Source organism: Maylandia zebra, linkage group LG22, assembly GCF_041146795.1.
Source record: "Maylandia zebra isolate NMK-2024a linkage group LG22, Mzebra_GT3a, whole genome shotgun sequence".
Taxonomy (NCBI): Eukaryota; Metazoa; Chordata; class Actinopteri; order Cichliformes; family Cichlidae; genus Maylandia; species Maylandia zebra.
Window position 1 is genome coordinate 6,067,420 of NC_135187.1, and position 60,948 is coordinate 6,128,367.

At 40.6% G+C, this 60,948-nt stretch overlaps 1 protein-coding gene and 1 long non-coding RNA gene across 6 annotated transcripts; both read left to right on the plus strand.

Annotated features, from left to right (window-relative positions):
• Window positions 1-17,994: 17,994 nt before the first annotated feature.
• On the plus strand, window positions 17,995-21,581 carry LOC143414611 (uncharacterized). Its single transcript, XR_013095260.1, has 3 exons — window positions 17,995-18,144; window positions 20,197-20,263; window positions 21,271-21,581. It is a non-coding gene; the product is annotated as an uncharacterized LOC143414611 (long non-coding RNA).
• Window positions 21,582-23,811: 2,230 nt separating this feature from the next.
• On the plus strand, window positions 23,812-46,175 carry rxrba (retinoid x receptor, beta a). Of its 5 annotated transcripts, XM_004573042.4 has the most exons (13): window positions 23,812-23,951; window positions 24,741-24,889; window positions 27,261-27,496; window positions 28,015-28,168; window positions 28,262-28,441; window positions 31,194-31,214; window positions 33,016-33,176; window positions 33,418-33,547; window positions 34,534-34,666; window positions 37,275-37,310; window positions 39,100-39,191; window positions 39,327-39,432; window positions 40,234-46,175. In XM_004573042.4, exons 2-13 carry the CDS (start codon window positions 24,874-24,876, stop codon window positions 40,379-40,381), a joined length of 1,413 nt encoding a protein of 470 aa, XP_004573099.1. In that variant the 5' UTR covers window positions 23,812-23,951; window positions 24,741-24,873; the 3' UTR covers window positions 40,382-46,175. The 5 variants fall into 5 exon arrangements, with proteins under 5 accessions (XP_004573099.1, XP_012780721.1, XP_004573100.1 ...); XM_012925267.4 differs by lacking the exon at window positions 37,275-37,310; XM_004573043.4 differs by lacking the exon at window positions 31,194-31,214.
• The last annotated feature ends 14,773 nt before the right edge of the window (window positions 46,176-60,948 follow it).

Here is a 60,948-nt window from a genome sequence, read left to right on the forward strand (position 1 = left end):
GAACATCCCCTCTGTATAAAGAGATCATTTGACGGAAATGAACATGATTTATTGAAATACAGATTGTTACTAATCTATCCTTCATTAGCAGATTGTATTTGAACAATGTTATGAACTTGCTGGAGTCAAGATTTCAGTGGTAGCAGAGATGAACCAGGTGGAAATTTGGAAGATGATCTCCATCTAACAAGGATGAGGTAAAGATGTGGAAGAGGCATGCTGTGCCATTGTGAATCTAATGACAGAAGAGCACAATGAACAGAAGCTGGTTGGCTCACAGAAAGAAGAAAATGACTTTGGCGGAGTGATGATGAAAAAATTAAGTTTGACAGAACTCTGAACAGTAGATTGCTAGATAACTGGGTCATCTCCAAAACTTCAGATCTTGTGGGGTGTTCCCGGTCTTCAGTTGCCAGTATTCATCAAAAGTGGTCCAAGGGAGGAACAGTGGTTAACCGGCAACTGGGTAATAGTTGGCCACACTCACGGATGCACATGGGGAACAAAGGGTCGCCCATGTGGTCCAATCCAACAGTTGAGCTGATGTAGCTTTAACTGCTAAAAAAACCTTTTTTTAAAATAACATAACATTACTGTAATCAAGTTACTTTTTCAAGTAATGAGTAAAGTAAGGGATTACTGTTGTAAAAAAGTAATTAGATTACTGTTACTTTCATATAAGCTCCCTGCGTTACTGCAATACTAAACAGTGATATTGTTTGTGAGAGTGTCTCTTGACAATGATGTAAGCGCATGCGATGTCCGTGGTAGAAACAGATGTGTGTAGATCACCAATGGATAATTTGGAGTATGGGAGAGCGTAAGACCATCCAGCATTTAAAGCTTTGAAGTACTGACCTTACTTTGAATTAGATTCAGTAAAAAGTGACAAAAACCTGAGCATCCACAGTACACTGCGTGGGAAGAAAACATCTTTCTACAGCATAAAATTATACTTCAAATCTGAGCAAGGTCCGAGGATGCTGCCACAGGAATGTTAAGCAAATCTCGTCAAGTCAAAGATTGTTGCATAAAATTTAATTTTTGCTTGATGGAATGTGCATAAAGTTAAAAGATTAAAACTCATAAAACAAGTTTTAAAAAGAAGCTTTTTCATTTGATTCAATATTATACGATGGATTGTGCAGACAAAATAGAATTGGGCTGAAAGGTCTATTGCTTTATTACTGTAACAGAACCATGGTTGGTTCTAAGGTTGCTGTTCACACGCGGCTGCGGCTTTCCAGTCACCAGTCAAACATACACACCACCAACCGGTCCTGTGCGTCCACCTCCCTTGAAGCAGCACCACAGACAACCCCCAACCACATACGCCCATCGCCTGACTGAGGCCGGGGAGGCCGAACCTACTCCCCCCGCAGGCGGGAGAGGGGATCAGCCCTGACTCTCGGTGCCCCTGGCCCAGAGACAGAGGGCTGTGTTAGTTCAGGTGGCCACCCACTTATCCAGCAGCGGCGGTGACAAGGTGGGTCACCTGTGGTGGCCGTGGTTCTCCTGAAGTGATGGCCTCCAGCGGTGGCAGAGGGCACCCAAAGATTTTTTGGGTGGTGTTAATTACTTCTTGCTCAGCCTTCCTGTTCTCAGTAGTGGCCCCTGCATACCAAACACCCAGGCTGTAGGAGAGCATCCTCTTCACTGAGGAGTGGTAGAAGGCCAGCACAGCTTCTGGTCCAAGTTATTCTTCCCCAGGACACGGAGGAAGTGCAGCTGTTGCTGAGCCTTCTTTACCAGGGCTATGGAGTGTTGGATCCAGGTGAGATCAGCAGAGATGAGCGTGCGCAGAAACCTGAAGATCGAGGCAGATTCCATCCGTTCTTCATTTCTAGTAAGAGGAGGTGGTCCTGTTTGGTGGTAAGGATGTCTGGGATTATGGTAGAGCATCCTCACGTAGCTCTTCCTTTTGTCCACATGGTTCAGTGCTCTTTGAAGGGTGATGGGATCCTTTGTGGACTAATTTGCTTTATAAGCAAACTTGTGGAGGTCAAAGGCAGTCTCTAATGTGCTGAGACACTATCCACTTGAAACAAAGAGGCTGCATAGCTGCAGTCCATTCTCAACCCTGTCCACTGCTAAAAGTTCAGTAGACAGGAAAATAATGAGCACGTGAGCATCAGACCTGGATGACAAAGCAAAGAAAGAAGGTGGCCTGGCCTGATGGATCACGTCTTCTTTTATATCAAGTGGATGGCCAGGTGCATGTGAGAAGCTTTTGAATTTTACTATACTTTAAAAACGGGATCTAATTTTATCTGCTGACTGCAAAAAGTTCCTCATTTATTGTACATATTTATTTAACAACTCACTGCATTTATAGATGAAAAGGTTTTTATTATATTCCAAGTTTTTTCATTCCATGTCACTGTCTGCAAGTCACTGAAAATGAAAATATTTTTCCATTAAATTAAATACTTACAGAGTCTCCACCTCACAATACAACATATCTTGATTATGAATGCAGTTCAAATTAAATATATATATTGAATATATTAAATGTTCAATATTCAATGTTCTGCAAATGGTAGCTCTAATTAATGTTATCGTTATTGCCCCCCTCCTCCCTCCATTCCCTGGACTTTTTTTTTGGGGGGGGGGGGGGGGGCAACAATAATAATAATAATAATAATAATAATAATAATAATAATAATAATAATAATAATAATGTGCGAAAAACATACACACGGTCCTTTTCTTTTTATTTATTAAGTCACTCTTTTGCTCATACCTCTTGTTGCTACTTTAAGGTAAGTTATCCATTGTGTTGTGTTGGTTGTGTTGTGTTGTACATAGTGCCAACATAGGACAGTTTTTAATTTTGTTGTACTATTGTACTAGGTATGACTGTGCAATGACAATAAAGAGTTATCTTATATCTTATTTTTGAGATATGTTAGCTTAGCGACCTTCCAACATTTGTTCCCGCTTGCTTTGATTTGAACTTTTTCCAGGTTGTTTGCACACACAATAGTTAGTAACGAAAGATTATCCGTCCATCCATTCATTCATTTTCTTCCGCTTATCCGGGGCTGGGTTGCGGGGGCAGCAGCCCAAACAGAGAAGCCCAGACCTGACCAATCCAGGTCAGGGACAAGTTCCTGCCCCAAGTGGAGGAGTTCAAGTATCTCGGGGTCATGTTCATGAGTGATGGGAGAAGGGAGCGAGAGATCGATGGATTGGTGCAGCGGCAGCAGTGATGCGGACGCTGTACCGGTCTGTTGTGGTGAAGAGAGAGCTGAGCGTAAAAGTGAAGCTCTCAATTTACCAGTTGATCCACCTCCCTACCCTCACCTATGGTCACGAGCTGTGGGTAGTGACCGAAAGAATGAGAACGAAAGATTAATTGTTTTAAAAATAATTGAGTAAACACATATAGATCTAGTTGATCTGAATTTTCTAAATATTGCTGTACATATTTTAAAACTGATGGTGTTGTCTGCGTAGCTGTCACTCGCTGAGGTTTATTTGCTGAGGTATGGTGTCTGTGGTGGAAAAAGAAAAGGAAGAGATGAAAAACTAAGTTTTGCAACAGAATTATTAATTGCAGTTCAATAGGGATGAAAGAACTGAGTATGACTTAAGGAGAAAAAAGAATTTGAGGAATAAGCAATTAGTCAATTAGACTCTATTGAAACAACGTAGAAGCAACATAGATTCCCTACAATGAAAGAAATCAGGACAGGATTCCCTTGAGTCTACACACTGGTGGTAGTGAAGATGAAGAAGGGGGAGGCTTTGATAAGGCTGTTTAAGTGACCGTGATGAAGTGGAGATGCGGAGGATCACATGAGATGACAGTCTGAAAGGTGTAACGGTGACAGAAGAAACCTTACATTGAAACCACACAGAACAGAGGCTGATTGGCTCACCAAATGCAGTGAGAAAATGATTGGACTACAGTAGTGATGAGGGAGTTTGACTGCATGGAAAGTCATGAGGATGAACAAGTATGAAACACAAATGCCCAGGAATGCAGCCAGAAAAGTGACTAGAGATCTTCTTTGTTAAACCTGCAGATAAGTGTCATAAACAGGATATGAAATTATCTTGAGCACATCTACTTCTGAAGAAAACAGAGGCAAGTAAATACCTGCCTTATTCTAGTTATTCTGGTTGAATGTGCTGCTTGGTTAGCCAGATGGGCATTTTTCCAAATCTGCAGTGAAGAGGTGGAGATTATGGGGGTAGGTCATGTGATACCTTGCAAGCAAATGGTGACATTGTGGGAAAAGGTAAGACAATAAGGCTCTGGTATTTATATAAAGAAGAAGTGCGCAAGAGAATAACAGGGGGCTGTGTTTCTACCAACCAATAAAATTATAATGAAATAAGAAAGTTGCGGAGGAAGCTGATGAATTAAAAACACATGTACAGCCACCAAAGATATATGGGATCATAAAGTTTATAATAATTCTGTGCAAGGATTAATGATACTTTGAATAAGAACAAGATAAAGAATGAAGTCATTATGTGATATTGTGTAATCATGACTGTGATAGTTTGAATTGTTTAGAAATGAGTCTTTATTCAGGTAAACATGCTTCACCTACCATATTTCATAAAACCAGGAAGCAGTCCTACATTCGAGACTCTTATCTTCAACGCCACACTTTTCCACAACATAATGAAGACGTTTCTGTTACTCCTGGGTTGTTGTGTTAAATTTGCAGATATGATCACATTTTAGACATTTCATGTGCACTGTGTGTTTGTGTGTAAGTGAGTTTAAATGTCAGGAACACTAAAATCCTTAATTTAACACCTATTTTAATGGATGTAGCAGCACTGGCCACAGCAGTAGATTGTGCACCATTCCCACCATGTAGTTTAACATTATAATTAAGATGCTCTGAGGCCAAATCAGAGGTGTGTGCATTTTATTATGTATTCTCTTTATAGAACATTGTTTTTATACATACTTTCTTGTAGTATAATTAAGGAATATTTTTGTCATTAACTATTCAAATTAACTTGGCTTTTCACTGCAGACAGTTTTCAGTGAAACATTTGTTTTGGGTTATAATCATTAAAAATGAAATATTTCTGTATTATTCATTGTGGTAATCATTCAGTAACCCGCTGAATGCTTTTGATGAATTAAATGTGTCTCCATAAGGATGGGGTAAATAAACTTGAATTTTAATCAGTCACAAATTACAATACTAAAACAGGGCTCTATGTATACAGTCCACTCAAGAAAACCTGACTTTTCTGGGGCTGATTACATTTTCTCCACTTTGAGAATAGGTAAATACAATTTCAGCACCTCATAGTAAAACTCAAAGTCTTACAACAAAATTATTCATAGCAGTTCAGCATGGAGAGACCATTTAAAAAACTGAACGTGATTTAAAGAGAAACAGAATTTGAGAAAGGAGCAATTTGTTAATTAGACTCTAATGAAGCAGGACAGGATCACCTGGAGTCTACACACTGGTGCACCAGTGTGTAGACTCCAGGTGATCTGGGATCTCATTGTGCCTTTCTGCTTTATTCTGCTGGTCTCTCATGTGTCCATGTAGTTCAATAGATGGCAGGTTGGGAATGTAACGATGAGACCAGGGATATTATTGCTCATCAACCGTACAGTTATGATGGAGAAGCCTTCATATCTTTGGCCCTGAAGACTCTAACATGGATTACTCCAAGGCCGCAGGCTGTTGCCACCAAACATGAGTGGGATGGAGATAAATGCAGATATGAATTTTAACTTTTTTGTGAAAAGCAGATTATGTTTACAGTCACATGAATATTGAAATATAGGAAATTGGACTTTTTCTTGCAACTATACGTACTGTAAGTTGTTATAGACATGATTCAGAACCACAAACAAAGACTTTTTCAGATTTGCCAGTAGTTAGTACCCCACTAAACACACAATATTAAACAATGACATTATATCTTGATCATATAAACACAAATATCTTTATTCTTTCAATTTCTCTGAATCTCCAGTTCCTCCCCCAGTGTCTCTCCTCCAGAATACTCCTTCCTCTCCAGTCAGCTGCCATGCTGCATGTTTCTATCCTAACAGGGTCGTGATGTTCTGGAGGAAAGATGGTGAAGAGATTAATGATGGTGTGAAAAAAGGAGAAATAATCCCAAACCATGATTGGACCTTCCACACAAGTGTCGATCTGAATGTTTAATTGGTCACATCTGAAGACAGGAGAAGATACCACTGTGTGTTTCAGCGCTCTGATGACAACATCATGAACAGACTTGACAATGAAATGATCAGAACAAACTGAGGTAAGTCTAAAATGAGATTTAGCAGTCTTTAACAATGCCAATGTGTTGTTTTAGTTCAACAGAGATCCAAACATTATTATCCTCATCATTGTTGATCTGGCTTTTCTTATTTTCATCATCATCACTTTCAGAGTCGAATTGAAAAAAACAAAGAACAGTAGGAGACAGTTGTGTTTAATTATTTTAGAACTGTGTCTAAAACAGTCTACAAGAACTAAGTAAACTAACAACAGAGTACTTATGATGGAAGATGGGAAAATATTTTTTGCATTTCCCCAGTATTATCATTAGGCACTACTTAAAATGACTTATGTTGTACTTAAAATTATTTTCAGTATAATTTGTGTTTCCTTTCCTGTTAAAGTGGATGTGTTGCATTATTTAAAATTACTTACGCATGATTTAAATTTACCTATGTACCTATATTATTTAGTTAGTTAGTTTTACCCCCATATTCTACTGTACTTACCTTCAGGTGTTTGTAAGTTAATAGAATTAGGTATAATTAGAGGGGACTTAATCCCTCAGTCACAGGCCACATTACCAAGTGTTACCATGAGGTCTCATCGTTGTTTATGATAATAATCATTTTTGATTAATATTGTTTTTAATATTGTCACCAGGGTCTCAGAACTTTCAAGCAAATCAAATACTTTAGTAATTTTAAAGTGAGTATCATCAGTATCTTTACAGAGGACAAAGAGGAGTGTCTTCACTAACACTGTGTTTCTGCCTTTACAGCTCCTCACAACAAGGCAAACGGACACTCCAGCCTGCATACCAATAATTAATGCATGCTGAGATACCAACTGTGTACACTTTTGTTAAACAACTTTCATAGTTAATTTGTCAAACTGTTACATTTTATGTGTTTTTTGGTGGGGGTTATCACAGCTCACACATCACAAACACAATATTCTAATATACTTCCCACCTTCATCTTTGAAGAAGAAAACTGTAAATAGCCAGAGAGTCTGTGTTCACCCGTAACGAGTTATTCACAGGTGAATGTTGAGTGTGGAGATGTTTCCATCAGCTGCCTCTAGCTTTATTCCAGTTTTACTACATTTTTAAAACATTATTCATTTGTTTGTATTGAACAATGACATCTACTGACTTTTTTAGATTTTAGACTTATTTTAAGCCCTGTAATTTTGACTATTGGACTTTTGGAGTCACTGTTTTCTAATGTGTAAGTGCAGTCTGGTTTTATATTATTTTAACTGAAATGTTAAACTTGCTATGTGGATTTCTGATACTTCTCTTTTACTCTTTGACTTCCCAATTATATTTTTCAAATTTCATCTTGTTCTAATATGATGCATAATCAGCTGATGAAAATAGATGTCATGAACAGAAACACACTAAATGTGTGAGAGTGAATGAAACCTGTAACAAACACATGCCACCCAACAATTTTCATTTAACTGAATCCTCAGGCTCAGTGTGTGTTTTTCCATGTTACCACCAGAGGGCAACACAAATCCGACATCTCTGCCACAGCGAAAGTCCCAACAGAGGAAACAGGCTGTCAGTGTGTTTCCACACCTCTGGCTTTTCAGAGGGTTTATGTTTTTTAAGGAAAACATTCAATGTGGCACTGAGATTAGTCTTTTATTGTTTTGTTGTGTTTTATTCTAGGGGAGTTATACCTATCAGAGGAAAGGTAGCTTCAGTCTTCTTGTTGTCAGAATAATGATCCAGTAAAATAATAAGTAGATATTCATCTATATTTGCTGATATATTTAGATTTAAAACTGGGGAAAGTAAATTATTTAAGTTAACATGATTCCGTATAAGTTGGAAAACTATCTCAATCAAACACAGACATTCATGTTTTCTTACTAGAAGAGCACAGATGTAGTTTTTTGTGCCTTTGAACAGTTATTTTGTTGCTTTGTTTTTTCCTATTGATTTGCATCAATCTGATGACTTTATGTGCTGATAAACATCTTAATCAGTACAGCAGCTAAATACTTCCATTCCACAATTTTATACATTTTCTGGAACAAAAATATTACCAATTACATTGTGTTTGTAGATAGCTACATAGATAGAGATAGATTCTCTTCTCTCTGGTTGTACTCACACACTCGTAGTACTGTTATTAGTTTTAGGGCTATTTTAGTCAAATCCAAAGTGCAGTTCAAACACTAAAAAACAATAAATGTTTTTTTCATAGTTGGAGAAACACAGGAAAGACAGATGTCAGACGCACTCCCAGACAGACAGACATTTGAATCAATCAATATCCTTGTCACTGAGTAAAGTCTACTTCAAGTTCACACGTTCTCAGGGGCGTCTGCAGCCGGCTGCTCATTTTGTCCAGGGGAACTCCGCTGACCCCTGAGCTGCTGCTGGGGATTGTCCTGATGCAAATCAGGAGGGAGAACCAATTCATCGCAGCACAATTCGATTAGACATCTGCATATTGAGCATCTGCACCCCTCGAAAATCTGCCAATACCTACCCTCCTCCCCCTCGCTGGCCCCCCATGAGGGTAGCCCCCACGACCCCGGGGCCAGCCTGTGTCCCTGCTCCCCACCCACCTCCCCTTGTCTCCCTCTCTTGTCCCCTCCTGACCCTGTCAGGCCCGGCTACAATACCTGACCCCGCCCCAGAGACGGGACAAGTGGAGTTCAAGGTAAATGTCCCTTTCTCTGCGTCCGTCTGCGGCCTGCCCTGTGTGGCCTCTGTCCGGCCGTTGTCCGATAATCACATGCACCGCGCTTTTTTTTCATGCTTTCTCACACACAGACACACACACACTCTTTTTTTTTTTTTAGAAGACATGACTTCATGACATGAAGGCTTTCCTTTCTCTGAAGCTCTTCCATTGTAATCATTTCTGGCTGCTGGCTCTTATTCAGACATTTCTGCTACTCTTTTTTTTTTTTTATTGATTCATCAGCCTCTTTCAATGCTGAGGAAAAAAAGAGTGAGGATGTCAAGAACTGAGCCTTACCACACACAACGCATACCTTAAAATCTATTAGACATTAAATTATAAGTTTAAGCTTTTAAAGCATAGCAAAGCCTCAGAATGCATTCAAAAGATGATCAGATTTATTCACATTTACTGTTTCACACACACAAAAAAGAAACTTTAGCTCTGTGGTGCAAACATGTTGCTACATGATGTGATACTCTGTGTCCACAACAAACTTTTACACTAAAAACGATAAATGAATCTCTGAAAAGTCCAAAAGCTAACCATCCACGTGATGGTAACTTACAGACTGTGTCTAGATTTTAAGGTGTCCACCCTGATAATAAATGACTTTTGCTACTGACATATGAAATCATGTATGTGGCCAACACGACAAGGATCAATTTGAAAATAATTTCCTTGATATTTAACAGGGATGTTTAGGTTTAGATCTTTTGAATTTTTTACTGATGAAAGTTTTATTCCATCTTTGAGTCTTTTATTCTGCAGTGCTGTAGGATGCTGTTGTTGTAGAGGGGAAGAGATGTATGGTGTGAGCCACGTGCAGCAGACAGTTGTTCAGTTCAGATATTCCTTCCCCTCCTTTATGTCTCTGATATGGACGCTGGGGTCAGTGCTGACCTGTATGTATGTCTTGTGATTTTGACATTACATTTTAAAACTGAAGCTGGAACTTGACACCACAGGCAGTGACTCTTATGTAACCTACCAGAGACAGACAAATGTTTGCAGGTGCATCGTAACTCTCCCAGCAACCACAGCAGTCTCTGTGGGTAAGATAAAGTCTTTATTAACTCAGTCTAACAGCCAGTCCAAACAGACAGAGACATCTGAGAGGACTGACCCTGGTGTTTAAAAATATATTTAAGATAATGATAGTAAATTTACCTTTTGCCTTGACCAGAATCAGGACAGTAGAGTTACTTTCTTTGTATCTGCGCAAAATTAGTTTTTATTTCTCTGACTGTTCATTAGGTCTCAGACTTGTTAAGCTTTGATCAATACAAAGACTCAAAGGAGAGGAAAACTTCAGTCTTTCTTCTTAAAAAGTGGAAGTAAAGGTTGAATAAGCTCAAAAACTTGGGTTTTGTAACAGAAACATTTGTTCCTGTGTTTTAATTTACTTTTTACAAAGAAGAAATGTAGTGTGAAACATTTATGCTGACAACAGCGCTCCAAGTCAGCAGAGAGGAACTCCACAGCCAGCAACAAATCAGAACAGGAAAGTCACTCTGAAAACGTGTTTAGTTTTGGTCATAGAAGCATTAAACACCACTAATGAAACAAACACTTGAATTTATCATGCAGAATTCAAAGTTAAATGAATTGAATACAGATCCCAATGGATATTTAAAGGCACTGGTATCACCATATAAGGTATAACAATGTATTTTATTTTTTAAAATAACTGAATATTAATGACTTTCTGCAACTTTCACACTTTGCACATCCATCCAGCAGATGGATTGGAATGATTGGGGAACTGGTTTTAGGACTTTAGCCATAGGTTAGAGACATCACTGCTGCTGTTTTTAACCTACTCTACTCATTATAAATGATTTATTCCTTAATCAATGAATGTGTCCCTGTGACTGATGGGCTTTTGAAGACTCGGGACTCGCTTCTATAGGACCAAAGAGCAGGCATGGACTTGTTTCATCCACCTGTACTTCAGTGAAATTTCTCCAAACATTTATTGTAGGAATTATGGAAGTTTAGGCTGTAGGAAAAACAAGAATGAAGAGGTCGTGTAGCATGAACACATCCATCACTAAACTATAAACACATGAAACAAGTTTGTACGTGTGCGTCATTGCATGTCTGTTGGTATGTGTGCCTCAGATGACTTTGAACCTCCTCTTTCTTATTCTTGGCAGGAAGTGAGCGTCAGCAGCTCTTGGTTGTAAAACTGCTTTTGGTCGCTCTCCCAGAGCGCAGTGGCAGGAGAGAGGACAGAGAATCTCTGTGTCACCTCGCTGTGGCACGGGATGTGAGGAGATCGCCGGGAATGTCAATAATCGCTCAAACCGAGGACGAGCTGCTGCCTGCTCTCAGTGCAACACAACGACCTGAATATCAATATGAGAGAAATTAAAACAAAACATTTCAAAATAAGTTGATAAATCCTGTAAAGGTGAGTCACGTGCCCCAGATTTATTCATACATGACACTAGAGCAGGGGAGGGCAACTCCAGGCCTCGAGGGCCGGTGTCCTGCAGGTTTTAGATCTCACCCTGGGTCAACACACCTGAATCAAATGATTAGTTCATTACCAGGCCTCTGGAGAACTTTAAGACATGTTGAGGAGGTAATTTAGCAATTTGACTCAGCTGTGTTTGATCAAGGACACATCTAAAACCTGCAGGACACCAGTACTTGAGGCCTGGAGTTGCTTACCCCTGCACTGGAGGAAGATCCACCAGAGATCTGCATTCATATTTAAGGGTTGATGGCACCATTGCATTCTTTCTTAAACTTCAATGTACTCTCACAGTCAATGTGCTTGCATTCCTTTATTGAATTTGTGATATGACAAATAGTGACTTTTTTCATATTGATAAACATGAAACATTGTGTTACAATCATGTAACCATTGTGCCCATCCATTTATCCAACCAGGGTCATGGTTGGACTTGGTTAGACGAGCTGACGCTGGGTAAACGGTGGTGTAAACCCTGGACAGGTCACCAGTTTGTCACTGGATTAACAGAGACCTGCAGCAAGTTTAGGAAAACAGAAAACCTAAAATGGATGTGAAAGCACACAAGAACGTGCCATCTCTCCACCGACCAGCACATTCACACCAATATCTGCTGTCCTTCCCTAACTGAACACTGTGTATTTATGTTGCTCCACTCACTGTGGAGCTTTTTAACACATTAAGGTTGATTCTGAGACTGTGGCTGAGTCTATCTGCACATATTTACTCCCCTGGGCATGCAACTATAAATGGAGCAAAACCATATGGTGACTACACAGTATACCTCTTTCCTCGCCTCATATACAGATCACACCTTTATAATTTAAATAGCAAAATTTAACCATCAGACATGTCAGTGTCATTGTAAGCTGTGTGGCAGGCTGGGGTAGGACCCAAACGCAGCACTCGGAGACAGAAAGCTTAGCTAAAGGCAGCAGCTTTATTGCTGGAAAATAAAAACTAAAACTAAGTAAATGACTGATGATAGAAACAAACAAAAGATGAACGAGAACTAAAAATCTTGCACTTGACTACTAACAACTAGATGAGACTTGGCATTACATGATGTAGCTTGAGAACATGAAGCTTACCAGGAACGCACAGCAAAAATGGAAAACATAACAACAAACAGAGGATGGGGAACAGATGGGAACACAACTGGGACAAATCTGACACAACGAGACAAAGGGGAAGCAAAAGCACACTGGACAAGGACTATCAAAATGAAACAAGAAGCATGACAAATAGGTAGACGCAGACAACACACGTGAGCTTGAAACTGTGACTGGGGGAATGAAACACAGACAAGACTCACAACAAACAAGAAAACACTGGACAGTGAAGTAGAAGATAATCACCAAGAGCAAGAAAGTAACACAAGCACAAAAACCGAACCTGATACAAAACCAAGAAATATTACCCAAACTCAAAAACACACAAACCCTGAGTCACCAGACCCAGGACTGTGACAGTCACTGCCCCAGCTTCCACCTGTGGTCTACTGCAGGATATTTACTCATCACTCCTGAATTTTTAAAGCAAACATTTAAGGAGAATGATGAACTCAGACCATACATGCCAAAATATCCAAAAATTAAATTCTGTGTTTTTAATGAGCTTTTAAACACAACTATGTATTATGTGAGAGAAAAAAACTTCACACCTGAAATTACACATTTATGACAGAATTTACTATTTTAAACTGTATACCAGGCATCATGCATGCTGTCATTGTGATCCAGTATATGATGTCTTTCCTGTGGTGCACAGGAAGTGGTTCTTCTAATGGTTTGGTTGAAATAAGTCAATGGAGTAGAAGCCGCAAGACAAGAGAAGTACATGTTCCTACCAAAGGATCTGCTCTCACTTTTAAGTAAAGAACTCACATCTCAGAAACTTTCCAATACTTAATAATGTATAAACATCACTATCAGAATCAGGCCTTTGCCGGTGAAGGCATTGTATGGATTTAAATTGTGAAAATGTGTTTTCTCCATTTTGAAAATTGATTGAGTTGTCAAAATCCCCGTCTGTTCGTTTTATCTGCTGTGGACCTCGAGGCTCAGCGTTCTCCCATCAGGATATATTTGTAGCTACAACACAATGTTCAAAAGCTTTTGTCTCTCATCCTATTGCTGTGATCTGCGTCTCAGGGCTTGTGGACAAAAGGTGTCAAACGGAGCAGTGGACTTGGCCTGCCACGTCCTCCCGAGCCTGCTCCTAATCCTATTAATGTGGGCTGCAGAGGAGTATGGATCCCGCACTCCTTTCATCCCGGCAACTATTAAAGTCTAAAGGGGCCCTATGTGTTTATTCTATGTATTTGTGTGTCTGTGTGTGTGTTCTTGTGTGTGTAATTGCATTGTAAGCGTCTTCTTATCCACGTTGTCATAATGTGTTATCCACTGATGCGGCTCGAGGTAGGCCGTCGATTTCGTTCGCTACGGGGCAGATGGACATTTCAATCTCTCGCTCTTTGCTGCTGCCATAGTTGAAAGCTTATGAGAGTCCAGTTCATGTAGTCCAATTTGACCTCACGTAGGCCCATCTATTTAAAACACTTCACAATGACCTATAAAAATTACAGATACATCCTGAAAATACCATGTTTCATGAATTTACAAACTGGGAATTCTAAGGAAAAAAAGAAAAAGAAAGAGCAATTCCAACTTGGACCTCAGGTTTTCTACAGTCTGCTTCAATAATTTTGAGCTAAGAGTGGCACACACACCTTCACATGACATGTAGAATATGTGTAATCTAAACTAAACAGTTTTTACATCTTCATGTGGAGCAGTAAAGATACTGCTCCTGTGTTAATCATGTTAGCAACACGAACGCCAGGAATAGCAGTGCATTTTATTGAAAAATTGGAGTTTTTAATGACTTGTGTGACCCATCGAGTGAACCAGACTGGAGCCTTTGGTGGGCCAGTTCTGACCTGTAGACTGTATGTTCACATCTTTCAGTCTGGCAGGTATGTGAGTGGGTATATTTTGCAAGAACAGCTGATTAGTTAGCTAGTTAGCTAGTACAATGTTTTATTTGTAGAAGCTAAACAATAAACGAGTTCATAAAAGTAACATAAGATCACAGACAGCTCACACTGAAGGCCAGGGGAGTAACAGTGTGTTTTTAAAAGAGCTGCAACTGCAAAAGCATCTCAACACATGCAAACCTTTTTGCTTCGTGTCTGCACTAAAACCAGTCTAATGCCTTATTTGTCCCTGGTTATGAACATGATTCAGTTTTAATAACAGTATTAGAGTATCCATCTTGGTGTAGCTCTCATTTCATCATTACCAGCTTTATTATCAGACACCTTTTGTTGTGATACAGTCTCACTTTTACAAGATAAATAGTAATAAATACTATGATAAAGGCCTCAGTCTCACAAGGGTGTTTTTAGGTGTTACTTAAAATGTGTTAATTATGACTTTAATCTATGAAATCAAACATTGAACTTTGATATTTTTCACACTCCAGCCTTTCATTTTAAAATCTTTTTAATGAGAAAATGGGGAAAAATATATTGTTTAAGGTATTTTCACACGTGAACGTCAGACATCATCAAAGTATTGTCCTTTCTGTCATGCAGGCAGCAGGAGAGGCTCCAGCTGAAAAGTTTTCTGACTGTTGAAGTACGGCATTTGGTGCAGATGAGGGAGCTGCCTGGACAGAGTGAGCTGCCAAGTTAGAAACAACTTCATGACATTTTACTGAGTCGGATATTTGGATACCTGCCTGTTACAGAAAGAAAATCATGGGGTGAAGTTAAAGGTGAACTGTGTGCAGTGTCTATGAACAACTGAAGGTCAAATTATCTTCAGCACTTTCATTTTACATTTTAAATTTTGAGTTTTCCGCCAACACAAGCTCATATTTGAACATTACCAAAGGAAATACAAAAACTTCTGACTGAGCAGATTTTATTAGAAACACATGACATTTGCTAACAAACCAAATTCTCTGGTCTCAGGTTGTGCTTTTCATGTATGCCTTCCTTCAGTATTATTCTCTCACACACATATTTACTTTCTCACAGTTGATGCCAGTAAAATGAGGCTCCAACTGTGCAAACAGTCTTTAACAGATAGTCCTTCACTGCAAAGAAGCCTCCTCATTCGATTTTGATAAGCTTTAATCCATTTTTTTAACTTTTAAAGGTGCTGCTGGTCGCTCGCTGCAGTACATGGGCAGCAATTTGTGCATGAAAGAAAAGTTCTAGGTAATGATATGAGATGGGAAAAACATGTAGAAAATGGTTTTCCCATGCTGAGTGAAAGTTTGATTCATTACCTCCCTTCAGTTTGTCTCATTGTCTGCGAGCAGTTTTGAGGCCTAAAACGAAAGGAATGAAATGTTGTCCAAAGGGCCTTTTGTCTTTTTTGAGGTATCACTTATCCGGGTAAAGTGCAGACTGCGGCCACACAGACAGACACGCACTCACATGCAGCCGGCCACATCCTCTCAATAGTCGCATTTGCGTGTACATTGACCAGAGTCAATTGCCTGTCAAATGCAATGTGCGATTAGACACCAGTAAGGCCGAATGCAGCGCTGCCTCCCAGAGCCTGGACGCTGTGGGAGCCCTGCTCTGTGAACCCCACAGCCCCTCTCACTCCCTTCATCCACAGCGACCCCCCACCCCTCCGCCTCCACCTTTTTATCTCACCACCCCAGTTCAATGTTAATGTCCACTGGTGTCCACTCTTCGGATGTCTCCTTTTAGAGTGAAAAAAAATGAGAGAAGAAAGGATGAAAAAGAAAACGAAAATCAAACCTTCGCTCCTTCTTTTCTCACCCTGGCCTCCTCTTGTGTGCTGTCCAGCTGGCTGTGACCCTTGACCTCCTGACCCTTACTCCTGACCCCTGGACTCGTTCCCACGCCACGCCTTTTTGTGTCCACCTCGCCATGGCAACACCTTGGTCACCACTGCTGCCACGGTAACAGATGGACAGGGGCCTGGAAATAACTTCATTCAGCCCCGCCCGGAGGGGTGAGTACCATGGACAATCTGCCCGCACCCCCTTCCTCCCCTCCCTCCCATGTCTGAAACACATACACATCTTCAGACACACTCACTCACACACACACACACACTCACTCTCTCTCGCACACACACACACACACACACAGCGCGCCCCAACCCAACTCTGCCACCCTCTGTGCCACATTCTAACACCCCAATCCCTTTGGATCCATTCCCTCAGCAGGGGCCTCTGGGTATCAGGGCCTGATAGAGTCATTAACACAGAGATCCTGGCATGCACACAGGACATACATGAGAATAAGAATAAGTTTCCGCTGTTGGCACAGAAAAGCGTGTAAAAAGACATCCTAAAGTCACCCACATATCCGATTTTACACCGGCGGTATTTATGGTTTTGGGGCGTAGGAGCGCAAACTTCTTTGCCGTGCTGTAATTATCTCTGCTTCTTTTATTAGCCCCATTGTTTTCTCACATCCTTCGATGAGAAAAGGGGCTCGGGGAGAGTTGTAAAGACACAGAGCTGAGCAGCGGGGGATCTGTTTGCCAACCCAGAGACAAGCGACAAACTGAAAAGAATCGCTGAAGAGCTCAATAAGGTGCACCGGGAAAATGAACTGCAACAGTTTCTGTGCTAATCAGTAACTAACCTCTAAACAAGGTTGCATGTGTTGTGACTTCTTTTATTTTGGGGAGGAACATCTCTTGGAGAGAGACACTGAATAGATGTAAGAGGAACAGTGTAATTACTCGTGCTGAATGGGGCCTGCACTGTGCTGGAGAACAGAGAGTTTATGCTGCTGAAACACTCTTTGTAAAGGGAGCAAAGACACAAATAAACAAACAAAACGGAGACTACTGACACCGAGGTCTCCAATCTCATGGTTATCAAAATGGTATTCATCTGTGGCAATGGTGGCTTTGCAAAAAAAAAAACAAAAACATTTAAGTGAGGTCAAACTTTAATTTCCCTTTAAAAAAAAAGAGCATTATATCATGTTAGGTTCATTTTTAATGTTTTTTGGTGGAAATTTAGCTTCAAACTTTTCAAATGAGTGTAGTTTGTTTTGGTTTTTTTGTGGTTAGACAAACTAGGCTGAGTGGAGAGCAGGTGAGGGGGGGGGGGGGGGGGGGGGGCATCACAGGCAACCAGCAAAGCACTGACCATTGAGGCGAAATCAAGCAAAGCCACTTATTCAGTTTTTGGGATTTCGTATCCCCCTTACATCCCTGCATAGATCTGCATCCCACTGTCCCTCTACTCTCACACCCCCAACTCTCCCTCCCCTCCTGTGTCCAGCACCCCCTCATTCTACCCAGTCCCCCCAGACCCTTCATTTCTCTCCCCTCCCCTCCTCTCTGCCTCTCACCCATTTCATTGTACCAAAGGAGATTTTCTCCATTGAGGCCCAGTCTCTTAGGTAACCCCAGCGCTGCATGAAATGAGGAGAGGGAGAGAGCGAGAGACAGAGAATGAGAGAAACAGAAAGAGAGAGAGAGAGGGCGGGGAAATTGAGAAAGACAGGGGCGAAGGAAATGTAAAGGCGGAGGGAGGGCCGGACAGAAAGGGTTGAAGAAGGAGAGGAAGAAGGACGCCGGATCAGAGGAGGCAGAGGCAGAGAGAGTGAAAGATGGAGAAGTGGAACAAGTGCGGTCAGACGTCGACAGCGACGCCGCTGAAATTCGGCCCAGAGCCGAGGGAGGAAGACTGACTGGCGGAGATGTCCATCGCACATGTAAGGATGAACGCTCTGTGGCTGTGAGGGACTTCATCATATGCTTTTTGCTGTAATTGGTCGTCCAGATTTTAGGCCACGAAGGGTTCAAACACTGGGTGCTACTGCACTGTTGTCTTCTTGATTTTGTGTGCGTTTTGTTGTTGAGTTTTTGTATTTTTCCTTCTTTGTTTATTTGGGTTTTTTGCTGTTTCGTTCTCTTTTTTTTTCTTCCAGCAGATTTAAACTGTTTTAAATTTACACCTGTAAGTAGCCTGTGTGCTAACAGGAGCTGAAGAGCAAAGTTTGGGCCTTCAGGCCTGTTTTAATACCAGCACTTCATGGAGATTTGAAGCACAGTATTTTATTTAAAAGTGTAGGACAAATATTTTAAATGTAGGTATTAGTCAAGGAAGATAAACTTTATTGCAAAGTCAGTGTCATGGAAAAAGTTTCAGGCGCTCAGTCTGATGTTAATTCGTGACACAAATCATTTACTTTACAAACAAGACCAACGTCAAATGTTTTTAAGTTAAATATTGCAATATAAAACTCTCTTCCTCTTTATTTCAGCAGTTTAGACCATAATTAACACCTTTTTTTCACTTTTTTATAATTTTACTACATTTGTTGGATTTTCTGGTTTTGTGGTTTAACCACAAACTTTATCCTGAACAGAGACTTCAACTGTAAGGAGAGGACCTTCTGAAACGCTGCCATCCTTTGTGGCCATGCTACTCTGCACCTCAATGGTGGGCACACAGCACATGGGGTTCCCATGAATAGACCAGGCCTCACCAAAGACCACATCATTTGGATAAAGATGGGGTCCCACAGAAAGAGAAAACGCCTCACGGAGCGAATCAGATAAAGAGAAAATGTTGCGTACGGCAAATCAGATTAGAGCGGGTCAGAGCTTTAGTTTGCAGGCCCTCCCACGTCCACCCGCCTGCATCGAACTCTGTGAAATTTACTACTGCTTCTGCTCATGTGTCTGATAATAATGTGCTCCACTGCTGTGCTGAGTTATCATCTCAGGCTTTTGTCTTCTTTGATCCGTGTGACCGTTGGGGGATTCACTTCTTCTTTTGTACAAGGTCACATCGCTGGCTCCCTTTGGACGGGCCTGCCCCCGGGTGGTGACCCCTTCGTTCATCATGGTGTCACCGGCACAGAGGACAAGCATGAGTTAAAGCTTTCTGTTTCTTTTCTCTTCTTTTTTTTTCTCTTCGCCTTCCCGCTCATTCCTGTGTGATGGGCTCACAATCCTTTTAGTTTTTTTTGTTCATCCTCCATTATGAAAGTAAAGCTCAACAAGTGGAGAAAAGATTTTTTGGGTGGACCAACACCAATCAGTCTCTGGCCTTAGTGGACTGAAGCCTACTTTAAGTAGGCTATGCACCCGAGTGTCCAAGTGTGCACACTTACGGATGACCAAGAAAAGGATGGAGGTCCGGAGCTGATTGTCCAAACGCAATTCTTGCATGTGCTTTTGTGAAACCAGGAGTTGTGGATGGACATCACGCCCCTGACCTCTGAAAATCAGCGAGGGAGAAACCACCTTTGATGGGCTCTAATCCGGCGGCTTTGCGGGTGGACGAGTGAAAGACACTGAAAGACAAATAGAGAAAGGAGCAGAGTGTGTGTTTATGTAAATGTAAAGCCCGTAAGAACCTCTCTTGACATTTTTTGGAGGTCAGCTTAACTTTTTCCCCCCCACGGGAGCATTATTTAGAAAACTGCTCAAAGGTTTCACTTGTGACAAATGACAAGCTCTTAAATTGTAAATATTTCAGTCAATCTAGGTGTGCAGTGAAGAGAAGCTGGTGAATAATTAATATCATCACTGATTTGAAAAGCACTGGCACCAAACAGAGGCAGCAGGTGGAAAGCAGCCAAAGGAATAGTAAAGAGAAAGAACTTCATCTTGAATTAATCTGGCCATTTACAAAACGCAAATAATGTGCACAATTGCTAAATAATGCAAACTTTCTCGGAGATGTGATTAAATCAATGCCAGTTGGCTGCTGGTGACATTTGGTTTCACTAATATGTATTTTTCTTTCCGCACAGGTGCAAAGTCTAAATGCTTGGAGATGCCTGGCAGTGCAGATCAGGAGGGTCCCATTTTGGAAAGGAGGTAAGAGTCTGTCTGTGGAGCAGAAAAGACTGAATAGCTCTCACCGCGTTAAGTACAGTTGAATGTGTCCGGTTCGCACTTCAGCACCAGAGTCTAGAGAGGGTCCTGCTAAATTTGCACTGGAAGGGGTGAGAGTGACAGAAAAGTAGAATGAATGAGGGGAGGGAGTTTGTGTGTGTTACTCTGTGTGCGCATATGTGTGTGTGTGTGTGTGTGTGTGTGTGTGTGTGTGTGTAGTCTCCTCCTCTGTGTTTGCCCCTGTGAGTTTGCTTCTGTGTGTTTCCCTCTGTTTGACAAAGTTCGAGGGGCCAGGCTTGGAGAAAGAAGAGGGAAAATGAGTGAAAGTAAAGGATTTGAATGAGGTGGAGGGAGAGAGGGAGCAAGCTGGGGAGTGGGATGAAAAAAGAAGGCAGGGATCTGACGGAGAGAGGGAGGGAGAGAAGGACAAGAGGACAGTTTTTGGAGGGAAAAGAAGAGCAAGCACCTTGAAATCTCTGTGGCGAGTTTGCTCGCTGCTTCACAGCACGAGTGGCGTAAATTGGTAAGATTTATAGATTGAAGCTGCAGGAAGCGACAACTCGGTCTGGAAATATGTATGGAGAAAGAGAAAGAGAGAGGGAGAGGCTGAGCGGGAGAGAGAGAGGGCGGGAGGGAGATCAAGAGCGAGGCTGCATTAATATGCTAATGGCCTGAGTGAATACACAACAGGCCCACTGACCAGGCTAATCACTGGTGGACACACACTGAGGCTAATCCCTCATGCAGCACTTACACACATGTGGTCACACGCATGCAGTTGCTCATGCAGATGTACTGTACAGTGCAGGTTAAAATACTGGGACAGTTCGTTTGCAGTGATTTGTCACAGGTTTGAAAGACTGAGCGTGAGGTCAAAGTTCAGGCTTTTATGAGTAATTTCAGGATCTTTTCTACCAGGTTGAATGCTCAGTGACAAAACACGAAATTCTGACTGCATTTAAACTGGAAATGGATTTCTTTTATTGCAGACTGAATGCACAGTCCAAACACAAAAACTGATGAATGTGAAGAGGACTGTGGGACGTAGACGAAGCAACTGAGTGCAGATGTTTTCCAGCTGGTGTTGTAAGTAGATTGACGTGATTTAATTTCATACTATCAGTATTAAATTTCAGATTACAGAGATATACTCAAAACATATTGTGTCACTGTGTTAGCAGACAAAAAAGGAAATCTCCTGAACCACTGAAATGCAGCTGTTGCTCTTATGTGTCTCGTCTGTGTTTTATCTTTGATATCACTGCCATGTGTGTAATTGTATTAAGAGCACCAATAATAAAACTACAATTTAAAAATTTGTCTTTGTGTTTCGATGTGTTTCTTCTTCTGGAGTTATGTGGTAAACTCTTGAGTTAAGTCTACATGTTATTGTATCAACCAATTAAGTTATTTTTCCTGTTGAAAACTGACAAATATGTTACAATTTATTTTCACACATAAGTAAGGATAACAGGTTTTGCTGGTTGTTGGTTTTGTCTCATTATTTAAATCACTAAAATTATTTATAATGTTTATGAAGTTAATTTAACTTACAGACAGTAGAAAAGTTCCACAAAGTTTATGAGATAATGTGGCAAAACACATTATTCTCTTAAAAGTATTCAACTGGAAAACAGTATCTGTCAGTGTTGCAATAAAATCTGGAGCATATTTATCACATCATGCTTTTTGTTGTCATGTCATACCATTTTAGTCCCCTTGAGGGTGACAAAGCACCAACAAACTTAAAGAATTCAGCCACAGCAGATGGAAGGAAGAACCTGCTAAATTGGGAATCATGGGTTTTCCATTAGTTGTTTTTGAAACACAGTTTGTGAACACAGGAGCAGGCTTTTGTATAACACTGCTGTATAACACTGGGTTTGATCTCACTGCTGATTTCTGCATTAATAAAAACGGAAATTGTAAAAATGGAGGCAAAACATTCGGATCACACAGTTTAAGCCAGTTTAAACAGGGACTGATTCTCAGTAAATTTCCATATAAATGTTCAATCCCCACTGACATCAGGTTAAACCGATGACGTGAAAGGTGAATTAAGAGTGTGTACTTTATATCCCTTCATGCTAAACAGACTTTATCAAATTTGCTGACTACTTTTATAATCCTCGTTAGTCATGCATTAAATACTATTCCAGTTTGATGCCTGTTCTCACCCATTGCAATCATCCTGTTCTCACCCATTGCTATCATTGCATTCTGATTTTATTTACATTAAGTACATAATGTTCCAACTTTTTTGCACTAGGGTTTGTAAATTTGTAACATTCACAGACATTCTGGCTCTAATATTTCAAAATGTAACGGATTATTTCTTATATTTTATGTCAAAATGTAAGCAATGTCAAAACTGCAGTTCATTGATGGTATAATTAATTAATCTAGGTAAAATGCACAGGCTGGCAGACCACATGAAAGCAGAAAAGCATGACAGGGAACGTTTTTCACTCATTCTAAACTAATAAATCTGAACTCAGCCAGTTCAGCCAGCTAGTAATGTCGATACATCTCAGACACAAAAACTAAAAGCTGAGTAAGCTAACTAAACTAAGCTGTTACCTTGATAAACATTCCCAAAAGACTAATGTATGACAGATATATAAACATTAATTTTGGCAAAAGCAACAAAAACTGTGACAATTGTGAGTGCCAGCATTTCTTCACTGATGGATTTCTTCCATCAAGAAGAAATCTTGCATTTAACTAGTGTTAATGTATGAATAGAGGCATCTACGCTTGAGTCACCTTAGCACTGTGAAATCATTACAAATTATGTGACTTCTCCTCAGATCTCATTGCTGTTTCTTTTATGTTTATATAAACTGATTGTAGATGCTTCATCAAGTTCTAAATTATTTCCCTTTTACATAAAGCAACAGACTTTTCCAACATCCCTTTTTAAAAGGAAAATAGGAAAAAAGATCATCAATAACAGAAAACAAATCTGCTTGAACATTCTCTGTTGTTGCCAATGCAGCTGTTGAGAATATAAACTATTAATAACTTTCACAGCTGATATATTTACAATGAATAAAAAGTACATTTGTGGTAAACACAGCTGAATTTGCATTGTATTGGGACATGCATAGCTTTTTCTTGATAACACAAAGAAAAATCTTTTCTTTTTTACCTTTGTGGTGCAAAGCAGCCACTAACATGTTTCTTTTTCAACCATCAGTCTCTTCTGTATGCCTTACATATCTGTACCTCCTGCAATAACAAAAGAATATTTTTGAATAATTAGGTAGTTAAGTGTTTTGAATACTGAATCTGACCACAAAGGCTATAAAGGATTATTATGATTAGCATTGATTTCTCAGTGTCTGCCAGTAACCTTTTCATCTATGTAGCTGACATACTGAGCTGAACTAGTCTTGACCTCTTGACCCTCTCGCTGGATGTTGTCTCCCTCACTCAGTGACATGTGGGGCACAACACTCCGCACAGTCCACGTCCTGCTTTAAGAAGCAAGGGAAGCCAGCGTTGAGCTGTGAGAGAGCACTAAGCCAAATCCTCCACCATCATCATCATGTTTTCATCCTTGCAGGGGGAGGGAGGGTTGACTACGAGGCAAAGTGGGGGGAGAGACAGACACACACGAGGCCTAGTCGCCACATCTTTTCATGCGGAGAAGCTGAGCCGCTAAACCGTTAGTAACTTCCATTTATTTGCACGAAATATTTACTTAAAATATTCAGCATGTTTTTAAAAAGATTGCATAGTTAGGGGAAGAAGGACTGGGTGATGGGGTGGCTTGTTCTCGGTAGTTTCGCTCTCCTTCGAAGCTTTCGTGGTAACTAGCATGCTAGCCAAGTTACGTAGCTAAGTGTAGTTAGCTTTAGCGATAGGCTTGTTTTGCCAACTTAAACTATGCTTTTCACGCAATTTATTACCAGAGCTTGTTAGCTTTAACGGAAGTGTTAATCGGTCTAATGCCACTTGATTTTGATGTAATACAAGCCACTCTGCTTCTCGGTAGTCACAGACATTGCAAGTTAGCTAGGTTAGTTTACGAGCTTTGGCTAACGTTGGCTAGCGTGGAGAAACGATGGGTTGTTGCCATCTGTCTGGGCTCCATCTCATTTGGTTTGGGGTGTTTTATTCACCTCGTTGAACCAAGATAAGATGAGCAGTGTTTTGGGATCAGCATGCTGCTTATTTGCGGAATATAACACGGGTGTTTCGATCTGTACTGTAAAAGACAATCTTGGCATCAGCTGAGCAGCTGGCTGCTTTAAAACGTCCAGCTGTAACGTTACGTAAAATCACCTAAAATGCATCAAATACGCAAATATTTCTAATGCTAAGCACAGGTAGAATTCACAGCCGTGTAAAGATAGGAGCCACGATAGTTTTGTTTTGCATCTTTATGCCCAAATGGACCCTCTGTGTCACACTCCTGTTTTATACGGTGCTATTTCTTCTGTTGGAATTTCAGAGCCGTTTTTGGGTTCCCAAAAAAACTCCGGCCCGGGCCTCAGTCCGCGGTCTAGAGTTTGATATCGGGCTGTTAGAGACGGAAGCACGTCGGCTTGTAGCTGTCAGTCAGCCCCTGTGCCCCAACCACCATCATGGGAGACAGCAGAGGTAAGCAAAAGGAAGAACTAATGTGCAAAGATTAATCTTTCAGCACTGCAGACAGGATTATTGTCTAGATGACTTGCATCTGGAAACTAGTGATAATAATAGATCAATGTTACATTATTATCTGTTGTAAAATCGTAGCTATGAAAGATATGTGGTATGAAGGAACAGAAACTAAAACAAGACTTGCTTAAACATCACAGTGCTAAAGCTTAAACAGATGTGTGTGTGTGTGTGTATATGGGTGGATGACTGGATGTGTGAAGCGCTTTGGGGTCCTCAGGGACTAGTAAAGCCCTATACAAATACAGCCGTTTACCATTTATGTGTTACATCTGACACAGCTGACCAGGTAGAAGTGTTTTGTTTTTTGTTTTTTTAAATAAATCAGTGTGTGGTGTCCAAAATATCATCTGCCATTCTTCTAAAAGTAAGTAGGTTTTAATAATTGTTTTACTGTTAAAAATAAAATCTCCCATTTGATTGAATCGGTGTTCAACTTGCCGGTTCTAATGTAGGAACAGAATTAACCAATGTACTATAAAAACATGTCAAAGCTAAAAAATAAATTATGTATATAATTCACTGTGAGGCAGTCATAAAGTTGTTACTGTGCTAAAAAGAAGGCACTCTTCACTCTTTGATTCTGTTTTTCATTAACCTCGATCCAAAACGTTTCAGACTATCAGCACTTTGAACCTTTATTCCCAAGCCAGGAAAGTAATAACAACTCGTGCCAGTGATGGGGATTTATTTATTTATTTTCCCCTGAAATACATGAACAGCTGAGAAAGTATGCACCACTTAAAATTAAACACACACACAAATCTGAGTAATGTAAGGCACAATTCGTTGACTTTGTTGATTTGTTTTTGAAATAACTGTTTTCTTCCTGGCCTGCAGTAGATGATTTATGAGACAACGTGATTCCCTGATTTTTGTTCCTGGGGGGGGAAAAAAGGGGGGGGGAGTGATTACATCAGACGGTAGCCAGTACATCGCCCACAGCAGCAAGAATGCAGCACAGCCAGCTGTAGAAGGGACAGAATAGTTTAAGGAATGATGATGGGGAAGAACACAATTTACATATTATTTCCAACAATATTTTGTGTCATTGTTTTTTTTAAAATAAATCTGATTGAAATTGCACAGTCAAATAGGGTCTTCAGACAAATGAGGTACATTTATTCATATTAATATGCATATTTTTCACATATTGCACCAATAACATAGAACAAACACACATTTCTGCTAAAACTCATGCAAATTGCTGTAGTAAGAATTTTTATTTCCTTTAGAAATGTAAGGAATAACTACTGAGTTCGATTTGACTTAATTTCGCCCTAAAGTCAATGTTAAAAGCAAAGGGAAATTTATATCACCTCATCCATGATAACACAGGTATCTTTACGTATATAGAAATGGCATATCCTCCCGAGAACCAAAGAAAAAAAGTATCTTTCAGTTTAACGTTTTTTTTTTTTTTATAATTTCCTGCCTCTATGGAGCTAAAAGAGGCCACCCAGTCACACGAGATATCACTGGAAAGGTAAGGATGTCCTAAATTGAGCACATCAGGACTTAGTAGGGTAGCTTTAGTAATAAGTCAAAAGATATAGACCAAAAACAAATTTCCATTACAGAGGACATAAATGAATAGGCTGGGTCTCAGGAGGACATCATGATATAATTAAATGAGATGAGCCTGGGCACATCTGTTGTACGAGTAGGAGCCCCGTGTCTGCATCCAATGATAATTTACCGCTCAAAAAAGGAGCGTCTTCAGCAAGCTCCAACAAAGCACAGTGCTTTGCAAATTATGCAGGGAAGCTGTTCCTGATAACGGTGGAAACCACTTGAGGCCGAAACAAACTGTTGACTACAACCAAGCTGTGAAGGAGTCGATCCTACCTGCTGGTGACGTGTGACCCAAATGTAAACAAGTGACTCAACTGAGCTTTGCTGGGGCACTGATCCTTGCACTCCATATGACAGGAAGAGCAAACGGTGGATGGACATTACTGATGGGGTTGCATGGTTGTAAAGCAGCTTATAAAAAAGCTTGATCCACGATGCAACATCCCTTGTAGAAATAATGTTTTTAGTTTTGTCATGTGACAATATTGTGGAGCTCCTGATGACTTAAAGGCTTAAGTTACTTTAGGTATTGTTGAACTAAAGTGTTAAGCAGTTGTTTTATATTTTCTTAGTGTAAGCTCTCACGTAATGCAGTTTGTTTTCCATACTTTTCACACACATCTAACTGATGAAACATCACAGAGAAAGCCATCCATAGACTTAGGCATTTTTGCTGTGTGCTGTTATTATGAATAATGAAATTTACTGTGTTGTTCATCTTGCTGTCTCTTATCAGATTCCCACAGCCCAGACAGTTCGTCTGTGTCCTCCCCACCTTCGGGCCAGCGCTCCCCTCCGCTGGTTCCCTCAGCTGCAGCTTCCATGACCTCCCTGCCTCCCATCACCACTGCCGGGGTCAATAGCCCCATCAGCAGCATTGGTTCCCCCTTTTCTGTTATCAGCTCTTCGCTGGGGTCTCCCTGCCTACCTGGCACACCGTCAGTGGGTTACGGCCCAATTAGCAGCCCCCAGGTGACATTTTGCTTTGTTTAGTATGGTTCAGTACATGTGGATGTATCCGTCATTTTGTAGGATTTAGAGCTTGCTCCAGCTAAAGTGATGGCTAAACCAACTTTACTCTGTAAATCAGTGTCATTCAAAATATTTCACGTTGTATATGCTCAACATTAAACACAAAGTATTTAAAAAATGCTGTTTTTGCTTTAGTGTTTGTCTTTGATATCAGGAATGTTTGTTCTTTGTTATGAGCCCATTTATATTGTTTTCTGTTTTTTGTTATTTACATGGAAGATTCTAATAGCTGTCTGTTTTCAACCATATGGCAGAGAGAGAAGAGTAAGTAGGTTAAAAAATTAGTTGCAAAGGGCCCATGTTTCATTTTCAGTGTCCTCTAAAGTTTATAGTGCAGTCTAGATCGTAATATTAAACAGTCTTTGGATTCTTACAGAGATGAAAAGGGAATAGTGAATAATGTATCATAAAAAGCCTGGTTGTCATTGCATTCTGCATCTTTTCTGTTGCTTTCTCAGATCAACTCAACAGTGTCGATGTCGGGGCTTCATGCAGTGAGCAGCTCCGATGATGTGAAACCTCCACTGGGCTTGAAACAGCTGTCATCTCACAGCCCTGGGCCGATGCTTTCCCAGAAACGTCTTTGTTCCATCTGTGGAGATAGATCCTCTGGTGAGTAGACGTCTAAAATACAGCTACTTTCTTTGTGTTGCCTCTGAGTTAGTTTCATCTATGATTAAAAGCAATTTTTCCCCTTTCTCTTAGGTAAGCATTATGGAGTCTACAGCTGTGAGGGCTGCAAAGGTTTCTTCAAAAGAACTGTGCGAAAAGACTTGACCTACACCTGTCGGGACAATAAAGACTGTATTGTGGATAAGAGACAGAGGAATCGCTGCCAGTACTGCCGCTATCAGAAGTGCCTGGCCATGGGCATGAAGAGAGAAGGTGAGCCAGCAGGAAAAGGCCTTGTAATCGGCTTGTTCTTAATCTTCTCTGTGTTATTCCTGTTTATCCAAACAAGTTTAGGTTAAATACACAAAGAGCCAAATATTCACACACAACATACTTTCTGCATCCTTTACAACTTGCAGTGTCCTAAAATCCATTATAAAATCACCAATTTCTTTTTTTTTTTAAGGTTTAAAAGGTTTTTTACTGTTAATAGTTGAACAAGAGTGTTGCTGATTTAGCTTTGCAATCTATTCTTGTATAACAAAAGGCCAAGAGTAATGTCCTCAAAGGCGCTTTCAATTGGCCCAGTGTTGTGTTTCGGCCTTGGTGCCTTTGCTGCAGGAACCAGCATCTAAATTAAGTTCCATTTTAAACTTCCAAAAAAGTCCCTGCCTTGTACTTGTGAAAATGTAATGGGTGGGGTTTGCAGCAGTGATCATTTCTGACTGGTGGAGTAGCCAACATGAAGCAATTGAGCCAGCCCCTCACAGTCACACTGCGCAATAGTTTGTAAAAATCAGTTTGGTTACTTTAAAGTATGCCACAGAAATCTTTGGTTACTGTTTGTAAACACAGCATTGAATCTTGGCCCCTAATGTCCCCATTCAAAGGGTGAGAGAGAGAAATGGAGAGCAGCTTCAGTGAGCCGAAGCACGAGTGAAGGAACGGAGAGTGAAAACAAAGAAGTGAAAAGAGGAAATAAACATTTTTCTGAAATACAAATAAATAAGCTCACATCTCGGTACAACCCTGCTCAAAACTGGTGCTTTGCCAGATTTTGTGTGAAGTTATCAAAGTGCGCATTTCTTCCATTGTGGTTGCTCTGCTGTGTTTTTGTGTGCATTGTAGTTCAGTCTGACACAGCCTGAACACTACCTCAGACTTCATGCCTTGTTAACAGTTATTAAACAATAACAATGTTAAAATGGATGACATGGCAATTAGCACGAAACATCAAACGCCATTCAGAATTCTCACTGCTGTCCTTATGAAACCTTTACAAACATCTACTAATCTGTATCTTGCCTTGTACAAGTGTCTTAACACTGAAAGTTACGTTATATCCATTTCAAGCCGGCCCATCTGAGATTATCTGCTGCTAAGCGTCTTAGAGTTGAGCAGTGTAAGTAAGCTAACCATATTGCACCCTGTGCTTTCTCGTGTCCTATTATTAGATTAGCACTGAATTCCTTAGCGTTGTACAATGCAAATTTTATGAACATTGATAATGACTTAATGCAAGTTAAATGTAAGGTATGTCACCACTGTTGTTGCTGATATTGTCACTGTGGTTGTGGAGTATTAAGACGGCACAGATTTAGGAATATTCGAGGCAGCATGCTTTCTGTGGGACCTAATGTCTGCATAATCTGCAGTTTCTGCAGCCTAACTCTGAGCCTAATTTTTTAACTTTACCCAACATTTTAAGAGCTATGATATACCATCCATCCGTCTTCACCCGCTTTATCCGAGGCCCGGTCGCGGCCTAAGCAGAGAGGCCCAGACCTCCCTCTCCCCAGCCACCTCCTCCAGCTTATCCGGGGGAACACCAAGGCGTTCCCAGGCCAGCCGAGAGATGATATACCATAAAAATACAATTAAACACATCTGCTTTCAAATATTCTTCCTTTTATTAAAGCTGTTTTCACACGTTAGCACTACTCCATGTGGTTTAGGGTGAGAAAGCTGCTTAGTGTGTTCAGTAGGCAGCACTAATGACATCATTTCAGTAGAGGTAAATCTTCTGGACTATGTACCAGAGTTATTTGCACATCACCACAGTCCACCTTTTTACAAGGGAAGTGGCAAGCTAACGACAGTGAGTCACGCTCACTGTGTTTGTGGTTTGTGCTGTGAAATAACAATATAGAGAAGTTGAGGGCTGCAATACATGTGTAAAAACTATTTAAAAACACACTTCTGTCTTAATCTGATGACGGTTTAACAAATTGGTCTCGTGCCTGTATAAGAACGCAGGTCAGTTAACAGTAACAGACACGATGGCAACCCCACTAGATCTGTCCAATCAGAGCAATCAAAATGGAAGGCATGCAAAAAATCAGAACCAATTCATATGAGATAACTTTATTGTATATTTTCCTCACCAGTCATAACAACAAAATAAATTATTCTTAACAAGCTTCCATGTGATTCCAGGCATCATTCGGTCGCTGCAAATTTGAGTAAAGCTGCTGGAAATGTTGCTGACGCAAATGTTGTATTTCTATCTGCTGCAGCATGATTGTCCGCGTGACACAAATTTCAACATTAGAAGTTATACGCAAAGCTTTGTGTAGCTGTCAGCGCTCCTTCTAATTTGAATAGAAGTAACTATTCTTCCTCTGTCTGCAGCTGTTTGCATGTACTTCTGCAAGGGAGTGTAATCTCTGCCTGACACTCAGATTAGAGAGCTAATCTCAAATCGTGCTGATTATGGAAAAGACTTGTATCTTAAAGGGACTGTAATGATCTCTTAAATTATATGCAACTTCCTCTGCTTTCTATTCTTGCCTGTTAAATGTCACAAATCATCCAAATCTAATTGATGAGCTTGATAAAGCAGCAATGCTACATATTCCATGACTGGAAAGGCTTTAATATGTGTACGATGGAGGATAGAAAGAGCGAGTAAAGAGTGGTAGAGAGGGAGATGGGGGTGGGTAAGCCTTGTAAACACTAACCCCTTTCCCCCTCTCTTCCTCTTTTTGTTTCCTCTCGATCTCTCTCCCCCACCCTCCTTCTGTAGTGGCCAAGATGAACGACAGATGTAAGGAGAAGAGGGAGGGAGGGGTGTGTGTCTGTGCCTGTATGAGTGAGCAGGAAGCAGAGATATTACATTGCCTATCAATTAGGAGCAGCTAGTTTAAAATATTTTTCCACTGTTTCTTGCCAGTGCTGAGAGGAGGACCAGTGCCAGCCTTGAATTACTTCCCCATGTGTTTTTAACCTTCATGGTTACAGGGAAAGTTTGCTGAGTATGCCCACTCGTTCAGTCATCGTTACACTAGTTTAAGTTACCTATTCCTTGCTCTTAACCAGGTGCAGCCCAGTAGAGTCACACTTACAGAAGAGGTCCTCAACCGTGTGGAAACATTTATTTAAGAATAAACTGATGCTTGGTAGTACCGTAGTAAGAATACTGTGAGGATACGTATCCAGATTCTTTTAATTAGCCAACCAGCTGTTGTCTTGCACTGCAGACAGACGCCACTTCACTGTCTCATACTGGAGCTGGCACTGGTAGTCCCGGTTCTGTTCTGCTCTGCCGCCTTAGTGAGCTAGCCGTAGTGGCAGATAACCAGTCCTCCACCTGCTGCGGTTTCTGGTTTCAGTAGCCTTCCAGCTCACAGCAGATCTCCCAGCAAGCAGAACCAGAACTACTGTCGCCAGCTTTAGTCCAGGATGGTGGACAAGAGAATCACTGGAGTGGCAGCTGAATGGCTTTAGGACTGCCACAACAGCAACTGGTTGTCAGCTTGTACACTTATGAAACAGGCTTTATTTAAAAAAAATCATATTACAAAATTCAGGTCAATGGCATAAATCTGGTACTTTAAACAAACCAAAGCGGCCAAGTCACATAATCTGCATCTGCTGATGTCTGTAGGATATCAGACTGTCAAAACATTTGACTGCAAATCATTTGTAACGGACTATGAATTTGATTATTTTAACGTAATTGTGCATTTATTTCTTTTAAAAAAAATCTGGTTACTGTGTATATTAAAAAACTCCCACAGAAATGGGTCATCTAAAGTGAATATAAAACCATATTTTTATTAAACACAGCTTTTTAATACCTCATGAAAAGGGAAAGTAGAGTTCATGGAATTATATTGATTGTATTTACATGGGCACTGTCTGCAATAACTAGATTGCTTGAATTTTATGAAAATAGAAACCTAGTTTTATTACAGCAGGGATTTAATAGTTCCAAAAACTTTGTTCCAGCCATTAACTGTTAATTGCCTGGAATTGGAATTCAATCTAGGAAAAAGCGCTTACACTCTGAGTTTGATTTCACTGTAATTTCTTCCTTATTGTCTATAAAATGGTTTGTTAATAATTTATGTGGTATGTCTTAATTGGTCTATTTCTGCCTTAGTTGTGGACCTGAAAGAAGTATGAAAGACAGTATGAGAGACTTTTTATGAACTGTGTATACATGTGCCTCTCTCTCCCTGCTGTTTGTTTCTTTTCATATTTCCAAATTCATTTGAATCTTTCTGCTTCTTTCCTTTTGTATGCTCACCTCTTCCTACACCAATCTTTATCCCTCATTGTTCACACATTATCTGTTAATCTCCTTTTCTGCATCTCTCACTTTATTTACCTTGGCTCATTCTTTGTTTATTCTTGTTCTCCACATTTGCCTGCCTACCCAAATCATTTGCTTTCTCGGCCATTCCTCTGCTTGTGTACTTTTCCTCCTCTCATAATAACATACATTCACTCATTTTACCCACCTGCATTTTTTTCTCCTTTCTGCTCTTCCTACTTTTTCCTCCCTTCCAACCTTCTTGCCTTTTATTGTTTTCCCCTGTGTTCCTCTCTCCCTTGTCCTGCAGCTGTCCAAGAGGAGCGGCAGAGGAACAAGGATAGAGATGGTGACGTGGAGTCGACCAGTGCAGTCAATGAGGAGATGCCAGTAGAGAAGATTTTGGAAGCAGAGATGGCCGTAGAGCAGAAGACAGAGCTGCATGCAGATGGAAGTTCAGGCGGCAGCTCTGTGAGTAGCCTGGGGTTGGAAATAAACCCTTTAGATGTTTTTAACAATAGAAATAATTATCAAAGGAAGTCTGAGTTTAAACAAACTCTATAGCAGTTACACGTTTGTGTTTCTTGAGCTTTGCGTGATACAGTTACTGTTAGATGTCAGATTAGTTTTAATATTATTCACAGGCACATAGTAATGCATTAAAGCTGCAATGAAATCACTACCACTAATACTGTAAATCTGCTTATTTCAGCCCAACGATCCAGTCACCAACATCTGCCAGGCAGCAGACAAGCAGCTCTTCACGCTGGTGGAGTGGGCCAAGAGGATCCCTCATTTCTCAGAGCTGCCCCTGGATGACCAGGTCATCTTGCTACGTGCAGGTAAGTCAGACTGATTTGATCCGGTTTAATAACTCAGATGAGATTCTACTGGTTTTACTCTTAGTTAAAACTATCATGATATACTCCAACAGTTTTAAAAATGCACAAATAACAGGGCGGTTGTTGCAAACAATGAACATTTTTTGTGGTTCTTTGTAACAATGGCATTACAGTTTGATCTTCACCATGCATGGATTGATATAAAGTACACCGTATGGTCTATCCATCAAAATGTAAACATTTTAATCTTACATAATCTTTAGTTCTCAGGATTTTCTATATTGTCCTGTAACCCGATCTTAAAACTTCCAGTGCAGCTTTTAGCCTCACCTGTGCATCAAAGAAGAATGCAAACATCACTTTTGCTTATTAAAGAAATTCAGGAAACAATTTAACAATGTTAAGTTTAACTCTTTGATGTTATTTTGATTTCATTATTTTGGTTTTCAAGATCCATTGTTACGTCTTGTTCTCAATAAATTTCACACTGTGTCAGTAAAGATTTTCAACTTGAATAATTATTTCATCAATCATGTTTCATTTAAGTGTTCCCATATTTATTTACTTATCTATTTATTGAGCAGTATATTTGATGCAGTTATTACAACAGCAGCCACTACAGCCAAGAAAAGCTAATCATAAACTTGCACACTATTTTTGCAAGGGTATTTGGCATTTTCTGCTTTTTGTGCTTTGTGAAGTACAGTAAATTTGGGTAATCTCTTGTTTCTGATGTGTTGTCACATTGAATGGATCCGTGTCTTTGATTTTGCACACATTTAATGATGAGTGTTCTGCCTGATCGCTCCCATTTTTCTGGGCTTTGCAGGAGCACAGTAGCTTGTGACCCACTGAGGCTGGGTTTGTGTGTCTTAGTCTTGAACTGGGGATCTGTCTCATGTATTAGCCACTGCAGTTTAATGTATTTGTTTTTTAAACATGAAATAAACCTCATTAAAGATACTGAGACACCAACTTTTCAACAGGCTGGAATGAGCTCCTGATTGCATCGTTCTCCCATCGCTCCATCTCGGTGAAGGACGGGATTTTACTTGCCACAGGCCTGCATGTCCACAGGAACAGTGCCCACAGTGCAGGTGTTGGAGCTATCTTTGACAGGTAATGCCACAATGTATGGAAACACAAATGGTGCAACTCTGATACACAAACAACATTTGGGACTCTCTGCAGCTTTAAGGAGAAGAAGGCATGAAACCAAAACATTGTGTTCACTAGAGGGTTTTAGCTTTGTTATATAAGTGCATTTTCAGAAGCCGTTCTACTTTGAATCTCAAGTGTACTACGTCTACATGTATGCAGTATAAAATCATGTACTACATAGTAAAATAAGCAGATCCTGGAAAGCCAAAATGAAATCCCTTTTGGTTTCTCTGGATAGTGAACAAGAATCGAGGTTACAGTGTTCATCTTTGGCTGGCTGCAGCTGCTGTGTTCTGCATTGGCTGTAATTGGCTGAGAGACTTTGCTTCTGTAGTGCTGCCTGTAGGATCACAGCGCATGCCAGGGAGGCTGGTGACTAATACTTAGCAATAGGCATGCATGCAAACTCCTGCACACTCAGTGGCATATCACTCATTGTATAATCTGGTAATGTGGTAATGGCTGGCAAATGTACAATCTTATGTGCAAATATGAAATGGAAATGTCTTTAAAAATATGTGACTATAATTTAATTACTGTGCAGAATGTTTTAGAGGCCGTAAGTATGTTAAAAGGTGTTAAATCTTCCCTTTTTATTATCCCCCCCCCACACACACAATTTCAGTACGACTGGCTTAACATGCATAAACAGATTTAATTATAAGTTAAAGATGTCAAACTTTATGTTCTTTGAATTATCGGGCTTTAATATGGATGCAGATATACAAACAGACCCTTCTGGCACATTTATAAATGATTAAAGTTCTGGTGCAAACTCCAGTGTGTCTACAAGAAACCATCAGATCACAATCCACGTAGCGTTTATGACCGCAGGCCAAAGATTGAAAAGTTGCCAGCTTCATGAAGGAGGTATATTTCCCCGACTGACCGCCAAGTCGCACCCCAGGCATGTGTGGCTGCGCTGAGCGGGGGTTTTCCCCTCATAGCCGAGAGGTTTGCTGGACGAGGACCCAGAACAAAATGGTGCACTGTTTGTTTGCAGTTGATGCATTTAATACTTAGGTAAGGTGAAATAACGTGTTTCATGTCATGATGGGATGTCAGACGGCTTTTGCCTCGATTTTAAAAAACAGTATGCGTATTGCAGCTCTTGGTTAATCTTATCTAAAGTTTTGGCTTGATCACAGTGTTTTAATTCACAGTAGTTGCACATTAATAGATTACTAATTTGCTACAAATGGTTAATCCTGGCTTCAAATCCAGTTTAGTTCAAATCATGCTGGGCTTGTTGCAAATGGCTCAAAGGTCATTTTCTCATAGCACTGCTCTCTACTAGCAGCAGGCTTCTGTTTCCGCTTGGCATCAGCATCTGTTTGAGTCTACTGAACCATATTTTATGAAAGAGGATGTGGATATTTCTTTGTAACACATTACTCGCTGTAGACGTTTTGCTTTAATGGCCCTGAAGTGTAAAATACCACAAGCTCTTTAAAAAAAATGAAAAGAAAGAAACTCCACACAAAACTCAAACTGAAAAACACATCATTTAACTACACGAACTAACGGACAAATTTCAGCAAACACAAAAGCTGAGCAGGTCCAGATTAATACGATGTAGGTTTAAAAGATGTAAGTCTTAATAGTACCATGACTCTGGTGTCTTATTTTGAAAGGTACCATCTTTCTTTTGAGTTTGGACAGGCAGAAAGTAAATTGATTATTGCACATCCTTTCCTGTTTGCTTTCCTGGTCAATGACCCTTTCCTAGAGCAAGCAGACCCAGTCCTTGCCTAGCAGTGTTTCATTCAGTTGAATACTAAATTATGGTCATTGCTGACCTCATTCAAAGAAGCTACTGAACAGTTAAATTTAGTATATTATTATGCTGCTACTGACTAGATGGCCAAGAGGAAAGATGACGCAATGAGCACACACACAGAAAAGAAGCACACAGTGACCTTTTGCCTACATACACTCCACATTTATGTGAAAATAAATCGATGACAAAGGTAGAAAGCATCTCTGCTTTACTTTGTTGTTGTGTTTGTGCTGTTTTAAATGTGTTTTCTGTTTACTGATGTTTTATTTTCCTTTTTTGTGTGTGGTTAATTTGTTGTCCTAAATGTTGTATTCTGCTCGTCAAGCCTCTGTTCTTCATCCAACAGACACAGTTCAGTGACATTTACTCAGGTTACTTTGCAGATCTGTTAACATTTAGCTAGAAAAATCATTTAAACGTTGAAGGGCCCTTTCTGTAAGATGTTTTTCTGCTGTCCTGCATTTGGCTCATAAAATCTGTTACAGCCTGTGCTTGTTTTAATACATGTGCAAATCATTGAATACTATATACACACTATAATGTAATAAAGCACATCACATTTCTACCAGAGGTCCACATTTAGCAACATGTAACAGTACATGCACAATAAATTTTCAAATAAAGCAAACCTTAAACCAGACATCGCATTTAATACAACCATGTCACATCACATGTAAGCGTGGACTACCTGTGCACTACCTGTACAGCTGAAGGGCTCAGAACAGAAAGTACTGTACTGTAACTGTGTAATGACATTGTAATAACACATTGTGATTGAATACACAGGGCGCACAATGCCGAGGTTGGGGCCATATTTGACAGGTAATTACCCCACTACACAAACACTTTCCTTGAACCCCTCCTCTTTAAGTCTACCTTAAAACAAACAAACAAACGACGTGGAAACGTTGATGCTGTCAGACTTTCCTGCAGCCTTACAGCTGCAAGCCAGGTTCTTACAACAGGATACAAGTCTGAACATCACCTACTAAAATTGTAAATGATCGGCGTACTGTCAGACACCATGTGTTGTTTGTGGCTTTGAATGCATCCTGTCACTGAATGTTTTGCACTTTGGCACTTCATTTTCTTAGAACTTAAAGTATATTTAGGTTAGACGACTGCAGAGTGAAACTAAATGTGTGGACTGCCTTTGTGAACAGCAAATACTGTATTATCGAAGTCCTCGGTTAAAGTTTAGAGCCCCTAATTTATAGTGGAGGTGTTGTTGGCTGTCATCAGATGGGAAATACCCGTAGTATAAAAATAATGACACGTACTCTGGGTGTACCCCATAAATTACTCCTCATTTCCTCCACTTTCTCAAGTAAAAAGGGGGGGGAGGCATTTATCCAGAGCGCTGCCGTGCATAAAACAATTGATTTGGCAGTGCATCGTAATGTTGGTTAAGGTGGTGTCTGTTTAACAAAAACAACCCTGTCATTAAAAACAGATGTTCGTTTCTGATCAAGGATGATGGAGAAGCAAATAAGCAGTCTCTAACAGTCATCACTTCTTCCTCTTACTCTATAATTGTATCCCATTCCTCTTTCACTCAGTTCGTTTGCCTGGAGGGGAAACGCTTAATAGTTTAGATTGCAAAACGCAATATCTACTAAAGATTGATAAATGCATTGAATGAAATGTTTGAAAATGTTGTTATTGTGACATTTTCATGTTTAGGCGGTGTTTTTGTTAGTTGTTTGCATTTATTCATGCAGTTGTGAAAAATTAAAAATAGCCATTCTACTTTTAATTTTAAGAAATTATTTTAAAAGTGAGCATTTCATCAAAATGCTGGTGACAGTCCTAGAAAAGTAGTTTTTTTTAACCTTAAATTATGTTAAAAGGATTACTGTTAGGAATTACAGGGGATTATTTCCACCTCGGCCTCTGTGCAGCTCCTCAGTCCATCCACTGCCTGAAGCGAGCCGTTTTACCTCCTCTCACTGGTTGTGCCTTTCAAACAGGAGGCTTTAACAGCAGATGGGTGGGTCTGCTGTCCCCACAGCCACAGCTTTGTACTTGAAATGAAGAGTTAAAAAAGAAAAAAAACTGTTTAACAGAGACAACAACCGGATATGTTCCCTTCACTAAATACATTTTGGGTTTATTCTCAAAAGCTTTGGTCCAAATTATGTGTCTGTGTTTGGTAAATGAAAAATATTTTTCTGACCCGAGTGTCTCTGCTCCATGAGCAGTTGAGGGAAAGACACAAATTAAAGTTTTAAACTAAACAAGAAATTACTAAAAACATTTTTATCTCCAGTCATTGTAGATTTTGACATTTGCCAGCCATTTTCATGACAGGACAGATTCAGTCACCGGTGCAGCTGCAGAACCAGCAGTGTTCAGCCATGGCCTAACTTACAGTCATTATATTAATAAGTAACCATAAATAGCAGTGGTTTTGCCATCTGGTCTCTCTGTTTCACTTAATATTGTCTTTTTCTCATGTATTTTCTCCTATTTTTATCGATTCCCCCTCTTTTTTTTTTTTTATTCTTCACTGGCACAATCCTTTCTTTTTTCTCCCCCTCTCTCTCCCGGCTTTTTCCTACTGTCTCCATTTGGGACTTCTCTCTTTGCATATCTCTTGTCCTCTCTTCAGGGTTTTGACAGAGCTTGTTAGTAAAATGAGAGACATGCAAATGGACAAGACAGAGCTGGGCTGCCTTCGAGCAATCATTCTCTTCAATCCAGGTACATGGGCTGGTGCAATGTTGAAAATCATGTGAAAGTGTCATTGGGAAAACTAAAACAGACTCATTAAAGTCTGGAAAACTGAAGAAATTTTAAACTGTTGAAATAATGAAAATATTCTGTTTTTACCTGAAGATGCTAAGGGTTTGTCCAACTCCAGTGAGGTGGAGCTCCTAAGAGAGAGGGTGTACGCATCTCTGGAGTCTTACTGCAAACAGAAATATCCCGATCAGCAGGGAAGGTAAGATATTGCACATGTGACTACCGACAAGAGGTGAAGTCACTGTGGGCTCTGCTGTTTACACATACCCACGTACACTCATCACCGCTGCACAGAGCAGCTGATACAGTCTGCCTTTCTGAATTAGTCTCTGGGCTGTTACCAAACAAACTGAATGTTGTATCTTGATCAAATTTACTTGTGTTCATAGTGTGAAAACAGAAAAGTTATAAAACAGCCAAGAATCCTGGGCAGCATTTAATCAAGTCCTCTTAAATCCACTGACTTTGTTAAAATGAAACAACAATTTATAATTCATTTTTTTTAGTTTAGTTGTATGAGATAACTCGGATTGGCATAAAGTAGTCGTATTGCTGATACCCCCAGGGATCAAAGTATTCTGATTCTGATCTTGTTACTTGAAACTCAATGCAAGAGTGGGGGCAGATTCTGTGTACTATAAGCATAACTTGAGCTGTACACTGTTAGATATTGTGATTATGGACAGATATTTTATGTATTCCAACTCGTGTTTTAAATGGTAAATGGCCTGTATTTATATAGCGCTTTACTAGTCCCTAAGGACCCCAAAGCGCTTTACATATCCAGTCATCCACCCATTCACACACTGGTGATGGCAAGCTACATTGTTTTCACAAACTGTTAGTTCTGCTTAAATACATTATATTAACAGATTATCCAGGATGCTTTCGTTCTGCAATCTGAAAAATTATTCACAATTTTTCGTGCATTTTAATTGATTTTAAGACATTACCAGGTCAGTGGCCATTTTTGTCCCTCATCGTTCCTTCTGTTATACAGGTTTGCAAAGCTCCTCCTCCGGCTCCCGGCACTGCGCTCCATCGGTCTGAAGTGCCTGGAGCACTTGTTCTTCTTTAAACTGATTGGTGATACGCCCATTGACACCTTCCTGATGGAGATGCTAGAGGCGCCTCACCAGCTCACCTAGAGGAGGAGCCAGCTTTGTTCCGGTCAGGATCCAGTGCACACCAGGATTACCAACACGACCCCTCTGTGTTGGGTCATTGGCTCTTCTTGTTCTTCCTCACTTAACTGCAGCACCTGCTGGTGGACACACAAGAACACACATTCACCCTGGCTAATTGTCTACACACACACACGCATGCAGATTGCAACCATGGATTGACCTATGATGTAACTAATACACAGATAATATGGCTGTGAAAATAAGTTTCCTAATACTGAGACACACAGATTTTCACTTGTTTTCCCATATCCAGTTTTCCTCCATAGGGGTTATGACTCAAGGAATACACGCCCTTTTTATCTTATATATACAGTAAATGTCTTAATTTTAAGTTAGCCTTCCGTTTTCCCATCTTCAACTCGCAGTGGGTTTTTGCTTCTGTGTAACTGGTGTACCTCCCCCGTTTTTACTTGGGTTACTGCCAGTTGCACCTCTGCATATTATATCCATCACTAGCCGGTTAGTTATTCATGTTTGATTTTAGCTTGAAATCAGGTGCATAGCATTTCAATCAACTGTCCATCATCAAAAGTTTTTTTTTTTTTGTCAGGAGGTGCCCTGTAATGGACAGGCAGAAACACCCTCCCAACAAGCTCATCCAATCTTGTAAAAATTGAAATGTTTAATGCTTTTTATTCATGCTGAAACTTGTTTAAGTTTCTATTTTGAAGTACTGTACTCATGAAATGAGAGCTTTTTCCAAGGCTTTGAAATCCAGGAAAAAGGGGGCTGGGAGGACTCTGAACAGCCAAACATGGTCCTTCCCGCCCTGGTGCGCACAGCGGGCTTTGTAAGAAGAATGACTTGAATTTCTTTTCTTTTTAAGTTTTATTTTATCCTTTTCTCTACTTTGGCAGATGGTTTAAACAGCTTGAGGCTCACAGGAAGTACAGCTTCATGCAAAAAAAAAAAAAGAGTATTCATTTAACTTCCCATTCATTTAACGGCTCCTCTTGCTGGTGGTCATTTTTATGCACTTTTGTGAATTGTAACTGTGTAAATGTTTCTGTTTCCTAGAAATGACCATCTCAGACATCTAAGATGAACTTGAAGGTACTAAGTGTAGGATTTTCTTATTGTTGTGTTATTTTCAAATCCCATGTGGTGATTTGTTATAAAAGTTCGGTCACGTCCTGAACAAATAATAATCAGATTGGATGTTGGATTGGATGCTAACCTCAAATATACTGACTATATTACCGTTACTGTCTTGACGCAGCACAGCTGAACATCTCCATTTGTTATGGGGGTTTTTTGGGTTTTTTTGGGTTTTTTTAAAAGCAAAAATATTTTTTTAATCGATTGTGTGTTGAACACAAAAGAGGAAGATGATTTGAATTTCTCCCTGAGCAGTTCTGCATGTAACTGAACGGTCTGTCTAAACTGAGTGGCCTGCAGCTCAGGGAGACTCTTCAGAAAATTAACCCAGCAGTTATTGTAGTTTGAGAGGCATGCTGTGCTGCACCCATACTCTCTGTTAAAGCAGGGTTTGTGCAATACAAAAAGCAGCAGCTGAGATTTGCATAATTTGTCCATTGGCATAATTTTGCAGCCCACAGCTCGTTATAGATCTCGTGTTGAGGATGGAGATCGGTGAAGATGCCCCCATGTTTACAAAGATCCTCGTGTATGTCATGTTTCTCCTGGAATTAACTTGTGATTATATATAATGGAAATCCTACACCTACTACCTACTCTTTCAAAACTTTATTCACTGTGTATGGGCTCGGTGCTTGCAACCTTTTGTACAGTAGATGTAAATAATAGAAAAAATGGAGTCATGTGAAAACAAAGGCCTGTTCACACTTGAGAACGTCAGAGATGTGGCTCCACCAAACAAATTATAAAGCTCTATTTTTAGCTGTTGAATCAACATTGGACTGGATTCCCATGTGACAACCATTAAACCTTCACCATTGAACCTTTTGGAGCCCAGGGCCAAACCACACCTCAATGCTGCTTTTGCACCAACTTCTGCCAATGTTTCCTGTAGTTCTTGGTAATTGGTTGGCTGGATTTTGTTGACAATGGCACTTGACATTTACTGTGATTGAAATTTGTGAGCAACTGAATCTGAGAATTACAGTGAAAAGTCAAATGCAGCTACCACACGATCAGGAGATATTAAAACTATGAATTAAACCGTCTACACGTGCTCAAAGGCGAGCAATACTGGGGTACACATAAAGATTTTCTGCCATTTTTGTTAGTATTTAAAAGAGTGTTGACATTCTGAAGTATGTTTAGCCTTCTTTTTAGTCACCACATTGAATAGAAATTAGATACACATTTTGCAGTATCATTCTACAGGGAAGAGGCACAAGTGTCCTCTACCAGGTGCTAAATAACGAATACGGTCTTTTCATTTAAGACTTGCACATTTACATCAATGCAATTACAGTATGCAAGTACACAGACAAATCAGACAGCCGTTCTCCACTCTAGCTTAAAACTGAATCTCCCACTTGAAGTTTTCTTTTTCATTTTTTTTTTTTATGACCCCGGCCTTTATTTTAGTCTCCTTACTTTGGAAAATGAATACCAGCAAAGTGCTTGTACTTGTTGGCTGTGGCTGATAAGGCTCTGTGCTCTACCAGTCACAGCCAGAGTTAGTTTGTTTTGTAATTGTAGGAAGCAGTTTGCCTGGTGGAAGCAGTGGAAGTAGCTGTTGAATTTTGGGGTCTGCCAGCTACCAGAATGAGCAAAGAGCTTCCCGCCCTGCAAATAGTCCAAATACTACTTCTCAGAGAGGATCCGCGGCCTCCCCCATGTGATGTGGACATAGAGGCTGGCAGTTGACCTGTAAAACAGGTGTTGTGTTTAACATATAAGTTGGTCTAACCTTAGAGTTTGGTTTTGTTTCACTTCTTCTTTTTCCTTGCATACAAACGATCAACTCAACAAAGTAGTCTCCAGATGTCCATTAATTTCCTACATGCAGAGAAAGCTCATTCTCTTATGCACCATTGCTGACTCGTGTTATGTATTAGCAAGCAAAGCGGGATGGTGATAAGCTCATGATTTAGGTGAGATGCACGAGCATCTACCAGCATTCTTGTACTGTATAAGCTGTAGTATGGTCTCAGTGCTTTAGTGACTTGAGGTGGTTCAGATGAAATAATAGAGACTTGAGTGATTCTGCAGCCATTGAGCTTTGAAATCTGTGGTCTGGACACAGGTTTGGTTATCCTGAGACAGTTGGGCTGTGGATTAGGTTTTACCTTAAACAAGCTTTTTTTTTCCCTCAGTGTGCCGCTCAGAGAGTATGCTGACTTCAGGATGTGTGATGGTGTGAATAATCTCCTCTTCTGGTTGGTTGATATCCTTGAAACTTTCTCTGCAGGATTTTAGCTTTGGAGCTTCCTCTGTTGAATGTTTAAGCCTGCTGCTACTGCACTGTGTTTATACCTTGGGATGGGAATCATTATACAGCCAGTCACAGTGCTGCAGGGTTCACTAGCTGACATTAAGTACTAGACACACATGCAGAGTTGACTGAACGGACGCCGATTTCTGTTGGTGATTCTTCAAAAGTCAAAATATGCAACTTGTATACTCATTGTGGTTCAACTTGTCATGCAATATATCTGTTGTGTTTCTGGCATTAGTTCATTTTAGCTTAGTCTGTTACATAACTTAATATTAATTGGCAGTAAAATCATTTAGGTATTCCCATCCCTCCATATAACAGCAATGTATTTAAGTTGTGCTATGCTATTTTTTACTTTACTTTTTGCTATGAGCTTAGCATTTAGAAGACAATAAACAGAAACAGTAAAACGGCGATACAGTCGTTGCAGGTTTTACGTGCTAAGACGTTTCAAGCTTTCAGGCTGTCTTGGCAAAAGCTGGTGGTTGGGTGTTTTTGTTTTTCAGCTTTTGTTTTAAGGTATGTGTGTAAGGTTTTATGCACATGTGTATGGAATCCTCTGCAGCTGCGCCTTTTGACTGGCAGAAACTGTAGCTTTGGCTGTGACTTGCTGAGCGCTGTTAAATAAATTAGTTGCGTGAAATAATAAAATGGTGCAGGAAAGGGAGCCAGGCTGGAGGGGTGATGAACTCTCTCATTGGCCCGATCCCTGTCAGTACAGCCCAGCCTCCTTCCTTCCTGTACTGCCCCATCTCCACTGCCTTTTTTTTTTTTTTTTTAACTTAACATTCAGTCACCCACGTGGGCTGAAAATTGTTGGGCTTTCCATCTGAATGGACTCGGACCGTTTGAAAAGGATGTGAAGCTTATCGTGGGACAAAGTGTTGGAGAGCTATGGCGAAGGGATCCCGTGGTGTGTTGTCCTCTTTGCTTACTTTACTTGACGGCAGAGCTGCGGCGATCTGTGGTCTCCACCGAGGGGCCTCGGGATTGCGCCGCACCGCCAAAAATGTTTGTCGTTGCAACCTTGTGCACTCAAGGCAGACGCATGCTGTGACCTTTTGACTGTGTAGCAGTATTGTTGTCGCCATCTTTGTTACATTTTGAAATGACTCGCTTTTGAGAATAAAGACGTTGATTATAAATATGCTTTTTCCCCCCTGCGGGCTGTGACTGAAGATTTGATCACCGTGTCTGATTGGACGTTTTAACCCAGGCGCCAAGGCCCCTCCTGTTTGATCAGTGAGTGCTAAAGAGTGTGCTGTGCAGCCTCAAAACCGCCACCACCTTCACTGGTTTATTTATCACTGCCAAGCTGTTTGCAGCCATTTTTAAATGCAGGGCCACTCAGTCCCCAGCGCTTGTCTGTCATGTCATATGTTGTGATGCCCACCTCGGCCTGTCTGTGATGCTTACTAACGGGGGCCCTAATAAGAGTTGAATGATAGCACGTGTGGAGAGGGGACGTGCTGGTCACAGGAGAGAGTGGATCAGTGTTGTGGACCCCTCTGGGTGCTTAATAGCCTGAAAAGATCTGCTTTGGTTTATAAAGGAGAGGGGAATGCATCGATGAGTGAAATTAGGATAAGGAACAATTTAAGAGGGCTAGCCTAGCCTAGTCCTCCACCTGCTCTTAAGCTGGGTTTGGTTTGGTATTTTTGCTGCTGGGTGTTACCTGTCTGGCTAAAAGTGGACGTTTGAAAAGCTTTTCAGAGTCTGTTTTAGATTATGAGGGAGAAAATAGGGTTCTAACTTTAGAGAAAACAGTGCATAGCCCACTAAAATGCATAGGTGTGGTGAGCAGGATCTGGTTGCATTAACTTGATAGGAAGGATCAGCTGAACTGGATTTCTCAACTGAAGGAGAAGGTGGTTGTGTTTGAGGTTGGAGGAACCTCGATGAGTAGGTCAGAGAGCCGAGGAGGGAGGAGAAGAAGGGCAGGGACTTAAAGAACCCAGATCAGGTGTTCGGTTGTTGATCAAGAAGAAAAGCAGGAAAACTATTTTCCAGTAGATCTAGAATCTTCCTTAATTGTTTACTCTTCACTTTAAAAACTTCACACACAGTTTCTTTGTCTCGTTTCTTGTATCAGTCTTTTCAATCTATGCTATTCATCTTTTGTTTATTACAAAGTATTAAACAAATACGAGAAGTGTAAAATCAGAATGGAAGAATCTGTCACTCGTTATTAATTTCTCTCTTTCTCTTGTGTCTGTTCGTTGTCCTGTTTGTATCTTACTCCATCGTACATGTGGAGCTGATTGACTATTGTGTGCTTTGGGGACTGAAAGAAGAAAAAAAAAAATGAAACTTTTTTTTTTTCAGTCATTAATTCTGAATCTCGTTTCTGTTTGTTGTATCATGAGTAAAGGTTTTAATACTGTACGAGTATAGTGTTTGTCTTTTTTTTTTAAGTCTATAAGATGATAAAAGTTACCAGAGTGCACTCAGTTTCTTTTAAAACACCGACTGACCACAGATGTAAGGGAACGTGCCGCCTCCGCTCCGACTGCCTCGGGAAACGATATCCTCCTCAGTCCAGCAGGACCCCAGGGCCCCGAGTGACCACTGGCACCGCACTCCCATCTTTCCACCTCTAGAGGGAGCACTGACCTTTTTGTCCTGTCCAATTTTCTGCCACCGTGGTAAAATTGCTTTGCATTTCTTTCCCGGCCTACTTTGCACACCTTGACCAATAAGGATGCAGCAGACCTAAGATCAGAGCATGCTTTGCTGATAGGTTTCACCCGACACTGGTGGCTCTGTTCTCTCTGCTGCATATTTAAATGTTAAGAAAAATGTGGGTGTGAGTTTGTCTCTTAGAGATGTAGCCAGGGGAATGCTCTTTCACTTTTGTGCCACCTCCTTTTTTCTGTCTCCTCCCTCGTCTGACAGTCCATCAAAAAAATCTCCTTTTCCTCCTGACTAAGAGAAGCTTTAGCTCACTATGCAGAACCATCAGGATTTGTTTTAGGTCATGGTCACAACAACTTTAATCCTGAATATGTTTATAATCAATAGAAGTTTGCAGGGAGTCAGATAAATCAACTATTTTAGACCACCTGTTTTTTATAAGCCTGTTCAGAAACGCTAGTTATTCATGGGCACTTTTCATACCTGTAACTACTCTCCCTCTGAGGGATCTGTAACATGGGAAACCACACATTACCATAGAAGCATAACAATAATACTGTAGCTGCTTCTGTGTTTTTCAATCTGGTTTATGCCAAAGATTACAGATTAGACTGGAGGTTTTTAAAAGCTGAAATATATGGGTCAGATTTTCAGAGTTTGTAACACTTTGCATCACTTCAGAGCAGAGAGGTGGTGAATAAGCTTCAAATCACTAGCTGGTCATGGTTATCCTGACTTGGATAAGTAAACTAAAACAGATTAGAAGGATGCCGAGCGTCACTTTGAATGCTACAGATGTTTGAGCCAAGTGTGCCACTCTGAGCGGCTCCTGAAGTACCACCTGCTGCCAGCAGAGGGCGCAGGCACAATAAGGTGTCTGTTCTGGGAGCTCAGTACAGCCAAGTCAGCAGCCTCTATTTAGAGAAGACCCTATAACCTCTCATCTTGGAGTGGTAGACAGTCAGTTTCCCAGTTTGATCCAGGAATATATTTGTCAAATGATGTTTATTTAGATTCCAAAAAAAGGTTTCCACCTGGTTAGAGTCACTATTTTCCCGTAAAGTTGTATTTTGACACTAAACACAGCATTTTGAAACTTCTGAAACATCACTTTTAGTGAATTAAAATAACAGCATTTAATTATAGCTGACCTTTAGCGTTGCGGTCTGTTTAAGTGTTTTGCAGCTATGCTGTTGCCTGGGCCTTTAACCTTTTCTAAGGCTCATTAGCATCTTCAGAGTTTGCTTTACTTCCTGCCTCACGTTTCCTTCCTCATCACAGTTTTGCCTCTGTTGTCTTGCTTTTCGTCCACTCTCTAATATTGACTGCCTGCATTTTGTCTCACTTTCTTTCCTGCTCTGTCCCCAATCTCCTCCTGGCTCTCCCGCCCTCTCACCCCTCCCCTCTCCTGTCTTCTATTTGAGGCTGAGGGCTGTAGAAAGACACCTTTATGCCAGGGGTCAGATTCCTCCTAATTCCTGCTTAGCGAATGTCGATTTTTCACCGGGTAAATGTTTTTTCCCTGTGCTGAATAAACATGATGTGTTTGAAGTCACTTTTTGTGGATCCCGTGTGGTAGAATACCCCACACATCGTCCACACACACACACACACACACACACACACACACACACACACACACACACACACACACACACACCTGAGGAGGACAGAGCTTTATTGAGCCTGTGTACTCTTTGGAGAGGCAAATATTACGCAGGAGGAGTACATGTCAGTTGTGTTTTCTGCTCACTGTTATTTTCTGTTCGGCCTACACAGTAAAATAAACACTATAATCCCCTTTGAGCTTTTTTACATGGTTTTTGTTGTTTTCTTAAAATCCATCTTAAACTCTGTGTATTTTATGCTAAAGCTCCGTTTACTGCAGATTTGTTAAGCATTACTAATACTGGTGACTGCAGGGACAAATAATTAGTAGTTTTTGGGGGTTTGCACCAGCATACACACAAAAGCAATGACCCTGTTCTTCCTACACCACAGAACACAAGTAGGAAAAGATCATTTAAAGACATCATCTCTCTATTTATAAGACAAAGTACAAACACTAGTAAACTAGAAGTGGATGAACTACTTTAGAAGCCAGTTAAAGTAAACATGTATTAGTGGGAAAGACTGTATATAGAAATAACATCACCACTGTGACGTCCATTGTTTGATTGACTCCACATCTTGAAGCCCCAGAATCATATTCACTCATGAAAACAGAAAAACACACGTGTCAGATAATCGCACGACAGAGACCTCAAAAAGCCCCAAGAGGCAAATCAAACCAGAAAGTTCCAGTTAACTCTGAGGTGAAGCTTTGCAGAGGAAACAAAACGGTATACGAGACGATCACCTAAAGATTTCTGAAGCTTTAGGCGTTTACGCCATCAAGATTTTGCTTGCAAAAACTTGGATGTGACGAGATGTGGCAGCTTTGACTGTCAAACCGTGTCCTCATTAGGTGTGTAGTTTCATACGCAAGACAGTCTGTCATCTGGAAACATGGTGCGACCGCAATTTGAAAAATATACTTAATTTTTAATTCATTATGACCCAGAATTAGTGAGAGAGCCCATAAATGGGAGGGAGAGCGGGTAGTGTACTAATCATAACGTCGATGGTTTGAAACCCTGGCTCCCCTACTCATGGTAACCTTGGGCAAGATGCTGAGCCCCAAGTTGCCCCTGATGCCTTCATCGGGTAGAAGACATCTCTTAAAACAGAAATGGCTTCATTTTTCAAACCTGGAAATGCATCTGTATACATACAGGTGTCAAGGAGAAGGAAATGTATTTACAGGGACTTAAACCTTCCACCTTTACTTGGATGTTAACAGGTTATTTTCCCTGTTAAAGTTCATTTTAACAGAAAAGTCTGTAACTGTAGTTACTGTTGGAGCCAACCTCGTGTGGCCTTTAGGATGAAGTTTTTAATATGTGCGTGATTGACAGCACATAAAAGAATGAACATGATTAGACGTGGGTAGTGGCATCTAATGTATTTTGCGGACTTTACTGTGTCCTCTTGTTTATTCACCAACTGTGAATGAACAAACAGAGGATGAATGTGTATGGATCTGCAAAGGAGTCTGGGAGAACGAGTGCTGAGTGTTTATTATCCTCACATATGAAGCTGTTACAAAACTGGTGGTCCTCGCACAGATCCTGCAGCACCACCTCCCTGCTGACAGAAGGGAAACCGGGTGGTGTGGATCATCGGGGTCCATTATGGTGCTGTAGAGGGCGGTCACATTTGGTAAGCTACCTACTCTGAAAAAGTAAAATAAATGAAAACAAAAACATTTATCTTGCTAAACCATCCGCTGAATATAGTCGTCACAGTTTATTGTGATTAAATTAAACTTTTCTGTTAGGGGGCACCGGGTGGTACATGTTAGATTCTTGGAAACACTATTTCTGTCTCGTTTCAAGCTTAAAGTCACGTTTCTGTCTTTTTTATGTTGTGTCTGTACAGTTCAGACTTTTGGGACGGGGAGAAACGTTGGAATGAGTGGTGACAACATTTATAAAAGCCAAATTACTGGTCAGCCACTGTCCCCATGTTCTTTCAGGCGTAATGATATGCTAGGTTTTGGGCATACACAGACCAGCTCTGAGCCAGCGTGCACTTAGATGCCTGAGAGCGCCTCCTGAGCAGAGCTAAATCTGGGTGAAACTGAGAACGGGTCCCACACAAAGTATATAATTCTACATTTGAGGATAGTTGGTTTTGCTTTCAAATCAAAGGAACATGGCAGATAAATATATGTCAGGCTGAGAGGAAGACATCGTGGTGGTGCCAACTGGGTACGTAATCAAGAAATGTGCCCCAAACGTTTTAAACAGCTACGTTTTACGTGCAATTTGTGGTGTATTCTCCATTTTACAGTAAAGGTAAAAAACCTAAACCAGGAGAGAAAATCAAATCTAATCCTTTAAGCGTAGTGACTGCCTGTTTTGTCCATCTCAGTTCAAGTAACTGGTTCTACTGGTTTTTGTGTCACTTTCCAAAATAATCTGTAAAAATCATTCAGCCTTAAATTTTTATATTAAGACATCTAAACACCAAAAAAGTGGGAAAATATAAAATTTCAATAACACAAGATTTTCTTCCTACCTTTTTTTACATTTCTAGAAGTGCGACATGATTGGTCAGTGAAGGCAAACAAATGCAAGCAATGTTCATACTACCAAAGTATGGATCAGCTGTAGTAAATCTATTAAAGTCATGGACAAACTCCATCATCTTATTGATTTCAGTTAGAAATTGATCATTTTTTTCTAAAATATTAAAATTTAATAATAAAAATAATCTGTAGAGCTGCACGTTTCAACCCACCAATCGAGGAGGACCCTCGATTGATGGGTTCCAGTGTGCATGGAAGATTTGAAGCATTTCTAATGGAAATAACATCACGAAGCTCCGCCTCTTAATTTCACTGTAATGATGAGAGAGTGGGAAGTCTGTGTGTGGGAAGATTAACGAGCTCCTGACTGTTTGCCTGAACGTGAGAGGGGCGCGATGTGTCAGCGAGGGGGAACCAGTAGATGGAAGGAGGGAAACGTGGATTGGAAGACAGAAGAAGGAAGAGGGAGGGTCGTTTTTCATTTATGCTGCATCCTCGGCTGTTTTGCTCGTACAGTAATGACCCGGATGGGACTGAGCTGCAGGCAAAGATGAAAAGCTCTTTGATGAACAGACAGACCGGAATGAGCTCAGATTGTTTTCATTGCAGGTTTTCCCTGACCTCATTAACTGTGTCTGTGCACCAATACTGTGCATCTGTATGCTCGGCCTCATGTTTTGGAAGTTAGTAATTTGTTTTCCTCTTTTTGATCTTTTGTCTGTAGGACAGCCAAGTCTCACCAACACACAGGGGCGGGAATCATAGTGTAATAGTTACAGTACTGCTACAGTACTGTAACTGTGGGTTCATAATACATAACAACAGTACTGTGGTGCAGTGATGCTGCTATTATCAGTTTGTAAGCGTTCTGATTTACCTCTCACCTCTGTCCTCTATTTTCTCCCATCTAAGTTTGTCCTCAACACAAGTAGGATTAAATTAACTGACTGTTGCAATAAAAACATTTATTGTTGAAGTCAGTGTATCGATAATTGTATCACAAGAGGAAGTAATATGATAAATCACACTATGTAGGTTTTCTACCACCTTAGGTTCTCACTGTGTTCTCGTCTTCCGCCTCACTTGTTACACTTTGATCTGTTTTAATCTGCCGTTTTGTTGTCGTCTGTCCTCGATCTTATCTGCCTTCCTCGCTGCACCTCACCTTTGCTCTCGCCATCGTTCTCATATCCCAGATTTGTCTACTGTACCAGAGAGAAGGCCCTGGTCTCAGCAGCTTCCTGTCTCACAAAAGACCCTTCTGTTTCCCCCCTCTAGGTTTCCTCCTCTGCCTCCCCACCCACTCTTCAACACCCCTGTGGTACATTCCCCCCTCCTCGATGCATTCCTCGTTGACCTCGGCAGGCTGAGGAGTCCCTCTGTCAGTGAGCTCTGTGAGAGTGGGACTGAGCCTTCACTCGTCGGTGGAAGCAGCTGTTAAGTTCAGGTTAAGTAAATCTGCAGAGCGTGCCTTTAAAAGTGAGCCGAGTTATCTTTATTGTTGTTGCAACACAGGTTGTTGCAAACATGGGCCGATAGCACGATGATCACACTTACAATACTATAATATAATACTTAATTATAATTAGAGATGGACCGATACATAATATCGGATCGGTCCATCTCTAATTATCATATGCCAAACATGTCAAAATAAAAGTTAAATTATATGCAGGTGTGTCTGCTTTAAATCAAAGCTTAATGGAAATGTTTTATTTTTACTTGAACACACAAATGTTCAAGTACATCGAAGCTTCGTGTCGAGATAACAACACGACCTGGTTGCTGTACTGACTTCACCTGGTTTACCGACGGGTGCATCTCAAGTCTGTTAGTTGTCTGTTCAATCCAGCATCAACTGCAATCTCCACAAACTGATTCTGTTTATTAATGTGTCAAATCCTGGTGAAACTGGCACTCGAAGCTTTCTGGGTTCCTCTTGTAGTCTAAGTCCTATTGACCACTCATGCTTAAATGTCTGTTCATTACATTCAGGTAAACAATTTATGTGGAGATTAAAAAAGGGATTATATTGGCCAGAACTGCACAAGATTAGCATCATCTACATACTGAGGATTGTAACAGAAATGGAAAATCTCGTCCCGGATGTCTGGAGGCCCCGAAAAATTAGCCTTTTCCCCCAGAGGCTAGACCCCCAGAGGCTAGCTGATGGTTTCCCACATTGTAGAAAAACAAATGAACTTTATCTTTCAATGTCTACTCAGAGTCTTTGATTGGATTCAGGAGACAGACACTCACTCTACTAAGATCAGGCTTAAAGATGAGGTGACCCTGAGCCCTCCTATAGCTATGCTTCACTAGGCCTTGGCTGCAGGGGCTTCCCATGATGCACTGAGCTTTTCATCTTCAATCTTTCATCTACAATTTAAATAATGACAGATGCACCAGTGAGAAACTTCTCTCTGCTGTCCTGCTAAGACTCAGCATGATGCTAATTTTCCAAACTAACTGTGCTTGGTTTATGTTGTTTTTATGTAATTGCTACCAAACCTGAAGCTAAATCCCTTAATATGCCAAATTATAACCAATATAACCAATCCCTTAATATAACCAAATTTTATTGTCTCCTCCATTTTTCACTCAGGGTGACTGTTTCTCTCATTTGCCATCTTGAAATTTTAACGCATTTCGTGGAGGAGTTGAGTTCAGCAGCTGGTGTGAAAGGAGCCTTTAAGCTCCGCGCTTCAGCTGCGGCTCCTCCATCGTTCTTTGAAATGCTCAGCTGGGTCAGGCACAGCAAAGTGTCGACCTAATGGCAAACTGACCTTCACCTCCACCTCGCAGAGTCCAGCTGACTAGTCAGGGGTTACAGCTGGGCTTCACTGCCCTCTGTCCCTTCAACCAACCAAATACTCCTAATGCCTCACATTCTTGGTGCTTCTCCTCTTTCATTCTTTACAATGAAGAAGACGAGCTTGTTTTCATCTTTAAAGTGCTCCCCTGTCTTTGTAGAGCCAGTCAGCAGCTCCGTCTTTCACAGGGAGCTGCAGCTTGTACTGCTGGAAGTGTAATACCTCACCAACCAGGTTCCTACACAGGTTTATTTGCACTGCTGTTAATTTTTATGATATTCATTCAGTCATTTTAGTTTTCTTTCTTTTTAGGGAGTTCTACATGGGTTTGACTTGGCTTTTAGAACATTTTTCAGGCAGCGCCGCCTCACCAAACCACCCCGAGTTCAACCCCAATCCCAAAGAAGTTGGAAAACTGTGAAAAATGTGAACGCAGAGTGCAATGATTTGGAAAATTCATAAACTGATACTTATTTACTCATTTTGAAATTTGGTGGCACCAATAAGTTTGGAGAAGTTTGTGTCTACCACTCTCATTTTAACAACAGTCTCTAAACATCTGGGAACAGAGGAGTCCAGCTGCAGGACTTCTGGGAAATGCATCCCATTCTTGTCTGAGAGAGGATTATAGCTGCTCAACAGTCCTGATCGGTCCTTCTCTTTAGTCTGGAGCAGGGGTCTCCAACTCCAGGCCTCAAGTGCCGGTGTCCTGCAGGTTTTAGATCACACCTCAATCACATGATTAGTTCATTACCAGGCCTCTGGAGAACTTCAAGACATGTTAAAGTCATTTAGCCATTTGAATCAGCTGTGTTGGATCAAGGACACATCTAAAACCTGCAGGACACCGGCCCTTGAGGCCTGGAGTTGGAGACCCCTGGTCTGGAGGATGCAGCGTCCACGTTTTTCAAAAAGAATTTGAAGTTTAAGTTTGTCTGACTGTAGAACAATTTTTCACTTTTCCTCAGTCATTTCTAAATAGGTTCTCTAAGCCTTTTGATGATATCATGTTCTAGAGATGATAAGTTATTCAAAGACTTCACTATTTCATTTTGAGGATAATTGTTCTGAAATTGTTCCACGATTTGTAGACAGATTTTTTTTTTGCCGGTTGATTAAATGTTTCCCATTTTCACTTCTCAGAAACTCTGCCTCTATACGATGCTCTTTTTATACACAGTTTGTGACCAAATTACGCAGCTGTTGGGATGCTGTGAGAAATGTAAATAAACACAATGATGTGTAAATATCATAAACCTGCATTTTCTCCATCTGTGTCTTAGTACCACTTACTTTTCCAGCCTTTTGTTGCTCCCATCCCAAATTCTGTGAGATGTAAAATTCAAATGAGAAAATATTTTTCTCACTTTGTTTCATTGATTTTATTTACATTTTTCCAGCATCTTGAGGTTTTTATTTTCAGTAGCAATTCCAACAATGTTTGAAGCAGAACATTTATAACTGTATAAACATGTTGAGGTGGATCGTTTCCTGTTGTTTCACATGTGAGAAGGAAAATAGTGGAAAATATTCCAACCTGATTACTCAGACATGTATGCAGTTAATATGTTGTTTTTAGCTTTAAAGTAAACATGGAAAAGGATTCTCCACTTTGTAAAATACTTCATGAACATTTAGCTCATTGTGGAAAAACAGGGAAACTTTACAACTACAGCATCTGCTGTCCTCAGTTACCAAAAGAGGTAAACATGGAGGTAAACCTGCATCTGTCCTAAACATCAAACTCAAAATAACCATAAAACGCTTACATTTTAACATTTAAAAGGTTTATCTTTTTTTTTAAAAAAATAAGTTGCATTATGATTATATTTAAATCCAGCACAAAGCTCTAACTTTTCTCTGCAAACAGGTTTTACTTTAGTGGGAAAAAACACAGAAAATGCAGTTTGGGGCCTCTGAAAGTCTCCTGGAGAGGCACTACATATCCACCACCTTCATAAAATATGTAATTGTATTTGTGCTCGAACAGTATAACCATGACCACACCGAAGGATTATTTGTGTTTTCATGGGAACTAGCACTTTAGGACTGACTGAGGTCACCTTTGTGCTCTCATTCTGAGGGAAACTCTTCTTTACTGAAGGCTTCTGTCTGCCGGCTGCTGGGGTGACTTCATTTGTGGAAAAACGTGCAGCTTTAGCGACACAAAAATGTTGCTGTGTCACAGTCGCCGAGGTTCCACCTTGTGTTTTAGTCAGTAGGTCAGATGCATCTGCCCATCCTTGCAGCCACCCTCTCCCTCAGTTTTATTCTGGAATCTCGATGTGTAAATACCTTTTGATCCCTCCTCCCTCCCTCTCTTTCTCCCTCCCCTCACCCTTGTCCGCGCTTTCCCTCTTTATCAATGGCCCTCATTCATTGCCTCTCACCCTGTGCATGCCTGTGTGCCCCTCACCACCAGCTCTCCCTCTCTATTCATTGCTGTGACTTTCTTTCCTGCCTGTACCTTTCCACGGCCCTAACGTCCCCTCCCAGGCACTAGTTTCCTCAGCCTTCATGTGAGTCCTATCGCTCGCCACCATCTCTGGCTCTGTTTCATTTCAGGGATTTTGGTATTTAGATGCAAATCTAGATGTGGTTATTTGAGGCTTAGACAATATTCATTGGCATTTATGAGAGAAAAAATGAATCGCTGCTACTAATGTGCACGTTTTTCTGTGCCATTTCAGTGTTGGTTAGATGTGGATCTGTGGCCCCTGTGAAGCACAGTAAGGCTTGTAGTGGGCTGACTTTCAGCTCCTGACAATTTAATATTCCTTAGGTGAAACCGGCTGCTCAAATATATATATATAATTTTATGGCTCAGTATAGCATACCTTCTCTTTCTTGTTCATGCTATAGCCACAGTTCTTTCAGTTGCCTTTTATTAGCACAACTATTATGCACCACCTGGGCAAATTACCTTCTAACAGTGAATAATTGTGCTAAATTGACCAAATCCTGGAGTTCTCCTATTGCTATATTTAACGTCAAACACTAAAGAAGCTGCCTTCAAACTCCCAGAAAAGAATTGCTAAGTGTTGAAAGAAAGTAATGGAATAGAAATGCTTAGAAAGGCACACACACGCCTTTTGTATTTTTTATTTTCTTTACTGTTCAGTTTATCGAATATCATCAAAGGACTTGTGTACTTTATAAATATACAGTGTGCTCATATATAAACCGTCCCTCTGTGTTGCACACATATGTGCTCTGTTATACATCAGCTGGCACGCAAACACTCACCCCACAGAGAAAAACACACCCACTTGTGTGCACCCTCGCTGTACCTCCTTCTCCCTCGTCTGCCCCACCGTCACCCCTCGTTGTCCTCCCTCCTCCTCCCCTGCCTATTTCGAGGTATGCGGTTAGCTGGGTGTGTTTGGTGGCCAGATTCAAAATCACTGAGCCATTCTCCAAATAAATTTCCTCCTTTTTTTCCTTTTTACTGACCTGACTCAGCACACCTTCATACTGTTTTAGTAAGACGAGTGGAGTGTATTCAACACACACACACTCACTCACTCTTTGGAGCCACTGCTGGTACCGAGAGTATCAGTACACTCCCTTACTCTTTCCTCCCAGCGAGCCCCTGCTCTGATCTATTTCAGTGTGTTGTGGCCAACAGGGTGTGTGTGCATTTGCAGCCCTGCCCAGTAAAATACAGACTTTTCAAGGAAGTCAGCAATATAATATGGTCGCTTTATTGTAATTACAAGGTTCTCCTTTTGGAAATGGCAGAGTGGAGAGAGGGCGAGCTGCCCACAGCCACTTGCTGAGTCCATCTCCTGAGCTAATGCCATCTCTTGCTCTCCCTCTGCAGACTTCCCTGTCTCGGTTTCGTTTATCCTTGAAGTCTCCCTTGCTTGTCTTGACTCAGATGTTGCCACACCATGTGGCTTTATCAGCTGTATACCAGCATTACAGCCAGCAAAGACTTTTCTGCTGTCTGATTGGATGAATTGTGAGAAATCTGTTCAGTGGGTGGCCACATCTGATGGAGCGCACCCTCAGGGAAACCTTGTGGCCTCTGGGCTCTTAAAACCCTTAAATTTCTGTCTGGAAAATTAGAAGGCTTCATTAATCCCTGCTCAGCTGACATTGAAGCTTAATTGAGTAATGACAGGGTTTGCACTGACCTGCCTCACAGGTTATTTCCTTTTTCTGGACAGAACATTGTAAGCACCTGCCTTTGGATGTCAGGGTATTTTCGCAGCCTCACCTCTTGTTAAAGTGGTCACGGGGATTTGCCATAAGTCTGTTTGAGGATGATGAAGTCATGCTGCGAGTGAAGGAATACGTGCAGTCCTAGTTCTTTGGAATTTGTGGTCATTCCATAACATGGATGCTTAGCAGATTGTGCGGACTGTGCTTCTGCCAGGGAACGCTCGCTTCTGCTGTACTTGGTAAAGGGTGTGGTCACACTGGATAAAACACACTGTATACTAAAGCTGAACAAGACGTTTTAAAACCCAAATTTGCAATTTTTCATGCTCTAAAAGCAACAAAATAATGAGATGTTATTGAGCTGCCACAAGAAAGTAAAAGATAAAATGTGTTGATTATAATTTTGATGGTGAACCCACAAATCAAATGTCTGCTTGTAAACATATACACGCACATTATTACATTTATTTTGCCTTGTAAATAGAAATTTACTCCTACACGGGTAAACTGGCTGCTTCGTGCACCACATAACAAGACCGGGCAACACCACCCGCGGTGACCGAATGTCTGAGGCCATCAGTCTTTCTGTCACCCTGTAGTTCACATCACACTACTTTCATCATCAAACTCTGTGGTCGTGCTGGCCAGTGATTCAAATGTCCAGCAGCCCAGGCTCTGACTGTACGGGTAGTTAGTCTAGACAACTAGAGACAACTTTGTGATGATATCAGACCAACTGCAAACTCAGTAAGTTGTCTGCTCACACCTTCCACTGACCTCGACTTCAATTGTATCTCAGCGACGCACCTGTGAAGTTTCAGAGCTCCATTTGGACAGTTTCTATTGCCATGACAAAATCTATCCACAGACACTGGCCAAAGTACTCAAAACCACCTTTGTGGTATAGTTTCCGCAACTCCAAGTGTCTCCAGGACAACATTTTTCCATGTTGACACACATACAGACAAACTCTCACAAGGTGACGGCAACACCGGCTAACAACTAAAGCCACATTATGCTGATCTGTGTAAGAAATGTAACTAAACAACTTAATGAACTGCTTTTCTTTTATTTCCTGCTGTTGTCCTGGTTTTAGTGTTTCCTCCAGTTTACTCTTTAAATCCAAAACTGCCCTGCAGAGGTGCACAGTGCCTCTGTAAGCCTAAGCACCTGCTCAAGCACCTGCATTTAGTTGCAGATACATGCGGTGGTTTGGATGTCAGAATACAGCGTACATGTTCAGTGGTTAACAAAACTATTATAGCTTGTTTTTTTCCAAATTAACATGTAAGACCATATTTTGCTGTTTTTAATCTGTTAAATTTCTGTTCCTCGTCGTATTACTAATTTCCACATTTGGGATCTGTGTTTAATTCTTCAACATTAACCCAACCGACGAGTTATTGTTGTAAGTAAACTTTGTTATGATATCCTGTGTGGATGAGAATAGAAACTTTTGTTCTTAAGATGAGAAAACTGGCAACAAAAAGCAACACTTCAGTGAAAAACAAAGGGCAACAAACAAGAACACCACTTCTGTCTGTGATTCAGCCATGAATACAACAAAAGCTCTCCACTTGAATGCTTTAGGTTAAGTGAATCAAAGCTGTATGTACAGTTAAAAGCAAACACATACCACAGATGTCTCTTGGGGTGTCTCTTTTTACGGCCCGTGGCATCTACTTTCAGAGCACAAGGAAGCCAGAAACAAACAGTCTGTCCTCAAAAACACTCGATCCAGTGTGTCTAGAAAGCCAAAATAAAACCCAGAGCGGCCGCACTGAGGGAGCGTTTCCTGGACTTTCTGATTTAGTACAAATACTCTTACAGAGAAAATAACAGCTCAGTAAAGCTGGACTGTAGATGATAGAGTAACTTTTGAGTGTATGGTATTTAGATGCCATTTAAATGCATTCAATTTACTAATATTTTGTGCTCAACTCTTTCTGATTTTTCAGCCTTGCAGCTGTTCTGCTGACCTCCACTTTTATTCCAACAAAGAAAACTTTCATGTTCTTCTTCTGCATCTGTGAACATGGAAAGCTATATTTTCCTTGGTTTTCATGTAATAATATTTAGGTCTAAAAGTGCCCGGGCCCATTTTCCTCATGATTCTTGATGGATAATTGATGGATGCAGCAGGCTTATTGATGGTTTCACTGAGTGATCACAGAATGGCCGGCCCTTCTCATCAGAGCTCACCCCTGCAGTTTCTTATGAGAGGGCAGTGCGCTTTCTTCTTTTAGCAGTCATTACTGCTGCACACAGGCTCAAACACGGACACGGTACTTAAAGCGTGTCCTTTTTCTCTTCACGTGAAATTTAGTATCAGGGTTTTTTTCATCACTGAACAAGTTTGATGCCCTCAGAAGAATTTTAAGCCAGAGCCAAAAGTAAATCACCAGAACTGTGATTTTAAATTATTTTATGTTCTTTAACTCAAATGTAATAAATATTACTAAATGATCAGAAATAACAAGAGGATGCAGAAATTTATGTCACATAAAGTCGCCCAATATTCATTGAATGCAGAGCAAAGGCCTAATCTGAGCCAGGGAGAGTCCCGTTGCTATACATGTTTTTCAAATGTAGATGGTGGAGTTAATCATTGTTTAAACCCATGATTTAAAAAATAATAAATAGAATAAATAAATAAGACAAATCCAGCATTGTCCATGATATATAACCACTGCTACTGTGGCAGCATCCACCCTCAGAGTTTCTGTACTGCAGTGTCAGCCGTCACTGGTGATGACCCTGAAGTATGGTTGCCTTAAAGTTATAAATCAAGAATAAAACCTATAAACAGTGAATTGAAACTTGATTAAAGCTAAACTGCATTTTTTATTGTCCAACAAACCTCTTGGAACTCAGCTTAGACTTTTAGAAATAAACGTTCTTAAAAATGTATTCTCGATGCTGAGTGATTATAATGTCAAATGATGTTAACATTAATTCAGGTGCTTTAGCAACATGTGGATATCAGACTGTTAACATGAGCCCCGTGTTTTTCCATCTTATTGATTCTACATATTTAATGTACTGTATGTGGAAAGCTCAGGCTCTTCTGTAAATGATGTCAGTCTGAGTTGGGAGATGTTTTGAGGAGGGTTTGACTGCTCAGCACATTTTCTGGGTGATGTTTGCTCTTCTATAAATGATCAGTATAAAATCGTAAAACATGTAAAAGAATAAACTGACACTTTCTAGTATTAATGTGCCCCAAACACAAGCATGAGGTTTACCCACCAACTGTAAAAATATGTGAGGAGTTTTTCAACTTGAAGAAAAGTTGGACCAACTTGACCTGATAGAAGTAAAAAGTGGAAACAAGATAGAAGTTTTGTCAACTTAACATTTTGAACCGTGTGCACGTTGTGTTAGCTAAAGCGTTTTTAATGACTTTATTAAA

Bases quoted from the DNA above. Each gene is read 5' to 3' on its own strand.
- rxrba (XM_004573042.4), top strand. The intron at 27,497-28,014 runs GTGACATTTTGC...TTGCTTTCTCAG, and splicing joins GCCCAATTAGCAGCCCCCAG to ATCAACTCAACAGTGTCGAT. The intron at 28,442-31,193 runs GTGAGCCAGCAG...CTCCTTCTGTAG, and splicing joins CATGGGCATGAAGAGAGAAG to TGGCCAAGATGAACGACAGA.